The sequence below is a fragment of the Phoxinus phoxinus genome (assembly GCF_949152265.1).
Source record: "Phoxinus phoxinus genome assembly, chromosome: 10".
NCBI classification, from domain to species: domain Eukaryota; kingdom Metazoa; phylum Chordata; class Actinopteri; order Cypriniformes; family Leuciscidae; genus Phoxinus; species Phoxinus phoxinus.
The window spans coordinates 33,737,272-33,807,609 of NC_136885.1; the positions used below are offsets into that span (position 1 = coordinate 33,737,272).

The window sequence follows — 70,338 nt, forward strand, 5'->3', positions numbered from 1 at the left end:
TTAATTATGCATAATTTCTAATCAACTCAGATACAAAAAGTGTGAAATGATTACTTTTTTATGATAACTACACTCTAAAAATGCTGGGTTGTTTCAACCCAATTTTGGGTCAAATATGGACAAACCCAGCCATTGGGTTCAATTTTTACATTACATTTTAAACCCAACGTTTGGGTTTGTCCATATTTGACCCAAAATTGGGTTGAAACAACCCAGCATTTTTTAGACTGTATATGCAATGACAATTGAGCGGTCAGATAAAATGAACACAACCAATCTATACTTACTACTTTATGTTTTATGAACAGTACTAATGTTACAGCATTGGCTGTACCGGTGAGGATGTGCTATAGGCAATATTTTACAGACTGTATTGTACTGAAATGATAGCATGTCACTCAATTTGTCAGTGTAGGCTATATAAATGACAGAAACTGTTTCAGTCGTACAGAAGGGTTGGATTTGGATTAAAGCCTGGGCGTTTTAGGGTGAGGCATCATTTATTATAACGACACCCATAACCACAGATTCATTCTCCTCAGACACGCTGGGAAACTTCATTTCTGCTGACTACTCTAGGTAATGCTTTCAGTGGTGCTTTTATGTGTGCAATTTACCCGCATAGTAATTCTAAACATTTCATTGGTTAAAACAGATCTAATAGAAGTCGTTTGTGTGCCATGATGAAGAAGACATGTCCATCTTTACATCTGCTGTTATTCAAACTAATATTTCTTGCTCAGCTTGTGAAAATGGAGCATTTGTCTGCTGCAAACACACAGTTCTCCCTCAACCTGTTCAAGAAGATCAGCGGAGGAAACGCATCCGGAAATGTGTTCTACTCTCCTGTCAGCATCTCCTCGGCTCTGGCCATGGTGTCGCTCGGTGCAAGAGGAAACACAGCGGCTCAGATGATTAAGGTGATCTCACACTCATGTTGTATGTTTTCTGGTCAGTTGTTTTACCTTTAAACAAAAGGACAGATTTTTATACATGGAATGTATCAAACACTGATTATTAATATTTGTTGTGCTGAAATTCTGCATTCATTCGAATGGAATTCAAGCCAGGATTCTCGATTCCATTTAGAATGTTGCCACAATCCTGAACTGATGTGTGACTTTTCCTGTGATGATGAGACTTGTGCATGTAGAGACAAGACTAACATAATCTAATGTGGCAGTTTCACTTAAAGGCCAGAACACTGAAAAATAATGTCATTATGGGTTGGGCTGTTAGGGTTGTTACAGTTTCAGATGTGAATTAACAACGAAGTAATTAACAAATAATGTCTGTGTCATTTGAATTGAATAAAGATACCACCGTGTATGGAGTAAATCGAGGCTTGGATGTGTTTGATGCATCATGTTCAGTGTTTTAAACTATCTGAGCAGAGCATTCACAATAGATGTTGAAGTTATCAGAATAGTGAGGTTATCTTTGTTAATTCTACCCACAATAATGCTGTGCAGGTCTTGGGCTATAACAATCCTCCCAAACCCGACGGCGCGACTCCAGCACCTCATCAACCAACCCAAAAGCCCCAGATAAGATGTGGCACCAAGGGTCAACATGAACCCCCAATGACGCAACAAACCCAGAAGTTTGAGATACCTGCCGAACTCAAGGTTCAGAATGAGTATTTACATGAAACACTAATCTCATGACTTTATGTTTGTAATAACAGCTGTATTTGCTGTAGTGGTTTTTCGTCTGATCTTGCTATTTTTAATGCAGCTGATTGATATTGTTGATGCAAACAGAAATGTCCAACTCCGCCGGGACCTGGACAAAAAACTGAGGACCAAATTCATTCCAGCTTCAACAAGTTTATGAAAGAGCTGAACAAACCAGGAGTCCCGTATGCGTTGAGTCTTGCCAACCGCCTCTACGGAGAGCAATCCTACCAGTTTGTTGAGGTAAGACTCGGATCAAATAATCCTAGGTTTGCTCATGTTATTTAAGGACAATGTTCTGGAAATGTTCTCAGTTCTAATATCTTTTAAACCTCAATCGGTGTGTTATGTAACAGAAATTCCTCAATGACGCAAAAAGCTACTATGAAGCCGGACTGGAGAAGGTGGACTTCATAAACAAATCAGAGGCGGCTCGTGTCAACATCAACAAATGGGTGGAGACAAAAACACAAGGTGAAATCATGCATAAACTTATTCTCAATTTTAAACTTACTCTACACTCTTACAAATAAAAGTTATTTCATGTTTTTTACAGCACTTAAGGTTCAGCCAAAATGTCTTTTCAAGGGCCATGTTTGGCTTCATGGGTTCTTGAGTTGAGCTATATAGTTAAACTATCAAACCAACCAGTTGAAATCACTGCTCAAAGTGAACAATTTCCATTTGTATTTTAGAGAAGATCAAGGACTTGATGCCACAGGGAGCCATCGATGGGATGACAAAACTGGTTTTGGTGAACGCCATCTACTTCAAGGGAAACTGGGAGAAGAAATTCCCAAAGGAAGCCACCAGAGATGGGCAGTTTAAACTGAACAAGGTGGGATTTTTTGCTCTTGTTTTCTCTGCCGTATTTTAAATTGTTTGTGCACAACAGTCAGGAAATATGAGAGGATATAATGTGTTTCCATTGATAATTGGCAGAATCGAACAAAGCCAGTGAAGATGATGCATCAAAAGGCGCAGTTTCCTCTGGCCATCATCCCAGAGATCAACAGTCAGGTTCTGGAGCTGCCGTATGTCGGGAAGAATCTCAGTATGTTGATCATCCTTCCTAACGAGATGGAAGACGACACCACTGGCCTTCAGAAGGTGAGACAGCACAGATTCTGCTTGTAAACACTCTTAAAAATGGGCTCCTAGAGGGATGATTTTGCAGCGATGCAATGGAACAGCCATTTTGGGTTCTTTCAAGAACTATTTTTTTTTTCTCAGTGTGAATAATATTCTGTGAATATTAACCGTTTCCACTATAAATAACCTTTTGTGCAATGGAAAGGTTCCATGAATGCTTAAGGTTCTTCATGGTACCATCAGTGCAAATAATTAACTTATATTTTTAAGAATGTAGAGAAAACATTTTGGTTCCCCAAATAACCTTTCTGTGATCAGTTCTTAAAATAACATGTTTCTTCTTAGTGTGAAGTTAAAAATCTAAAGGACATTTTTTCCACAATAAAGAACCTTTCATGTTGAATGAAAAGGTGGATGTTAAAGGAACCATTGCTGCCAATAAAGAACATTTATTTTTAAGCATGTTTATGGAGTGTTGTTTCATTACTGGTTAATGGCAAATACATAAGTACTTTGTTTTCATGTTAGGTTCATATGGTTTTAAGAAACATTTATAATTTTTTTATGTAAAACATACATTAACATGACTGTCTTATCCAGATTGAAAAGGCACTGACCAACGAGAAGTTCATGCAGTGGACCAAACCCAGCAACATGCGTCAACAAGAGGTTGATGTATCTCTGCCCAGATTCAAGATGGAGGAAACCTACGACATGAAGAGTCTTCTGATCAGCATGGGCATGCAGGATGTTTTTGACGGGAGTAAGGTGAATCTTTCCGGCATGTCCTCCAACAAGGACCTGGTGGTGACGAAGGTGATCCATAAAGCCTTTGTTGAAGTCAACGAGGAAGGAACCGAAGCGGCTGCAGCCACCGGTGTCGTCATCGGAATACGTTCCTTTCCACAGATGTTTAACGCAGACCACCCGTTCCTTTTCTTCATCCGGCACAATCCCTCCAATGCCGTTCTGTTCTATGGACGCTTCTGTTCTCCTTGAAGATAGTGATGATTACATGATAATTGTAGATGACTGTTTTCCTATTATAAATAAAGTCAATAGAAAATAATTGAGTGAAATTGTCTATATGCATTTACTATATATATATATATAATCATGTAAGCTAAGTGTTTACACATTTACTTATTTACTTGCCATTTTAAAAATGGAAGTTATTGACACATAGACTTCAATAATTGTATAGACTTCGTTGCATATAGTGTTAAATGTCACGTGCATGCTCACAATTATATTTAATAAGAAAGTATATCATTCAATATTGATATAGCAACAATAATTATATGGAAGGAAGTGATAAAAGTTTATTTTGAAAAAAAAAAATTCAAAGCAGCTAAAGCCTTCCTTTACCCTCCATTTATATAATATATCAATAGTGATATCAAATTTGTCAATGTATGCAAATACTTTTTATAGTGGCAAAAGTATTGTGGAAGTTACTGATGCTAGCTGTCTGACACATTCTAACAAACATAAATGTGGAACACAATGAGAAAAAGTCTATGTTGCATGGAAAAGACTGTGTGCACCTACAGCGCCCTCTTGTGGCGCTAACAAATAAGTCATATTTGCTTTCTTTACCTGTAGAGGGAGTTCAAACCCAAACATAAATAGGTCCTACACATTAAACAGAAACATTTTTGTCTTGTTGCAGCCTTATGCTAAAATATATTTTAATTTTTTTTAACTTAATTTCTTCACACCAATGTACACTCCATACTCCATATACTTATGCAATTTAATTATTTAGCTTTTTGCTTTTTAATAAATTAGCAAATTGCTTAGTCATTCTGGGGTGTCGATTGATGTAAAAAAAAAAAGGGGGTATGAATACTTTTGCAAGGCACTGCATAAGTGAACTGTATCAAAAATAAGACCCACTGGTGAATGAAATACAAAAATAACCACTTAAACCAGAGATTCTCTTTTTTTGTGTGTCTCTTACCATTGGAAAAAGGCCTCAGCCTATCATATAATGGCATTGACGTCAGTTTTATGATAGTCAGTTATAGTTTACGTTACACAAAGTGTATTGTAGATTAGCACATTGGTCTTGTGAATAAATGTTCTATATTGGGTTTTATATCACTAGTAAACGTACAGTAGGTCTGCAGTGTTTGGATCATTATTAGGCATACACAGCAGTCATAAATCATAACAATTCAACTCTAATTAATTTGTTGAAACCTGTAAGCCATAGAGATAACACATCATTATTTTAATTATTTTTTCATTAAACAACAATATAATACAATATTTATAATTAAATGATTAACTTTCTCTTTATTCATTATATGCATTATATCAGCATCATAGTGCATGGCAGTCATAGTCATTCAAGTCTTATTATAATTGGTCAAACCTGATATCCAAAGAAAAAAATTTGACAATATACACAATATCACTCAATATTACTCAATTCCTATTATTAAATAGTACACAGTTGCTGGTGGTGGTAATGCCGTAAATGAGCCCTACCTGTCGCGACATTCCCAACTTTTTATCGAGGTAAAACCTACATATCCCAACGAAAGTATTGTTTAGTGTAAAACATGTTGAAGATTAGTGAATAGGCTGTTGATTCATTAAATGATAAGGTATTTCCTCACAAAAACTGTTTATTCAGCGTAGTGTAGCCTCTCCTCCATTGATATCCATTAAAAATATGGCTTCTTGTTTCCTTCTCTGCGTACCAACAAAGCCGGAGCGTTAGCTTTATCAGTTACGCTTTTATGGCTAAAGGTTTCAGGCTTGCCTTCCAGTGGCTTTACTTAAACCTTCTTCTTCCTTTACCAGCTTCTCTCCTGTTATGATGCAGTGGTCTTCACTCCCTGAATAGCTTGTTTGTGCAGTTCTGCCCATTACAAGAGAAACATGTCTTTCCATTGGTGTCGATAGACGGATCTACAGCAGTGAAGCAAGTTTTCATTATTTTATTTTATTTTCTGTACAAATACAAAATAAGCCTCCTGATTCTGCGTCGGCCAACAGAAACCTAGAAACGCCCCTGCAACTGCATATACAATATTTGTAACTTAAAAAAGTAATAATCAAATAAAGAGAGTTATAACAATATGTTAAGGAGTAGTACAATTTTACACAAAATCATTTCCTGACTCCTCAGCTTCCGGGGATGTCCCCACCAATCTGAAAATCAAACATACGCCTATGTGTGGAGGTGAGATTCGTCAGCGGCAGGGCGACCTGACCAAAACTCTGAATGAATCGCCTGTAAAAATTGACGAACACCAGACATTTCTGGACTGCCTTACGACTATCTGGGGTGGGCCAATCAAACTGCGTTTACCTTGGCAGGAGCCATTCAGATGCCTTTGGGCGATAGGAACGAAACCCAAGAAAGGAACCGACCGTGGGTGAAACTCTGACTTTTCCACCTCAGCAAACAGACAATTCTCTCACCTGACTTGCTGGACATGGTCGTGCGCGGTGTTAAAACACCCACAACCCCCACGGGTGCGACGCCCCTTGAAGTAAACAAATTAGGGATGGGACCGATACCAGCGTAATTCACGTATCGGATTTTGTGTGTGTGTGTGTAAGATGTTTACACTTGCACTTTTCTTATATTTCAAGACTCAAGTATTTGACATTTTGGGAATATAATAATAAATATTGACATGACAATCAACTTGAAACCCTTACAGGTGTATATTTGTTTTCAGAATGGGATTTTCCCTGTTAGCAGGATTTCCTGTTTTTCTGACTCCCTTTTCCTGACCTTATACTTACCTTAAGTTGCCTTTTGGGACATGCATGCATACATACGTACGTACGTACATATCATGCTTGCCTGTTGAGAGGAGTTTATTTCAGCATCATATAAAATAATGATAATGATAATAATAATATTAAAGCAAACACAGCTCTGGTATCGGAATAGTATCCGTATCGGCCAATATCCAAATTCAGGTATCGGGATCGGAAGTGAAAAAATGCGGATCAGTGCATCCCTAAAACAAATACAAACTGGTCAACCATGTCTCCGAGCACGTCGTTGACAAGTGCCTGGAAGACCGCCGGGGAGTTTGAGAGTCTGAAGGGCATAACCAAATATTCGAAGTGACCTATGGGGCATTAAAGGTGGTCTTCCATTCATCCCCCTCCCTAATCCGAACCAGGTGATAAGCATTGTATAATATTCGTAAATAATATGTATATGTAAAATAATATTTGCAACTTCGTAAAGAGCATCACTCCCTGCTAGAGTTCAAAAGCTGAAGACATCCACGGCAAAGGGTGGATATTCTTTACCGTGATATCATTCAGCCCCCGATAATCTATATAGGGACCCATCTTTCTTCCCCACAAAGAAGAACAGCGCCCCAGCCGGAGAGGAAGAAGGACATATTATGCCAGCAACAGAGAATCACTGAGGTATCTCTCCATGGCCTCCCTCTCAGGACCGGAGAGTGATTCAAGACACCCTTTAGGTGGAGAAGCAATAAATCTATCGCACAATCGTATACAGGCGGTGTGGAGGGAAAGATGAAGCTCGGGACTTAATGAAAATCGTTCTCAAGTCATGGCAAGCCTCCGGTACATCCGCCAAGTTCACCAGTTAAACCAGTTTGAAAGGTGAGCGCTGACCACTTCTTAAAGTTCCACTTGGTAAATCCCCGGTTCCACTTGACCAGGTGTCGAGGTGTCCATGAGCAAGACACCTAACCCCAGCTGCTCCCGACGAGCTGGATGGCGCCTTGCATGGCTGACACCGCCGTCGGTGTATGAATGGGTGAATGTGAGGCAAAATGTAAAGCGCTTTGGTGGCCATTGGGTCTGTGAAAGCGCTATATAAATGCAGTCCATTTACCATTTACCATTTAAAGGGACAAGCAGCAGACATGTGTCCTGCCTCCTTCTTCTGTGAGAGATCTGCAGCAATCATGCTCATTGTCCCACATGGCCGTTCCCCACTCTCTCAAGGTGGATGATGACGAAAGCCACCCTGGACTTCTCCGTGAAAAAGCAGGAAGGTTGTAGTGATAAAGTCAATGAGCACAGCGACAGAAATAAGTGACATGAATTTGGCTCACCGGAGTAAAGAGCAGGTGAATTAAGGCAAGGTCTGGAACGGCAGGGAATGGCCGCCTCTGTGTCAAGTAGAAGTGATGCATTGGGGGCCACGGGAGGGTTGTTCTGAAGCTGTTCGAGCTGCTAAGTAATCCCGGCTAGCTGACGTGACATCTCCGAGTCGGCCTGATGAGAAGCCGTAAGTTCTTCCTGCTGCTGTCCTAAAAGAATGCCCAGTTGAGCAATGGCTCGATGCAATTTGAGTTCATCCGCTGAGTCCATCTTGGTCAGTTGATTCTGCCAGGCCTTATATAAATGGAGGACTCAATTGCAGTGAGCAAACGTGATAAAGTTTATTACAAAACTTAAGAAACAAACGAGTTTCTTAAGAGTATGTAGAGTATGGTAACTCCCGTGTTCTCCGCACACACATCAGTGGACACAGATTGAGGAGACCACGAGAGGAAACCAAAGCAAGACAACCAACTGATGACGAGCCTGAGTCCAGCAAGTGATATCGCCTTGCTACAAACTCCTCTTCTTTAGGTCCTGAGCACAATTGTAACAAGCAGATAAGACACATAAATGAGAGCACAGACATGAAACATCCACGCGACACAGACTGTGATAAACTGACAACAAAGGGTAGACACAGCTGGGAATATATAGGATAAAGGGAACGAGCGACAGGTGTGGGAGATCTGCTTGTGATTGTGCGCACATTGCTCAAATCACGGGCTGCAGAAAATGACAGGACTATCAAAAACAAAAGAGAAGAACCGGTGACACCCTGACCCATGACAATGGCATCACCATCAATTTATTATAACACTAAATTTCAAGGTAACACTTTATTTTGATGGTCCCATTTGAACATTCTGTTGACTATAAGTAACTTTGCAACTACGTCAACTAACTCTCATTAGAGTATTAGTAGACTGTCTGTTTAATATCTGCTAACAGTTTATTGTGAAAATCCTCCAACACACATTCTACTGACTATAAGTCACTTTGTAACTACATGTCAACTTATTCTAATCCTAACCCTACCAGTCCACCAATACTCTACAATGAGAGTTAGTAGACATGTACACAACGTTAGTCAACAGAATGTGATAAAGGGACTATCAACATAAAATGAAATCGATTTCAATACTGGACTAACCAGTTTGTGTTACCACTGTTGAACTCATGCACTTGACATCTCTAATGGCTTTGAGAGATACTGAGAGAGCATTCAGTGCTTGAAGTGGGCTGCATTACAGGCACTTCTATACATTAACCTTCAGTGTACCGTCACGGATGTCATTTCTAACAAGAAATTACTATTGCAGTAATTAAACATTTGCTTAGTTATCACCAAAGCTCACTCTATTTTGCTGTAGATAATTAAACCATTACCCTGCCTCAGAAGTCTGTCCAAAATTAGTTTAGTGACGAACCTCTGTGCTCAAAAGCTGCCTGCAAAGTCATTTCCTATTAAGCAGCGAAGGCAAGCAGTCGGCTGCCTAAGTTTTCGGACAGAGCTTTTGTAGTTCTTTTGGTTTCCCTATCATTATTCCCTGATTGTTTGCACCTGTGTCTTGTTCATCTGGTTTTCTATGTGTATATAAGCCACACTGTTTGCTGTGTTAGTTTGTTCATGTTCTTGTCGCTTGGTTTCTGTTTGTCTTAAATATCCTTCACTTAGTTTCTTGTCCCTGCCTGCCTGCCTTTCTTGCTTCTGCGTGTTACAGAAACTTTTATACGGGAACTAAACTAAGATTTGCAGATCCATCTTTAATCAAGAGGTGAATGAAATGACGTGCCTGTTTCAGTGCTCATTTTATAGTGTGATAGTGCAACTTCCAAGATGAAATAGAGAGAGATTTTTGGATCAATTACCCTTTTAAAAACAAACAAACAAACAGTTTATTAGTTTATGTTTTAGATTAAGATCATTACTTGAACACATTAGCTTTAAACTGGTGAATAGCATGGCTTTACTGATCCACCAGCTAGACCAGCATCAAACCAGTACCACCACCAAAACCCACATGCCCACGTTCGCACATGCGCACTCTTCAAAAACGGTGCTTTAAATCTCTTGACAAACTAAAAGACGTAAATTACATTTGTATGTATTCTAAATAAAAGACATGAGTTGTCCTGAATGTCAGCTTGCTTATTTTGCTCAAGATATGGATGTATTAAGGCTATGTTTACACGGAAACGATCTGAAGAGTCAAGTGTGGGCCGGATCTGGGTTGTTTAAACAGGATGTTTAATGTGTTTAGGTGTAGGTCATACCTAAATATTTTAGGTAGTTGCAACAATAGGCCTTATTCGCAAACACCGGAAGTAGCTAACCGCGGCCATATTGTTGACATGACATCTGTCCTGCCCGTAGCCGCACGCAGATTTTAGTTGAGGGGAGCCGTAGCCTAATGGCTTCATCTCGTCGGTATCAAGAGAAGATGAGCTTGATTGGCGTGGACCCATATCAAATAGACCCAATAGCCTTAAGTAAAGATTGCCAGCCGTAACTTATCCGGATATTTATTCAGAGCTGCCAACTCTCACGCATTCACCGTGAAGCACACTTTTCACACGCTATCTACTTTTTTGTTCTACAGAAGAAAGAAAGTTAGGCTATGCAGATTTTGTATAACATGAGGGTGAATAAAAGATTAATTTTTGGGTAAACTGTCACTTTAAGAAGGTTGGAAATGTATAATTTTCTTATTCAACCTTCATTTATCATTAACTGGCAAGTCAATAATGTAAGCTGATATTTCTGTTTCAAGAAATGTCTGACTTTCATTTTCTCATTAAGACCCTCCCCTTCTGATAAGCTATAAAAGGAGCACTGAAACAGAAACGTTATTTCATTCATCTCCTGAGCAAAGATGGATCTGCAAATCTCCGTTTTTCTGCTGTTCATTATTTTCACTGCAGGTACAAAGAGAAATCGTGTTTGTAATGTTTTTAAGTGCAAATGCAGATCATTTGTGTCTTTCACTTTCTCTCTGTTTTATTACTAAAGGACACTCTCTCAGCTGTTACAGTACTTGTGCAAATCAAACGGTAGAAACATGCACCATTGCAACTTATCAGTGTTCGAGTACATACGTGTCAAAAAAGGGTAAGTCCAGTTTGATGGATTCAAATGTATAAATTACTGGTATTCACTGGTGAAACAGTGGAAATTTAACTTGTCACATGTATCTGGTGGCATAATTTAAAAAAAACATCTATTTGAATATGCTATACTGTTTTTAAATTGCTTTGGTATCAGATGCAGTATTTATGTATGTTTAAATTAGAAAAAATCTAAATTTATAATATATTTATATAATATATTTACAATACTTTAAAAAATATTGTAATTTTATCTGTAAGAGTCTGTAAAATGCTACAGATTTTTTTAAAAATTTGTTTTACAGTAAGTTCCCTTTACTGTTCATTTATAGCTCTCATACTGTAATCTTTACTGTAATATACTGCAATAATCCCAGTTAACTAATTTAATTTGGGGAAACTAATTGCTCTAAATCATTAAGTTTTAAAACTAATATGTATACGGTGTTAGTACTGAATAAAAAATAATGTCTTGCTGTATATATTTATAAATATACACAAATAATAATTAAAATAAACACGTAATGTGTAATCTTGTGCAGTTCATCATAGCTAATTACAGCACACATGCATGTGTTAAACATCATTAGCAAATAAATGATCACTGCATCAACACAGTCACTGCCTTTAAATAAAGCAACATGCAGCAAAGCTTCAGTGTTTCTCGGCTCATACCCAACCTAACCACAGGCTCTACTTTTCAGCACAGAGGTGAACCACAGAACTCAGACAACTGAAACCCTTTAAATCCCAACAGAGCATTAAACACTAGATCTACACATTTAGACAGGGATTTGCGGAGAGTTCCTCAGGGGCAGGGGCTCAAATTTAAAAGAGGTGCATATATATATACATTATATTATATAGAGTATTATAAGTATAAGCATATAAGTATAATAAGTAGCCTACCGGCCAAAGGTTCGGTCACTACTATTTTTCAAGGCTGCATTTATTGTGAAATATTATTACAATTTGAAATAATTGTTTTCTATTATAATATACTTATAACCTTTGATACTTTTTTTCAGGATTCTTAGTTAAAAAAAAGAACAGCATCTTAAAATAGAAATATTTTTTTACCAATATACACTACCGTTCAAATATATATATTTTTTTTAAAGAAATTAATACTTTTATTCATGTGTTAAATTGATTTTACAATTTACAATAAAGACTTAAAATTATTTATATTTTAATTTAATGTTGTTCTATTTAACTTTTTACAAAATTTTATGTTTCCAACATTGATAATTAATTAGCATATTAGAATGATTTCTGAAGAATCATGTGACACTAAAGACTGGAGTTATGGCTGTTGAAAATCCAGCTTTGCATCACAAAAATAAATTATATATTTTTATATGAATTCAAATATATTATTTAGCCTATATTATCCCTGTAAAAGTATATTTAAATAGAAAACTATTCTTTTAAATTGTAATAATGTTTTCTGTATTTTTGATCAAATAAATGCAGGCTTGTTGCGCATAAGAGACTTAAAAAAATAAAATAAAAAGTAGTGTCCAAATTTTTGACCAGTAGTGCTCTATATTTACTTTTATACTATTGCTGCATAATTATCTATGCTAGCATAATTATGTTTACTGCGTAGTAAATGGTGTATCAATATAGACAAAATACAAGTGACTTGTATTTACCTACTTACCATTAATGCTACGTTTGGTTTGGTACTGGTTTTGTGCAGTGCTTTGTATTCAATTAACATCCTTTGTTTCAACGACGCAGATTCAGATCGCTTCATAAATTCGTCTGTCTGTCCATGTAACTTTCAAACGATTTATGAATGACCAGAAAATTACCGCTCCACTTCACATTGTCCAATGAAATTTGAACTTGTTGTGGCAGATGACGATTGTTCGGTTGTTATGATGTTGTTTCATCTTTACCACCAGTTATTATGGTAGATGTGAGTTTATGACAATAGTACAAAATATATATTAGTAGCAACATGGCCTTGCTAGTTCAGCAGAAAATGGTTGTTGTTTTTTACAGTGTATATATAAATAAATTTTCCAGCAAAATAATGTGCAGTTATTATAATATTATAATAATGTGTCTTTCCTGTATTATTCATGTTTTTAGGTATTTCTTTACCGGTGATTACGAAAGGTTGTGATCTTACCTGTCAGAATCTGTCCATTAACTTCGGCATCGAAAAAGTGACTACTTACTGCTGTAACACAGACCGGTGTAATGCCCAAGATGTTCCAGGTTTGTGCTTTCCTACGCAAATTACTTGTTTAAATGATCTTCTTTAAAGTCAACACTAAAGTTCTTCCAAACGGCATTCAATCAGGGAATAAAATGCGTGTCTTGTTTGCCTTGTATTGATTGAATGGAGCAGGCAGCTAATGGGTGCTGTTTCTACAGATATATGTTGTATTTTGTATACAATAAAAGAATCTTCCCCCCCCCCCCCACCCCCTGTTTTCTGTAGATGCCTTTAACATCACCAATGGAAAGCAATGTTTCTCTTGTGATGGGCAGAACTGCACAAACATAATAAACTGTACAGGGAGTGAAGATCGCTGTATAGATAGAGGTGAGAATCTGGAAAAGGATGAACATTGGAAGAATAAAGAAGACCAGTAAAGCTAAAAGACTAACCTTTGTTTCTTTCTTTTCATCAGGAACTGTTGGAAACGGGTCAGTTGTTGTAAAAGGCTGTGCCTCTAAATCTTATTGTGATTCCATAGCATTGGTTAGTAATGTTACAGTCATCAGATGTTGTGAGGGGAACCTGTGTAATGGTAATTACAGTGTCACTAACTCCACGTATAGCGATGCTAACAGTGTCACCCTGAGCTTCCTGTTCTTCTGCTGTTCTCTGCTCTCCTACTTCCTGCTGCACTGAATCCAGCAACTCTTCAGATTATACAATGCAAATTTTCTCTTAACTAGATTTGGTGTTCTGATGTTACATTTTTATTACATTGAAATAAAAAATTAGTTGGACAAAATAATATAGACACCCATTATCATAGGGGTTGATATCTTTTGTGTAGGCTACAGTTAAAAAACAACAAAAACATGGAATTATCTTTTTTTGTTTTTTTTTGTTTAAATTCTCTAGTTTGTATATCAGTGTAGTATAAGTGGGTTTCGGCAGTGTTTAGTACAAGCCCAAAAAAGGGCAAATCATCAAAGAGCATCTGTAACCTTAACCGCCCAATTGTGTGTTTTAAAAACAGTCTTTATGATTATGGTGACACAAGTGTTCACAGTTATTGTGTGTTTTTAATGAGAATAAATAGTTTTTAAAGGGAAATTTCACCCCAAAATTAAAATTCTGTCATAATTTACTCACCGTCATGTTGTTTCAAACCTGTACGAGTTTCTTTCTTCTGTTGAACAGAAAAGAAGATATTTTATAGAATATAGGTAACCAGACAGTTGACGATAGCATTGACTTCCATAGTATTGTTTTTCTACTACGGAAGTCAATTATTTTTGTAAGCCCGACTCAATCGACCCAATGGAGGCATTCGATCAGCGGGGGAAGGTCTCTGCGCGTTACTGTCTTTCCTCGTGGCAAAGTAATTTAATTAAATGAAAAAAAAAATATTTCGTATTACCTCGTTATTTCATCTGACTCCATAAATGAAAAGGTTTTAATGTGCATCATTAAATGTGAGCGAATGTTTGACTATTCTTTTTAACTCTTTACTGAAAATGAATACAGAATCACGCCCTGAACCCCTAAATACTCAGACCAAGGCAGAAACCTCTTTTCAAATGTAAACATGTTAACAATGGGAATTTGCATTCACAGTTTGCACCTTTTGTGAGCAGAATGCCATTTGCCTGGAAGACACACCCTCCTGTGTGCAAGATATTACTAAACTCTTAAGAACTTTATTACCTTTTAGTTTACTTCTTTGGGAATGAGATATCTGTACCAGTCGCACTGAGACATTTCAAATGATACCAAACATGTATAATACTATATGATAATTATTTACATTTAAACCAGGAGGGAAGAGGGAAAGAGATGTATTCTGAGGTGAGGCTTTCGTCTCAAATGGTGATGCCACTGGTAGAGAGTAATACTGGAATTAGTGAGCTAAAGTCAGTCACACCACCTTTACTTTCTTCCAAATAGCACACATTGCATTCATAATATTATAAATACAGGCTTATAGTTCCTGCACATTTTTGTTTTTCTTTTGTGAAATTATGTGAAATGGCTAATAAATAAAAATAGATAATACAAAATGATTATGTGGTCACCAAGGTGAATTGGTTTAGTCTTGACTTCTGGTCGTGACTCGTGAGTGACAGTGTTGGGGGGATGGGAAATCTGTTGATTGTGAAGAATTTGTAAAATTCAGAAATATAAGTTTCTCTTTCACTTATGTTGTTATAAGAAAATATAACTGTTCGTGCAGAATTTTGTGATTTTTTTTTTGGTGGAGCGCTCGAAGGGGTTCTCGCCCAGGGTGTAATTCAATGTAGAACCACTGATGCTAACTTTACAACAAAGAGTTCAAATGTTAATTTCCAGAAAGGTTCTTTGTCTTCTCAGGGAGTGGTCATTTCTCACTGCCCGACATTTTCAAATTTTTCAAGTCTTACACTACCATTAACTGTTTGATTACCAACATTCTTTAACATGCTGAATGGATCTGTATATCTGTGCTGGAAGGTTAGACTAAGCTGGTTTAGTGTTCTGTTGGCATCTCCATGAGGTCCTGTTTGGTATTACAGCTTGACTTGTAGTTACACACACACACATATATATATATTACTTGTAACATTTAGTTTTTCCTTTTTGCTGTTGCACTGAATACATAAATTGTCTATCTATCTATCTTATCTATCTATCTATCTATCTATCTATCTATCTATCTATCTATCTATCTATCTATCTATCTATCTATCTATCTATCTATCTATCTATCTATCTATCATACATATATTACCTAGCCTAATAAATAAATAAATACATAATCACATAAATTATTCAACGCATTCTCAGTTCTAGGGCGTCATATACTGACAGTTTTGACATTTCGTCTACATCCAACGCACATGGCACCCTATAGCGTCAATTTGACATGCACAGAGCTTTGTTCGGTTATGGTTGGGTTTAGGTCTGGGGTAGGGTTAGGGTTAGACCGCTAGGAGGCGCCTTCTGGCCCATATCTATCTGCGTCTCATATTGATGCTAAAGGGTGCCATGTGCGTTGGATGTAGACGATATGTCAAAAGCGTCAGTATATGACGCCTTGGGATGAGATTGGGCTGATTACACTTGGGTTATATTTATATTATATAATTATATCACATATGAAGGTATTTCATGATACAGATATGCACAAAACATGACCTGGTTCTCTTACGAGAGTACTCTCGTACTGCGTAATTTATTCCGCTAGGGGGAAAACTCTTTTCCACAAGTAATTGAAGCCAAAAATTATCCTTAATTTTGAAATAATGCAAAACGCGCTGCGGCAGCATGCTGACATTGGCAAGACAGCTCGCGCGCCTATTGGCTGTCCTGCGGCAACTGCAGCAGCCTATCGAGAGAGGCCTCTCGTGACATGAGATCCAATGGGGGCGCTTCGTGCCCACTACGTCATGTCCCGCCGAAACAGGCGTGGCCTAGGCCTATAAATATAGCTCGACAGGCTGATATACTCTGATTTTCATCTCTTCAAGCGAAGCTCTCGCATCGCTGGATCCTGAGAGGAAGAAGCCGCGCCGTCTGAAAAAGCCTTCTGCGGGACGAGCCTTTGCATCTGAAGCCACTGGTTGACAACTCGCCACCTTCAGTCGCCGTTCCTGCTACGCTAACCGGCGTATTATATCCTTTTTCTCTACTAGAGTGTGTGCTTGCCGCTGCGACTCACACTCTCATCCTAAAAGAGCCAAGCATCTTTTTCAAGATGCCTCGTACCTTCTGTGGCTTGTGTCGAACCCCACTCAGCGACGGGGACCGCCATGTCATCTGCGTTTCCTGCCTGGGTGAGGATCACGCAGCTCTCGCGCTCACTGACGGCGGATGCCCTCACTGTGAGTAGATGCCCATGGTCTCAGGTATTAGAGCGAATCAGGGAGGACAAATGCTCAGTGCTCCTTGTGGCTCTGTTCTGGAGAAACCAGGCCTGGTTCCCAGTTCTGATGCAGCTGACAAGCACTGCCCCATGGCTAATACCAGTGAGGAGGGACCTCCTCTCTCAGGCAAAGGGCTCGATCTGGCATCCTCACCCAGAGCTTTGGGCCCTACATGTGTGGGCCATCAACGGGTACCCGCTAACCTCCCGGTGGGAGTGTTAAACACGATCACGCAGGCTAGGGCCCCGTCTACTAGACGGCTCTATTCCTCGAAATGGTCTGTGTTTTCTAGCTGGTGCACAGCTCGTGGCACATCACCCCCAGACTGTGGGGTGACGGAGGTTCTCTCCTTCCTACAAGAGCTACTGGATAAAGGCAGAACCCTATCCACGCTCAAGGTTTATGTGGCAGCCATAGCAGCGTTTACTAAATCGACGCCTGGCCAGTCACTTGGAAGGAATGATCTGGTCATCTGCTTCCTCAGAGGAGCTAAGAGGCTGAATCCTCCCAGACCTCCCTCAGTCCCCATGTGGGACCTTTCTACGGTTTTGGAAGCCATGAAAGGTGCCCTGTTCGAGCCAATCCAATAAATAGATATCAGACACCTGTCTTTCAAGACAGTGTTTCTTCTGGCTCTCGCTTCGGTAAAGCGTATAGGGGACTTGCAAGCGCTCTCAGTAAGCGCGACGTGTATGGAATTTAGGCCAAATGACTCGAAAGTCATACTCAAACCAAGGCACGGGTACGTTCCTAAATCCCTCAACACACCGTTTAGGGCACAGGTGATTTCCCTGTCTGCCCTGCCGGCGCAAGCTTCCTTTGCCCGGTCACGGCATTAAGAGCTTAATGTGTCTCGCTCGACTGTCTTCAGACAGACGGAGCAGCTCTTTGTTTCGTTCGGCGGGAGTACTAAGGGACTAGCTGCGTCGAAACAGAGTCTATCCAGATGGATAGTTGATGCTATTGTGCTATCTTACGCCTCTAAGGGCCTGCAGTGCCCGTTAGGTGTCAGAGCGCACTCCACAAGAGGCATGGCCTCGTCGTGGGCTTGGTCCAGTGGGATTGCCTTGCAAGATATCTGTATAGCGGCAGGCTGGGCCTCCCCGTCTACATTTATAAGGTTTTATAACCTAGAGGTTCCCGCCTTGCAGGCTGAGCTGCTTTCGGTCAAATAAATCAGTACTGTCTGCCTCGATGCTATCGGCTCAGAATACTGAAACTGATTGAGCGCCGCTTCCCGGACTCTCTGCGAGTCCCTGGTGATCATGCACTATATGAGTCCCGGCAGCTGCCCTTGGGACTTTGGTGTTGGATCTCAGCACGCACGTTTTTTTTTCACTGTGTTCCCTTAGCGTAAGATATTACGCAGTGCGAGAGTACTCTCGTAAGATAACGTACTCAGTTACTGACGTAACCTCGGTTCTCTCTAGAGAGGGAACGAGTACTGCATATGGCTCTGGTTGGCTTCGGCGATGAAAATTAGAGTATATCAACCTGTCGAGCTATATTTATAGGCCTAGGCCACGCCTGTTTCAGCGGGACGTGACGTAGTGGGCGCGAAGCGCCCCCATTGGATCTGACGTCACGAGAGGCCTCTCTCGATAGGCTGCTGCAGTTGCCGCAGGACAGCCAATAGGCGCGCGAGCCGTCTTGCCGCAACACGTTTTGCATTATTTCAAAATTAAGGATAATTTTTGGCTTTAATATCTTGTGGAAAAGAGTTTTTCCCCTAGCGTAAGATATTACGCAGTACTCGTTCCCTCTCTAGAGAGAAGTTAGTAAGTAACCGAGTACGTTTTACATAACCAACTGAAACGAACCCCTAAGTAAAATCACAGATCATGATCACTAAATTAAGTGCTAATAATTGTAACTCAAACGTTGTTTAGACAAGCATTTGTACTTTGGGTGTGTGGTGACTGGTGATGAGGATCATTATTTTTATTATGTTTTTATTGTTTTGTAATAAAAAAAAGTCTCACAGTGACACCTACTTCCAACTGTCATCAGTTAATCCATTATTAAGTTGTAAATACATTATGATTAATACAATTAGAATTTATCTTTCTTGTGTTCAGGTTACTTTCTTCAGCAACACACAGTTTTATTTTTTTTATTTTTTTACTTATGATAAACAATTCAGAATGAATCACTCAGTTTAAGTCTGTTGAGTTATTACATGGAATGTTACAAGCTGATGTCCTGATTGGCTTAAAACCAGGGCGTTTTAGGGTGTGGCATTAGAAGAACACCCATAACTTTCAATTCATTCACCTCAGACACGCTGGGAAACTTCATCATTCCTGCAGACTACTAGGTAATTACTTTTAGAGATACTTTTATGTATGCAATTTAAATGGTAACCAACACAGTAATAACATTTGATTAAAACAGATTGTGTGTCGTGATGAAGAAGACCTTCAGAATCTGCTGTTGATAAAACTACTGCTATTTCTTGCTCAGCTTGTGAAAATGGAGCATTTGTCTGCTGCAAACACACAGTTCTCCCTCGACCTGTTCAAGAAGATCAGCGGAGGAAACGCATCAGGAAATGTGTTCTACTCTCCTGTCAGCATCTCCTCGGCTCTGGCCATGGTGTCGCTCGGTGCAAGAGGAAACACATCGGCTCAGATGACTAAGGTGATCTCACACTTCTGTAGTTTGTTTTATGACCAGTTGTTCAGAATTCAAAATGTATATTTAGGCTATATGTGTGTGTGTTTGATGCATCATCATGTTCAGTATTTTAAACTATTATATGCTGTATTTTACTATATGCTGAATTTAACAGAATAGTGGGGTTATCTTTATTAATTCTACCCACAATAATGCTGTGCAGGTCTTGGGCTTTAAAACCCCTCTAAAACCCGCTGCCGCGACTCCAGGACATCATGATTCAGTGGACCAAATACATTCCAGCTTTAACAAGTTCATGAGTGAGCTGAACAAACCAGGAGTCCCGTATGTGTTGAGTCTTGCCAACCGCCTCTACGGAGAGCAATCCTACCAGTTTGTCGAGGTAAGACTCAAACCAAATAATAAGTTTGCTTTTGTTATTAAAGGACAAGTTTCTGGAAATGTTCTCAACTCTAATATCACTTCCACCTCAATCGGTTTGCTTTATTACAGAAATTCCTCAATGATGCAAAAAGCTACTATGAAGCCGGACTGGAGAAGGTGGACTTCAAGAACAAATCAGAGGCGGCTCGTGTCAACATCAACAAATGGGTGGAGACAAAAACACAAGGTGAAATCATGCATAAACGTATTCTACAAATAATTCTCAAGTTCAGCAAAATGTTTTTTTAAGGACCACGTTCAGCTTTATGAGATATTGAGTTATTGAGCTATTTCGTTTTTTTGGAGGTTAAAGTTTGAACTTCAATACACTTTTTATTTGGCCGTAAAGTTTACATTTCCATAAGAACTTTGAGACAAACAATTTAATCGTTTTTTGTCTTGTTTTATACTTAGTCAACAAGACAGTGTTCACAAGTTTACAATTACATATAATAAGATATAGTATAAACATGCGTATTTGGCGTGCTGTCGGGACAAGGCTCCGAGCTCGTTAATTTGCCCAAACCCAGAGCACTCGCACCCATCTCTGGCTGGGATGGGAATAATCAAGAGTGAGGAGTTGTGGTGGAGGAGGGACGCTGGAGAAACTGAGTCTGTCGTGGAACAGAGGTAAGCCGGCTCTATATATAAAGCCTCCTCTTGCGCTTCGTGCTTCTCCCGAACTTTGTTAATAAAACATAATTTAGAGATTCAATCAACTAATTTAGGCCAAAGAGAATCGATTCAAATCCCTGCTCAAAGTGGACAATGTCCATTTCTGTCATGACAACTCTCGGAGTGATTAGCATGGTAATGGGTATGACAATGTTTTATGTTTGGTCTTGGTGGAATAGATCTGCTACGCTTTTGCTTTTATTGCTGCGGCAGAGCAAGTACGGGACTTGCTACTGCCATACACACCCAACACGCTGCTGTGAGCAAGTAAGACATGCTACTGCTGTAAAATATAGTGAATTACCCGTAGCAGATCAATACAGGTGGAGCTGGGGAAGGTGGAGGGTTTCTGAAAGCGCACTGCACTGCTAAGGCAAATGTTACCCAAGGATTTGATGGTTGAGCAGAGAGCTCATTGGCTACTGATACGGCAGGAACCAATCAGCTGCGCCCTATAGATAGCGATGTGATTATGATCAGGTGAGTTAAAGGACCTATTAGACTGCACCATGTAGAGTTTCATGCTAGAACTTTGTATTTGTATTTTAGAGAAGATCAAGGACTTGGTGCCAAAGGGAGTCGTCGATGAGATGACGAGACTAGTCTTGGTGAACGCCATCTACTTCAAAGGAGACTGGGAGGAGAAATTCAAAAAAGAAGCCACCAGAGATGGGCAGTTTAAACTGAACAAGGTGGGATTTCATGCTTCTTTTTAATATATATATATGTAAGGGTTAATGCCCGACGAGGTGTCCATTGTCAGGTTTTAATGGACGACAGCGAGGTGTGAACCGGGCGACGCGCAGCGGAGGACGGTTGCCTCCGCCGAAGTCCATTAAAACCTGACAATGGACACCTCGAAGGGCATTAACCCGCTTATACCATGGTCACTTGCCAAATAACACATTTTTAAAACATTAGTTTATATTTTAATTAGTTTTAAAATCGAAATCTAAAGTTACAAGTTACAAACAATAACTTGGTTTCCTTGGTTACGCCTGACAGTTTATTTAGGTGTCCTCTATCACTTTTTAACGGACACCCTGCAGCCAATCAGAATCGAGTATTCACCCAGACCATGGTATAAATATATATATATATATATATATATAATATATATATATATATATATATATATTTTTTTTTTTTTTTTTTTTTTTTTTTTGACAGTCACAAAAAGAGCAGTTATAAAGTGTCTCCATTGATGTTTGGCAGATTAAAACTAAACCAGTGAAGATGATGCATCAAAAGGAGAAGTTTCCTCTGGCCTTCATCCCTGAGATCAACAGTCAGGTTCTGGAGCTGCCGTATGATGGCAAGAATCTCAGTATGTTGATCATCCTTCCTAACGAGATGGAAGACGACACCACTGGCCTTCAGAAGGTGAGACAGCACAGATTGATCGGGTTTTTTTGTTTTTGCAGGTAAAAGGTCCTTTTGTAAAGATGTCCACCTTCACTCGTGCTTCACTTGTTTTTACTGTGAAATCGTTTCTGATATTTATAAAGTACACATAAGAATAACTTTAAAATTATTTTGATGAAGACTTACTCGACTGAAGCAACTTAGGTTTAATATATATTTTTGGAAAAATCATATTTTAGTATAAAATATGATCTATCAGGCTTTTGATGAGTGTTTATTTGTTCATCTCAATCCTCATTGTATTGCATTGCATTATATGTTTTAAAACTACAGAGCTTTGATCATAAAACTAAGCACTTAAGTATCATCTTACTAAGACATATTATTGGCAGATATAGAGGGACTACTGATATTATATGTATTTTATGTCGTCTGCTATACTGTTATAAAGATTTCATTGATTTACAGTACAAGCTATCAGAATTAAATTTTGTCTTTTGGCCATATAAATTGCTAGCCTGGTTCTAGACTCGCATACATTTCATCTGTACAGAGATTCTGGCCTCTCTCCATTGACAAGCGTTAACTTCCTTGAAGGCGGGTCCTCTGTTGAAGTTTAAAACTATTGGATCTGCCCAGAGCCGCTCAGGATATGCCATAACCAATCGCTAACGTTTGGTCGTGACGAAACTTCAACACAAACTAGCGCACGACCTCAGCGTCATCGTTCTCAGACACTCCCTCTGTTCGCTGATTGGACTGGTAAAAAATTGACCGGAGAAAACCAAAGAATACACCGCAAACCCAGACGTAGTACTGAAGGAAAAATGAAAATTGAGCGGATGTACATAGGAGGGCGGAGCCAGGCTAATAAATTGCAGCATCTGCACCAAATTACATATTTTTGCTTAGCCTGTCAATAAATTCGTATATAATCAAGTTACTGTCTACATGACATGCATTTTGTTTGAATGAAATGGCCGATCCAAACACAAAGAAAAAATCATCACATCATTGATGCTGTACAAACAGACTCCAGTTTATACAAATAGACACACATTAACAATATCTTACTTTATTATGCAGCTTGAAAAGGCACTGACCTACGAGAAGCTCATGGAGTGGACCAAACCCAGCAAGATGATCCTACAGGAGGTTCAAGTGTCTCTGCCCAAATTTAAGATGGAGGAAACTTATGACATGAAGAGTCTTCTGATCAGCATGGGAATGGAGGATGTTTTTGACAGGAAGAAGGTGAACCTTTCGGGCATGTCCTCCAACAACGACCTGGTGGTGTCGAAGGTGATCCACAAAGCCTTTGTTGAAGTCAACGAGAAAGGAACCGAAGCGGCGGCAGCCACCGCCGTCATCATGTCTTTGGGATGCGCAATGCGATCCTCTCCCCCAAAAACCTTTATTGCAGACCACCCGTTCCTTTTCTTCATCCGACATAATTCCTCCAATGTCATTCTGTTTTATGGACGCCTCTGTTCTCCTTGAACACTGTAAAAAAAATTGCTGCGATTATTAATCATAACTTAAAATCCAACATTGTGTTCATGCTTGACTTAAAATATTACGTTTAGTTTAGTTCAGTTTAGTTTAGTTGGATATTTAAGTTATCTCAACAAATTTTAAGTTGTTATAACTAATCGCAGCCACATTTTTAACAGTGAAGATAGTGATGATGAAGTGATAATTCTAGATGACTGTGTTTCTCTGAATAAAATCATTAGCAAATACAGTAATTGAGTGAAATTGTCTGTATGCATTTACTTTCACAGAGTCATTTAATAATCTTGATACAGTTCTGTACAAGATACAAAGAACGTAATAAAAATTATTTTGGATTAATCTGTTCAAAATTTAGTTTTTTTGTATGCTACTTATATATAGTTCTGTCCTCCATAATTTTTTTGACATTGAGTGTACAAGTTCACAACAAATTTTCACATCTATTCTGTTTACCTTTTGGATGATGACCTTGTCTCTACAAAATCCCCCACAGGTGCTCAAAAGTTTTGAGGTCGGGTGAAATATTTGTCGACTGAAGAATTTTAACCATGAGAGTGTTATTATCATGTTGAAAAAAGATTTTGTATTAGCCTACATAAATTCAATGGTGTTTGAATTCATGACATATTTATTAAGAAAAACTCTCCCACTACTTCAGCACTTATTCATGCCTTTATAAGAAATGTACTATTACTGAAAAATAACCATATATCTCCGAATAGATGAGAGTACCGGGAGTTTATGCAAGCTGCCGTACACTAGAATTAATCGCTGTGTGATCAGCAAAACAGAACATGCACACAACTATTAGATTTTAAACTGTTATAGTCAGGTTAACAACACGTAGCACTGATAGCGTTACGTCAACGTTCGTTGGTCAAGTCTGTGGAAACACGCGACAGGCCTGAGAACAGGCTCTGGCTCCAGAACGCCAATCATTCTGGTGGAAAAGAAGTAAGCGGAGACCAGACACTTCTCACTGTTCTCCTCCCCCTTGCAATTTTATATATTTTAGATGATCAATGCATTTCACTTCTGCACGTTGCATCTTGCAGTGTGAGATGAAAACTTAAAGTCGGCATGAAACGGAAGTTGCGATTATCCTTTTTTTCCCTGTTGTGACGTAAATCTGAGTGAAACGGCTTCTGAAATGAGAAAAAAAAAGGGCGGGGCTTCATTTCGGCCATCGGGTATAGATTGGATCGTTGGAAGTTGGGTGTTGCTAACTATATGGAGGCAGATCTGAATGTCAGTTTGAACTCAGTTGTGGAGGATTACTCTCCACCGGACTCACCGCCAGCACCCTCCCATGTATGATTTTTTTATTGAGGAGCCCGACAACAACGACGAGAACGTGGACGATCAACTGCAGCTAAATTTTACGGACAGAATCAACCCATATTTATTCGAACAACTGCTTCCCGTGAACAGAGAGAGGGACCAAGACGAGGCAGCTAATGGTCAAGTTCACCCTCGAGAGCATCTCGTCGTGTCCGAATGGTAAAAATGTATTTCTAAATGTAGTTATTGACCTGCCATAACAACTGTCATAACAATGAGGGGCATTCATCGACATACAAAAAGCAGCATTTCGGAACATCCATCTAAAAAAGTTACACGATTCTCTCTAGTTAGCAAGTTAATTAGTTTTACTAACCTTCACATTCGTTGATGCCCAACTGTGTACATAGATAGGACAACTGTGTCTGTCAAATGTAGAACTTGGACTAAACTCATTTTACACCCTCTCAAATTCTTTAAACATTCTTCAACAAAATGCCGTGCACACAGACGCGAATTCGACGGTATTCCTCCTTCTTCAAAGTGTAGGAATTCAAGCCACCGAGCACGCAGACCGGGTTTTTTGTGAATAGGGCAGATACCTTGCACAAGGAGTAGCGCAACCAAAAAGTCACCTAACCACCATGTTGCCGATTGCTAATTGCTGCGATCTTTTCACTGACATGTTTCTGGAGAGGAGGGGTGGAAAAGATACTGTAGCCTCGCCCTCGTGCCATAGCACATGACAGGAAGACAAGAGAAGTCGTTTCAAGGGGAGAGGGAAGGTTGATGTTTTTGATTAAAGTTTATAAGGGCACATTAATTTTTTTTTAAATAATGCACAGATAAATCATTTATAATAAACACTACAACATTACATAAAAAATTTAACTTTTCAATTTTGATTTCATGGCGACTTTAGAGTGAAGGCCTGATTGTTTCAGGGACTTTGTCATAAGTCCATTCTTTTTGAGTTTCTGGGTTACTTTTGCTATATTTTCAGACTTGAAACATTGCTTTGGTCATTATCTTGGACCATTGTCTTCTTCTGTGCAGCTATTCCTCTTTAGTTCCCTCATTTACTCTGACTGCATCCGAAAACATAGGAGGCTGACTTGTTGCCTTGCTTCCCTATCAGGCAATTACTTTGCAGGCAGCGTTTGCTCACGAAGTTACCTCACGAAACTGATTACAAACTGATTTCCTGGTTGGCTTAAAGCCATGACGATTTAGGGTGAGGCAATATTAGAAGGACACCCATAACTGTCGATTCATTCACCTCAGACACGCTGGGAAACTTCATCATTTCTACCGACTACTCCAGGTAATGCTTTTAGAGATACTTTTATGTATGCAATTTAAATGGTAGCCGACACAGTAACATTTGATTAAAACAGATTGTGTGTCATGATAAAGAAGATTCAAATCTGCTGTTGATAAAACTACTGCTATTTCTTGCTCAGCTTGTGAAAATGGAGCATTTGTCTGCTGCAAACACACAGTTCTCCCTCGACCTGTTCAAGAAGATCAGCGAAGGAAACGCATCAGGAAATGTGTTCTACTCTCCTGTCAGCATCTCCTCGGCTCTGGCCATGGTGTCGCTCGGTGCAAGAGGAAACACATCGGCTCAGATGATTAAGGTGATCTCACACTTCTGTAGTATGTTTTATGACCAGTAGTTCAGAATTCAAAATTCTGTATTTTTAGGCTATATGTGTGTGTTTGATGCATCATCATGTTCAGTATTTTAAACTATTATATGCTGTATTTTACTATATGCAGAATTTAACAGAATAGTGAGGTTATCTTTATTAATTCTACCCACAATAATGCTGTGCAGGTCTTGGGCTTTAAAAACCCTCTCAAACCTGATGCTGCGACTCCAGGACATCATGATTCAATGGACAAAATTCATTCCAGCTTCAACAAGTTAATGAGTAAGCTGAACAAACCAGGAGTCCCATATATGTTGAGTCTTGCCAACCGCCTCTACGGAGAGCAATCCTACCAGTTTGTCAAGGTAAGACTCGAACCAAATAATCCTAAGTTTGGTTTTGTTATTAAAGAACAAGTTTCTGGAAATGTTTTCAACTTTAATATCATTTCCACCTCAATCGGTTTGCTCTGTTACAGAAATTCCTCAAGGACACAAAAAGATACTATGAAGCCGGACTGGAGAAGGTGGACTTCAAGAACAAATCAGAGGCTGCTCGTGTCGACATCAACAAATGGGTGGAGGAAAAAACACAAGGTGAAATCCAGCATAAACTTATTCTACAAATAATTCTCTGTGTTTTTGCTGCTTTTTAAGTTCCGCAAAATGTTTTTTTAAGGACGATGTTCAGCTTTATGAGATATTGAGTTGAGCTATTTAGTTCTTTGGAGGTTAAAGTTTTGACTTTGATGCACTTTTTTATGTGGCCGTTAAGTTTGCCGTTTGCCGTTAACTTTGAGACTTTTGATTTATACTTAGTTAACAATATAGTCTTCATAAGTTCACCCTTACATATAATCAGATATAGTATAGTATATAAATATGCGTATTTGGCATGCTTTCTAAGGACAGGGCTGTCAGCTCATTAATTTGCCCAAACCCAGAGCACTCGCACCCATCTCTGGCTGGGATGGGAATAATCAAGAGTGAGGAGTTGTGGTGGAGGAGGGGCGCTGGAGAAACTGAGTCTGTCGTGGAACAGAGGTAAGCCGGCTCTATATATAAAGCCTCCTCTCGCGCTTCGTGCTTCTCCCAAACTTTGTTAATAAAACATAATTTAGAGATTCAATCAACTAATTTAGACCTATGAGAATCAATTCAAATCCCTGCTCAAAGTGGACAATGTCCATTTCTGTCATGACAACTCTCTGAGCGATTGGCATGGTAATGGATGTGACAATGTGGTATTTTTGGTCTTGGTGGAATAGATCTGCTAAGCTGTTGCTGCTGTTGCTTTTATTGCTGCTGCAGAGTAAGCGGCACTTGCTACTGCCATACACACACAACACGCTGCTGTGAGCAAGTAAGACACAAAGTTGAGCAAAAAGCTCATTGGCTACTTATACGGCAGAAACCAATCAGCTGCGCCCTATAGATAGCGATGTGATTATGAACAGGTGAGTAGAAGAATTAGCCTGCGCCATCTAGAGTTTAATGCCAGAACTTTGTATTTGTATTTTAGAGAAGATCAAGGACTTGGTGCCACAAGGAGTCGTCGATGAGATGACGAGACTAGTCTTGGTGAACGCCATCTACTTCAAAGGAGACTGGGAGAAGAAATTTACAAAGGAAGACACCAGAGATGGGCAGTTTAAACTGAACAAGGTGAGATTTCATGCTTTTTAAAAAAAAATTCGACAGTCACGAAAAGAGCAGTTATAAAGTGTTTCCATTGATGTTTGGCAGATTCAAAATAAGCCTGTGAAGATGATGCATCAAACAACACAGTTTCCTCTGGCCTTCATCCCAGAGATCAACAGTCAGGTTCTGGAGCTGCCGTATGTCGGGAAGAATCTCAGTATGTTGATCATCCTTCCTAATAAGATGGAAGACGACACCACCGGCCTTCAGAAGGTGAGACAGCACAGATCGCTTTTATTTATTTTTAGCAAGTAAGGCTTTTTGTAAAGATGCCTACCTTTGTTTGTGCTTCACATGTGTTTTTACTGTGAATCTTTACTAATATTTATATATAACTTTTAAATAATTTTGATGAACACTTACTGGACTGAAGCAATTTAGCTTTACTGGTTTATCAAGCTTTTGATGAGCATTTATTTGTCCATCTCAATCATCATTGTATTGCGTTGCACTATATGTATTTACTAAGTAAATCTTACTAAGACATATTGTTAGCAGATATAGAGTGACAATCGATATTATATGTATGTTATGTCCTCTGCTATACTGTTATAAAGATCTCAATGATTTAGATTAAAAAATATCAGAGTTTGATCTTGCCTTTTGGCCATTTAAATTTCAGCATCTGCACCAAATTACATATTTTTGCTCAGTTTGGGCCTGTGAATAAATAAAGTTACTGTCTCCATTGGCCGATCCAAAAACAAAAAATAAATAAATGTCACATCATTGATGCTGTACAAACAGACCCAAGTTTATGCAAATAGACACACATTAACATGCCTCACTTTATTATCCAGCTTGAAAAGGCACTTACCTACGAGAAGCTCATGGAGTGGACCAAACCCAGCAAGATGATCCTACAGGAAGTTCAAGTCTCTCTGCCCAAATTTAAGATGGAGGAAACTTATGACATGAAGAGTCTTCTGATCAGCATGGGAATGGAGGATGTGTTTGACGAGAAGAATGCAAACCTGTCAGGCATGTCCTCCAACAACGACCTGGTGGTGTCGAAGGTGATCCACAAAGCCTTTGTTGAAGTAAATGAGAAAGGAACCGAAGCGGCTGCAGCCACTTTTTTCGTCGTTATTGGTTGCGCAAGCCGATCCTCTCTCCCAAAAACCTTTATTGCAGACCACCCGTTCCTTTTCTTCATCCGACATAATCCCTCCAATGTCATTCTGTTTTATGGACGCCTCTGTTCTCCTTGAAGATAGTGATGATGACATGATAATTCTAGATGACTGTTCCTCTGATAAATAAAAATCATTAGAAAATAATTGAGTGAACTTGTCTGTATGCATTTACTTTAACGGAGTCTTGATACAGTTCTGTACAAGATACAAAGAATGTAAAAAACTGTATCTTGGATTAATCTGTTCAACATTTAAAAAAAAATTTTTGCATTCTACTTATATATAGTTATATATATAGTCCTCCATAACTGTACGTATAGGCTATGACCGTTCTTGGCATTAAGTGTACAAGTTTTCAAATATTTTCTGTTTACCTCTTGGATGATGACCTTGTCTCTACAAAATCCCCCACAGGCTCTCAAAAGTGTTAAGTTCGGGTAAAATACTTGTCGATTTAAGGATTTTGACCATGGGAGTGGGAGAATATATAGAGTTATAGTCATGTTGAAATGGATTTTGTATTAGCCTATCACAATATGGTGTGTGAATTCATGACATATCTTGGACCCAGTGGCGGGCCGTGCATTTCACACCTAGGCCTTCAGTGATGTCCAACCTGAATTAATAACTTTTAATAGTGTAGCAGCGCACGCACATACTCTCTATGTGAAATTCCTGTTTTTATTTTGCACCGGCAGTTATAGGGTTAATGCGGTGAGTTCGGGAAAGGCCGGGTAGAGAAACGAGCGAGTGAATTCGGCTTAGTGTTCAGTGGTTCTTGCGTTCCGATTATAAGATCCTCCCTTGTCTTATCCTTCAATGGTTACAATAGTAGGCCTAATAATGTTTGAAAAAAAGAAGGTGTTTCGATCATAAATTTACAAGAAAAAATAGGAAGAAAATCTTATTCAGCACGGACAAAAACAGGGGCATAATCCATCCTAATTTCTTTCCTCAAAAATACTTAAATTACTTGGTTGTACAGGTTGTCTGTGCTTTTCAGTCCCAACAACCTTTTCTATCGCCATCGAGGCTAATGTGCTGAAAGTCCAGTCTGTCCCGTCGTATTTCTGGCATAAGTTTTAATTAGCTTTAACGCTGAGAGTGTCTGCTCGACAGAAGCAGTGGACACACAGCACACAGGGACAGTCACCGCTAAACATGACGATATGTACAGCTGACGCAAGCTCTCACACAGATTTTTGAACGATATCAATGAGATCAGCGCGACTTTTGCCTTCAAAAGCCGCCCTGCTACATTGCAGTCAGTTCTGTTTTTAACTTAACGTTACCCGGGACAGATCGATAGAGTTCCGTGACTCTGCGTAAGCTGAATAAGGGATTTTTTCCGGTAGGTTTGAACCTGCTGGTGGTCGAGGAAGGAAAGAAACATTAATTTGTGGGTTGAAAAACTATTAAATCTACAGGTAACGTTATATATTTTAGTTTACACAGTTCACTACTAGATACGGTCAGCTAGCTCTGACTACCAGTAATAATACGCGCTCTGACCATCCAGAGGCCATTCTGAAGGCCTTGAGGCAGATATATATGACCCTGGCAACACTTGATGACTGAAATATGATTGGATAAAAGCGCTAAAATAAATATACACCACTGGAAGCAGCGCAACCAAGAGAAAAGCTATGAAATTAAGATAACGGACTATTGGGAATAATTTAATACTCATTCATAAAAAAATTATATTAAAGTGCAAGTCAGTGATTCTGATAGTGTTTAGGCCAGCAGAGAAGGCCTTGCTGGCCCTGACGGCCCACCACTGCTTGGACCATTGTCTTCTTTTGTGCAAAGAAATGAGAACAATTCTCTCCTATGCGGTTCAATTATTGTCAGCATTTAGTCTGAGTAGATGGAATGGGCTACATAACACTTTATATATATTTTTTAATTATTTAATTATTATTAATCATAACTTAAAATCCAACATTGTTTTAACTTTAAAAAGTATGTGTTCATGCTTGACTTAAAATATTAAGTTTAGTTTAGTTTAGTTGGATATTTAAGTTATCTCAACAAATTTTAAGTTGTTATAACTAATCGCAGCCACATTTTTTACAGTGAAGATAGTGATGATGAAGTGATAATTCTAGATGACTGTGTTTCTCTGAATAAAATCATTAGCAAATACAGTAATTGAGTGAAATTGTCTGTATGCATTTACTTTCACTGAGTCATTTAATAATCTTGATACAGTTCTGTACAAGATTCAAAGAACGTAAAAAAAAATATTTTGGATTAATCTGTTCAACATTTAGTTTTTTTTGTATGCTACTTATATATTAGTTCTGTCCTCCATAATTTTCTTGACATTGAGTGTACAAGTTCACAACAAATTTTCACATCTATTCTGTTTACCTTTTGGATGATGACCTTGTCTCTACAAAATCCCCCACAGGTGCTCAAAAGTTTTGAGGTCGGGTGACATACTTGTCGACTGAAGCATTTTAACCATGAGAGAATGTATAGTGTTATTATCATGTTGAAAAAAGATTTGGTATTAGCCTACATAAATTCAATGGTGTGTGAATTCATGACATATTTATTAAGAAAAACTCTCCCACTACTTCAGCACTTATTCACGAAATATAAGAAATGTACTATTACTGAAAAATAACCATATATCTCCGAATAGATGAGAGTACCGGGAGTTTATGCAAGCTGCCGTACACTAGAATTAATCGCTGTGTGAACAGCAAAACAGAACATGCACACAACTATTAGATTTTAAACTGTTATAGTCAGGTTAACAACACGTAGCACTGATAGCGTTACGTCAACGTTCGTTGGTCAAGTCTGTGGAAACACGCGACAGGCCTGAGAACAGGCTCTGGCTCCAGAACGCCAATCATTCTGGTGGAAAAGAAGTAAGCGGAGACCAGACACTTCTCACTGTTCTCCTCCCCCTTGCAATTTTATACATTTTAGATACTGTTAGATCAATGCATTCAACTTCTGCACATTGCGTCTTGCAGTGTGAGATGAAAACTTAAAGTCGGCATGAAATGGAAGTTGCGATTATCCTTTTTTCCCCTGTTGTGACGTAAATCTGAGTGAAACGGCTTCTGAAATAAGCGGGGCTTCATTTCGGCCATCGGGTATAGATTGGATCGTTGGAAGTTGGGTGTTGCTAACAATATGGAGGCAGATCTGAATGTCAGTTTGAACTCAGTTGTGGAGGATTACTCTCCACCGGACTCACCGCCAGCACCCTCCCATGTATGATTTTTTTATTGAGGAGCCCGACAACAACGACGAGAACGAGGACGATCAACTGCAGCTAAATTTTACGGACAGAATCAACCCATATTTATTCGAACAACTGCTTCCCGTGAACAGAGAGTGGGACCAAGACGAGGCAGCTAATGGTCAAGTTCACCCTCGAGAGCATCTCGTCGTGTCCGAATGGTAAAAATATATTTCTAAATGTAGTTATTGACCTGCCATAACAACTGTCATAACAATGAGGGGCATTCATCGACATACAAAAAGCAGCATTTCGGAACATCCATCTAAAAAAGTTACACGATTCTCTCTAGTTAGCAAGTTAATTAGTTTTACTAACCTTCACATTCGTTGATGCCCCAACTGTGTACATAGATAGGACAACTGTGTCTGTCAAATGTAGAACTTGGACTAAACTCATTTCACACCCTCTCAAATTCTTTAAACATTCTTCAACAAAATGCCTTGCACACAGACGCGAATTCGACGGTATTCCTCCTTCTTCAAAGTGTAGGAATTCAAGCCACCGAGCACAAAGACCGGGTTTTTTGTGGATAGGGCAGATACCTTGAGGAGTAGCACAACCAAAAGGTCACCTAACCACCATGTTGCCGATTGCTAATTGCTGCGATCTTTTCACTGAGAGGTTTCTGGAGAGGAGGGGTGGAAAAGATACTGTAGCCTCGCCCTCGTGCCATAGCACATGACAGGAAGACAAGAGAAGTCGTTGCAAGGGGAGAGGTAAGGTTAATTTTTTTGATTAAAGTTTATAAGGGCACATACATTTTTTTTTAAATAATGCACAGATAAATCATTTATAATAAACACTACAATATGACATAAGTGAGTGAAGTCTTACATTTTTATTATTACATAATTAGAGTGAAGGCCTGATTGTTTCAGGGACTTTGTCACAAGTCCATTCTTTTGGAGTTTCTGGGTAACTTTTGCTATATTTTCAGATTTGAAACTTTGCTTTGGTCATTATCTTGGACCATTGTGTTCTGGGGGACTAAACAGCGATCATTTGCACCTCTGTTTAGTTGTTCCTGTCGTATGTAGTCTGTATGAGTTCTCGTTAGTTTCTATGGTTAATGATTAGTTAATTTTTGTCCAGCTATTCCTCTTTAGTTCCCTAATTTACCTTGACTGCATCCGAAAACATAGGAAGCTGACTTGTTGCCTCTCTTCCCTATCAGGCAATGACTTTGCAGGCAGCGTTTGCTTACGAAGGTACCTCACGAAACTGATTTCGGATAGACTTCTGAGTTGGTGTTACGATTTAATGATCTACATCAAAATAGAGCGAGCTTTGGTGAAAACGAATATTTAATGACTACAATAGTCATTTCTCACTAGAAATGACATCATAAGTGGAAAACATTGATACAAAATTTACATTTACACACAAACTGACGACCAGCCGCAACTTTCCGACGCCATCTTTATTATTCTAGCTCAACTGTCACAGACTGGAAAGCATGGGATTCTGGGATATCAAAAGTGATGAACGATACATCTATGCTGCCTTCAAAAATCGATCAGATGAAGGGATCTCAGGAGACAGGAAGTGAAACTAACCGGCTAAAAGGCCTTCCGACCTTGGGATGTGTCCTCCGAAGGCAGCATTTATCAGTTTTCGGGACACAACCCACATGTACATTTACTCCCTGATTGTTTCAGTCTTTTGTCGGTTATTGTTCCGTCCATGTGTGTTTCTACTTCTGTTTCTAGTCAAGTCTATTTTGAAATGTTATCTTTATCATATATATTACACATATTACCAAGCCTAAATAAATACAAAATCACATTAATTATTAAACCTGGGTAATATTTATATCACATATGAAAAGGTATTTCATGATACACAACACATGACCTTGTTTTACATAACCAACTGACACGAACACCTTAGTAAAGACTACAGGTGATGATCACTAAATGAAGTGCTAATAATTGTAACTCAAACGTTGTTTAGACAAGCATTTGTACTTTGGGTGTGTGGTGAAAAGGATCATTATTGTTTTGTAAAAGTATCACAGTGACACCTACTTCCAACTGATAAACATCCACAAACATCAGTTGAGTAATTACAGGGAATGTTACAAGCTGATTTCCTGATTGGCTAAAAACAAGGGAGTTTTAGGGTGTGGCAATATTAGAAGGACATCCGTAACTGTCGATTAATTCTCCTCAGACACGCTGGGAAACTTCATCATTTCTGCAGACTACTCTAGGTAATACTTTTAGAGATACTTTTATGTATGCAATTTAAATGGTAACCAACACAGTAATAACATTTGATTAAAACAGATTGTGTGTCATGATGAAGAAGACATTCAAATCTGCTGTTGATAAAAATACTGCTATTTCTTGCTCAGCTTGTGAAAATGGAGCATTTGTCTGCTGCAAACACACAGTTCTCCCTCGACCTGTTCAAGAAGATCAGCGGAGGAAACGCATCAGGAAATGTGTTCTACTCTCCTGTCAGCATCTCCTCGGCTCTGGCCATGGTGTCGCTCGGTGCAAGAGGAAACACCGCAGCTCAGATGACTAAGGTGATCTCACACTCATGTAGTTTGTTTTATGACCAGTAGTTCAGAATTCAAAATGTGTATTTAGGGTGTGTGTTTGATGCATCATCATGTTCAGTATTTTAAACTATTATATGCTGTATTTTACTATATCCTGAATTCATCAGAATAGTGAGGTTATCTTTATTCATTCTACCCACAATAATGCTGTGCAGGTCTTGGGCTTTAAAAACCCTCTCAAACCCGATGCCGCGACTCCAGGACATCATGACTCAGTGGATCAAATACATTCCAGCTTCAACAAGTTCATGAGTGAGCTGAACAAGCCAGGAGTCCCGTATGCGTTGAGTCTTGCCAACCGCCTCTACGGAGAGCAATCCTACCAGTTTGTTGAGGTAAGACTTGAACCAAATAATCCTAAATTTGGTTTTGTTATTAAAGGACAATGTTCTGGAAATGTTCTCAGCTCTAATAGCGTTTGCTCCTCAATCGGTTTGCTATGTAACAGAAATTCCTCAAGGACGCAAAAAGCTACTATGAAGCCGGACTGGAGAAGGTGGACTTCATGAACAAATCAGAGATTGCTCGCGTCAACATCAACAAATGGGTGGAGAAAAAAACACAAGGTGAAATCCAGCATAAACTTATTCTACAAATAATTCTCTGTGTTTTTTGCTGCTTTTTAAGTTGCTGCTTGTTAACCATGTTCAGCTTTATGAGATATTGAGTTGAGCTATTTAGTTCTTTGGGGGTTAAAGTTTTGACTTTAATGCACTTTTTTTTATGTGGCTGTTAAGTTTAAATTTCCATAAGAACTTCGAGACTTTTGATTTATACTTAGTTAACAATATAGTCTTCATAAGTTTGTACCCTTACATATAATCAGATATAGTATAGTATATAAATATGCGTATTTGGCATGCTGTCTAAGGACAGGGCTGTCAGCTCATTCATTTGCCCAAACCCAGAGCACTCGCACCCATCTCTGGCTGGGATGGGAATAATCAAGAGTGAGGAGTTGTGGTGGAGGAGGGACGCTGGAGAAACTGAGTCTGTCGTGGAATAGAGGTAATATATAAGCTATATAAGTCGGCTCTATATATAAGCCTCCTCTCACGCTGATTGAGTAGATTATCTGAACATGCTTCTCCCGAACTTTGTTAAAACATAATTTAGAGATTCGATCAATTAATTTAGACCTATGAGAATCAATTCAAATCCCAGCTCAAAGTGGACAATGTCCATTTCTGTCATGACAACTCTCGGAGTGATTAGCATGGTAATGGATATGACAACGTGGTATTTTTGGTCTTGGTGGAATAGATCTGCTACGCTGTTGCTTTTATTGCTGCGGCAGAGCAAGTACGAGACTAGCTACTGTCATACACACACAACACGCTGCTGTGAGCAAGTAAGACACAAAGGTTGAGCAAAAAGCTCATTGGCTACTGATACGGCAGGAACCAATCAGCTGCGCCCTATAGATAGCGATGTGATTATGAACAGGTGAGTTAAAGGACCTATTAGCCTGCGCCATCTAGAGTTTCATGCCAGAACTTTGTATTTGTATTTTAGAGAAGATCAAGGACTTGGTGCCACAGGGAGTTGTCAATGAGAGGACGAATCTAGTCTTGGTGAACGCCATCTACTTCAAAGGAGACTGGGAGAAGAAATTCACAAAGGAAGCCACCAGAGATGGGCAGTTTAAACTGAACAAGGTGAGATTTCATGCTTTTAAAAAATATTTTCGACAGTCACGAAAAGAGCAGTTATAAAGTGTTTCCATTGATGTTTGGCAGATTCAAACTAAACCAGTGAAGATGATGCATCAAACAACACAGTTTCCTCTGGCCTTCATCCCTGAGATGAACAGTCTGGTTCTGGAGCTGCCGTATGTCGGGAAGAATCTCAGTATGTTGATCATCCTTCCAAACGAGATGGAAGACGACACCACCGGCCTTCAGAAGGTGAGACAGCAAAGATCATTTTTATTTATTTTTAGCAAGTCTTTTTGTAAAGACGTCTACCTTCGCTCGTGCTTCACGTGTGTTTTTACTGTGAATCTTTACTAATATTTAGATATAACTTTTAAATAATTTGGATGAACACTTACTGGACTGAAGCAATTTAGCTTTACTGGTTTATCAAGCTTTTGATGAGCATTTATTTGTCCATCTCAATCATCATTGTGTCGCGTTGCACTATATGTTACTTACTAAGTAAATCTTACTAAGACATGTTGTTAGCAGATATAGAGTGACAATCGATATTATATGTATGTTATGTCTTCTGCTATACTGTTATAAAGATCTCAATGATTTAGATTACAAAATACTGTATCAGAGTTTGATCTTGCCTTTTGGCCATTTAAATTTTAGCATCTGCACCAAATTACATATTTTTGCTCAGTTTGGGCCTGTGAATAAATAAAGTTACTGTCTCCATGACTCCATTGGACGATCCAAACACAAAAAAATTATCGTCACATCATTGATGCTGTACAAACAGACTTCACTTTATGCAAATAGACACACATTAACAATATCTCACTTTATTATCCAGCTTGAAAAGGCACTTACCTACGAGAAGCTCATGGAGTGGACCAAACCCAGCAAGATGATCCTACGGGAAGTTCAAGTGTCTCTGCCCAAATTTAAGATGGAGGAAACTTATGACATGAAGAGTCTTCTGATCAGCATGGGAATGGAGGATCTTTTTGACGAGGAGAAGGTGAACCTTTCAGGCATGTCCTCCAACAACGACCTGGTGGTGTCGGAGGTGATCCACAAAGCCTTTGTTGAAGTAAATGAGAAAGGAACCGAAGCGGCTGCAGCCACTGTTGTCATCGCTGTTTTTGGATGCGCAGGACGATCCTCTCCCCCAAAAACCTTTATTGCAGACCACCCGTTCCTTTTCTTCATCCGACATAATCCCTCCAATGTCATTCTGTTTTATGGACGCCTCTGTTCCCCTTGAAGATAGTGATGATGACATGATAATTCTAGATGACTGTGTTCCTCTGATAAATAAAATCATTAGAAAATAATTGAGTGAACTTGTCTGTATGCATTTAATTTAACGGAGTGATACATTTCTGTACAAGATACAAAGAATGTAAAAAACAGTATCTTGGATTAATCTGTTCAACATTTAGTTTTTAGTTTTTTGTATTCTACTTATATATAGTTCTGTCCTCCATAACTTTACGTATATTTTTTTATATATATATTTTTTATTATTTTTTATTATGGTATTACGTTCATTTGTATTATATTGTGTATGCTGTGTGTCAAACAAGAGCAGTACTGTGGAAAAGAATTTCCCCATGGGGGACAATAAAGTTAAAGTTAGGCTATGACCGTTCTTGGCATTGAGTGTACAAGTTAACAACAAGTTTTCTGTTTACCTCTTGGAGGATGACCTTGTCTCTACAAAATCCCCCACAGGTGCTCAAAAGTGTTAAGTTCGGGTGAAATACTTGTCGACTGAGCATTTTGACCATGGGAGTGGGACATGGGAGTGTCATGAGTGTGATTTCATGACATATTTATTAAGAAATTTCTTACACTACTTTAGCACTTATTCATCCCTATATAAGAAATTTACTACCACCGATAACAATATACCTCCAAAAAAAGGCAAGATGAGAGTACAGGGAGTTTATGCGAGCTGCCGTACACTAGAATCACTCCCGGCACTGTGTGAACAGCAAAACAGAACATGCATGCAACCTGATTGATTTTAAACTGCTTATAGTCAAGTTAACTACACGTAGTACTGGCAGCGTTGATCAAGTCTGTGATATAAAAAACACGCGACAGGCTTGTGACTGGCCGAGAACAGGCTCTGGCTCCAGGACATGAACCATTCTGGTGGAAAAGGGGTAAGACCAGACACTTCTCACTATACTCCTTCCCCTTGCAATGCCATACATTTTAGATGCTGTTAGATCAATGCATTTCACTTCTGCACGTTGTGTCTTGCTGTGAGATGAAACAGTCACTCTTCAAAAATTACTCGTCACAAAACAAAAGCTTAAAGTGAAGGCCCGATTATCTCAAGTCCATTCTTTTTGAGTTACTGTGTTACTTTTGTTATATTTTCACACTTAATAATAATTCGTTACATTTATATCGCGCTTTTCTGGGTACTCAAAGTGCTTTTGACAGGGGGAATCTCCTCAACTACCACCAATGTGCAGCATCACCTGGATGATGCGACGGCAGCCATATTGCACCAGAACACCCACCACATACCAGCTTACTGGTGGAGAGGGGACAATGTTTTAAGTTTTAAAACTTAAAACATTGCTTTGGTAATTATCTTGGACCATTGTCTTCTTTTGTGCAAAGATATGTGTCTTCTGACAATTCTCTCCTATGCGGTTTAATTATTATCAGCATTTAGTCTGAGAATGATTCAATGGGCTACATAACACTTTGTATATATTTCTATTTATTTATAATAATTCAGCGATGCCTATATGGCCACGTTGAACATGGCAATATGGATGAGTGAGTCATGATAATTTACACTGATGGCGTAGATGGCGATCGGTTATGTGTGTGTGTTGCTATACTTGTGATGGTCAAATATAATGACAACCGACTAGTGAGGACATTTTACTGGTCATACATTTAAAAAGGCTTATAAATCGGTCAAAACATGTTTATCGACTGTGCTTCTGCACTGGAGGATGGAGTGGATTTGGGAAATCTAAGGAACAACGGTACTATACGGTTATCCGGACCATACGTGTGTCTTTTAGTCCCGTATAGTCCGTATAGTCATCCCTGATTGGTCTTAACCCCAGTGACGGGTAGGTTTAGGGGCGGGGTTAGGGGTAGGCCATCGTATGATTGGTCTTAACCCCAGTGATGGGTAGGTTTAGGGGCGGGGTTAGGGGTAGGCCATCGTGTGGTCCGCATAACCGTATCGGAACAACGGACTAATGAGGGTGATGTTTTACAGCAGCGAAGATCTGCTGAGATTCTGATACAATATTAAATCAGAATCAGTTCAAATCTAGATTAAAAACACATCTCTTCAGCCTAGCATACACATAACACATTATAGACTTATATAATTAGGCTGCATAGTTTAGAACAGCCGGGACCGGGAACACTTCCCGTAACCCTGATGTACTTGGTACATCATAAGAAGGACGGCGTCTACGCTAATATTAGTCTCTCTGTCTATCCCGAGGTTTACTGCTGTCCACCGGAACCAGGCCGTATCCAGAACAGATCTGATGAAGGACCAGCGCCAGGACACGACGACGACGCCGCTGACCTGAAGTGTCAACCAGTCTCTCCTCCTCTCCACTCCGACTTCAACCAACCGGAACTGGACAAATACTCTGATTCATTCTGAACTTCATAAACTGTTCACTCATTGGCCAGAGGAGAACTGGCCCCCGACTGAGCCTGGGTTCTCCCAAGGTTTTTTTCTCCCCTCTGTCACCTGATGGAGTTTTGGTTCCTTGCCGCTGTTGCCTTGCCTTCTGGCTTGCTTAGTTGGGGACATTTAATATTCAACAATATTATAGATCTGCCTTAAATGTGGATGATGATGAAATTATTTTTTGTATTATTTTCATGTTATCACTGTGAAGCTGCTTTGATACAATCTGTATTGTAAAAAGCGCTATATAAATAAAGATGACTTGACTTGACTTAAAACCCCACCAAAGTTCCTTCATGAACCTTCTGAAATAATATGTCCTACCCATACAACTAATGGAAAGAAGAAAGTGAAACAGAGGGGCTCTAGAGGCCGAATCTGAAACAGACTTAAACATCGCGGCAGTCGGTTTCCTCTTCATTCGCTCCAAAATAAAATGCTCGAACTCACAGCATTGGTGAAATATAACAGAGACTTCAATAGAGCTACCCTGATCTGCATTATGGAGACATGGCTGACGGACGCGATTGACAACATAAAATTGATAACATTAATCCATCTGGACCGTGACAGTACCAAGTCAACCAAAACCATTGGAGGAGGACTGTGTATGTTCGTTATTAGCAGGTGGGCGAAGAATATTACGGTACGTGAAACACATTGTTCAGCTCACTATGAACTAGGGCTGTAGTCAAAACCACCTTTGTCGAGTCCAAGACAAGTCCAAGACCAGGACTAGTCGAGTCCAAGTCAAGACCAAGTCCAAAGAGGTTCAAGTCCAAGACCAGGACTAGTCGAGTCCAAGTCAAGACCAAGTCCAAAGAGGTTCAAGTCCAAGACCAGGACTAGTCGAGTCCAAGTCAAGACCAAGTCCAAAGAGGTTCGAGTCCAAGACAAGACCGAGTCCAAAAAGGTTTGAGTCCGAGTCAAGACCGAGTCCAGGACAGGAAAAAAAAGTATTATGCATGACATTATCAAGACAATCATTTTGAGTTATTATTTGTTGATCTAAAAGCAAAAACAGTGTCACAACACCCAGGATTTTTAAGTATAGACATTCCCCTTGATACCATATAATCTTCTAATCTAAAGAAAACAGAATGATGACATATAGTGATATACCTCATAATAGCAGTGTTAGAACTGATATACAAACACCAACCCACTACTATTACCACTGCTATGTACTAGTACTGAGCATTTGAGTAACTAAATGACAATATAGCTTCACTCCAGTAAAATATATCTGTGATCCTTTCTTCACGTTAAACCAAACTTTTATTTTGATGGGTTTCTGAGTGTATCTGACGATGAAATGCTGAAGATGAACGTGTACTTGAGTATTTGTAGTACATGAACCTGCGGCACTCATTTGCAGAGACTCGCTGAACAATCAGACTTTGATAGCAGTCTTTAATATTCACAGTCAAGTCCATATAGCAATTTGATATTATGATCGGCAATTAATTGACAGATCTATTATTTCAGCTATGCGCCGGTATTGCCGTATCAAATAGGCTAGTAGAAAATAAATTGCACACGCGCAGGTCGTACATGTCAATGATGGGGATCTGCGGAGGTTTCTGTGGAAGTATGCGGGTGCATACTACAATAATACTTTACTGGGAACATAATAAAGACACCTGTACTTGGTCGAGACCAAAAGCCATATTTGGCAAGACCACTGGCCGAGACCGAGACAAGTCCGAGTCCGAATACCAGCGAGTCCGAGACTCGAGTACTACCAGCCCTGCTATGAACTATTGACTGTCTCATTCAGGCCACATTATTTGCCTCGTGAATTTGGACAAATAACAATTATTTTAGTTTATGTGCCTGGACCAAACTTTGCACTTTGCTAGTTACAACAGAGCGCTGTGCAATTCTGCTGATGACCCAGTCTTTTTGCTTGGAGATGTATCTACGTTGTTGCCAAATCTTGAGCAATATGTAACCTGTCCGACAAGACTGGTTAAGACTCTGGATAAATGTTTTGGTAACATGGAAGGTGCATATGTGCCAAGGTTACATTCACCTCTGGGACGCTCAGATCAAAAATGTTATTCATCTGTTACCAAAATATAGGCAGCTATTAAAGAGTTAAATAAAAAGCCAAGGATTAAAAAAGATTTGAAACATTATTTAAATATGAAAAAAAATAGCTTTCTTGCAGAATGATCAGCAGAAAGTAAAATAATTAAATAAAGCTGTAAAACGTAAGGTAAAAGATGCACAGAATGATTATAAAGAGAATGTTGAAGAGAAATACAAAACAGGGAATGTAAGAGAAGCATGGAAGGGTTTGAATACAGTGATGGATAGACAAAAGAAAAGAGTTCAACAATATGATGATTGTCATTGTTTTAACCCATGAAGTCTATTTTGAAATGTTATGTGTTTCCATTCCGTACCATCTATCTATCTATCTATCTATCTATCTATCTATCTATCTATCTATCTATCTATCTATCTATCTATCTATCTATCTATCTATCTATCTATCTATCTATCTATCTATCTATCTATCTATCTATCTATGATCCCCATGGTAGTGCCATACATGACTTTGTTTTACATAACCAACTGACAAACACCTAAAAGCTACAGATCACAAGCACTAAATGAAGTGCTAATAATTGTAACTTAAACGTTGTTTAGACAAGCATTTGCACTTTGGGTGTGTGGTGATGAGGATAATTTTTTTAATTATGTTTTAATTTTTTTGTAAAAGTATCTCAGTGACACCTACTTCCAACCGTCATCAGCTAATCCATTATTGGGTTGTACACATTATGATTAAGAATGACTAATACAATTATCATTTATATTTCTTGAGTTCAGGTTAATTTCTTAAGCTATTTTAATTGTGTAGCCTACTTATGATAAACGAATGAAGAATGAATCACGCAATTTAAGTCTTATGTTTATCCACCTGGTCAGTATAAGTTTTATAATTACAGGGCATGTTACAAACTGATTGGGCTTAAAGGCTGACCGCTTTAGGGTGAGGCATCATTTATTAGAACGAAACCCACAACCAGAGATTCATTCTCCTCGGACACGCTGGGAATCTTCATAATTTCTGCCGACTAGGTAATACTTTTAGAGATACTTTTATATGCAATTTAAATGGTAACCAACACAGTAATAACATTTGATTAAAACAGATTGTGTGTCGTGATAAAGAAGATTCAAATCTGCTGTTGATAAAACTACTGCTATTTCTTGCTCAGCTTGTGAAAATGGAGCATTTGTCTGCTGCAAACACACAGTTCTCCCTCGACCTGTTCAAGAAGATCAGCGGAAAAAACGCACCAGGAAATGTGTTCTACTCTCCTGTCAGCATCTCCTCGGCTCTGGCCATGGTGTCGCTCGGTGCAAGAGGAAACACAGCGGCTCAGATGACTAAGGTGATCTCACACTTATGTAGTTTGTTTTCTGGCCAGTTGTTCAGAATTCAAAATGTATATTTAGGGTGTGTGTTTGATACATCATCATGTTCAGTATTTTAAACTATTATATCTTGTTTTTTAATACTAACTCTAAAAATTATGGGTTGTTTCAACCCATGTTTGTATCAAAAAAGGACAAACCTAACTGTTGGGTTAAAAACTGAATAAAAAAATGTGGGTTTGAATTTTTTATATATTTTTTTTACGGTTGGGTTTGTCCATTTTTGACCCAACCATTTTTTTTTTTTATATGTTAAACATATCAGAATAATGAGGTTATCTTTATTAATTCTACCCACAATAATGCTGTGCAGGTCTTGGGCTTTAAAAACCCTCTCAAACCCGACGCCGCGACTCCAGCACCTCATCCACCAACCCAAAAGCCCCAGATAAGATGTGGCACCAAGGGTCAACATGAACCCCCAATGACGCAACAAACCCAGAAGTTTGAGATACCTGCCGAACTCAAGGTTCAGAATGAGTATTTACATGAAACACTAATCTCATGACTTTATGTTTGTAATAACAGCTGTATTTGCTGTAGTGGTTTTTCGTTTGATCTTGCTATTTTTAATGCAGCTGATTGATATTGTTGATGCAAACAGAAATGTCCAACTCCGCTGGTACCTGGACAAAAAACTGAGGACCAAATTCATTCCAGCTTCAATAAGTTTATGAGAGAGCTGAACAAACCAGGAGTCCCGTATGCGTTGAGTCTTGCCAACCGCCTCTACGGAGAGCAAACCTACCAGTTTGTCGAGGTAAGACTCGGTTTATTCACTGGAGGTTCTGGAAATGTTCTCAACTCTAATATCACTTCCACCTCAATCGGTTTGCTATATTACAGAAATTCATCAATGATGCAAAAATATACTACGAATCCAGACTGGAGAAGGTGGACTTCAAGAACAAATCAGAGGCTGCTCGTGTCAACATCAACAAATGGGTGGAGGAAAAAACACAAGGTGAAATCCAGCATAAACTTATTCTACAAATAATTATTTGATGTATTTTTGCTGCTTTTTAAGTTCAGCAAAATTTTATTTTAAAGACCATGTTCAGCTTAACGGGTTCCTGAGTTATAAAGTTCTTTGGAGGTTGAAGTTTTGACTTTAATGCGGTTTTTATTAGGCCATTAAGTACATAAGAACTTTGAGACATGCTTTAATATTTTTTTATTTTATTTTTTTATTTAGACTTAAATAACAATAGAGATTCAGTCAATTTATTTAGGCCTATGAGAATCAATTAAATCACTGATAAAAGTGAACAATGTCCATTTGTATTTTAGAGAAGATCAAGGACTTGGTGCCAGTGGGAGCCATTACTGAGAAGACGAGACTGGTTTTGGTGAACGCCATCTACTTCAAGGGAGACTGGGAGAAGAAATTCACAAAGGAAGCCACCAGAGATGGGCAGTTTAAGCTGAACAAGGTGAGATTTCATGCTCTTTAAAAAAATTGTTTTTATATATATTATTATATAATATATATATATATATAATTATATATATAATAATTATAAATAACAGTCTTAAAAAGAGCAGTTATAAAGCGTTTACACTGATGCTTGGCAGATTCAAACTAAAGCAGTGAAAATGATGCATCAGAAGTCAGAGTTTTCTCTGGCCATCATCCCAGAGATCAACAGTCAGGTTCTGGAGCTTCCGTATGTCGGGAAGAATCTCAGTATGTTGATCATCCTTCCTAATAAGATGGAAGACGACACCACTGGCCTTCAGAAGGTGAGACAGCACAGATTCTGCTAGTATGGTGCTTTGTTTCATTATTTGGAATTGTTGTTTAACCCTATAAAGTGTGCTGTTGTCACAAACTGCTCAGAGACACACAGGTTGAGGATCCAAATGTAGCTGTGTATTAGGGCAATCCAGAATACTAATCTAAAAGACAGGCAAAAGATCAAAACCACAAAGCAAACAATCCAGATAGAAAACAAGGAAGAAAACACAGCCAAACAGAAAAACCCAGAAAAGCAGGCAGAAGATCAAAAACTATTAAACAGAAAAGCGCTCAGCAATGCAGTGTGAAACAAACAAGACTTCACAAAGTAAGAATGAATACACAGGGCTTAAATAGGCAAGAGTAAATTAGATAATAACACACAGGTGGAAGTAATCAGAACACGATTAGTCCAGGCAAGGGGTTATGGGAAATATATTTCATGATGTGATCAAGGATACAGTAAGAGTGCCCTCTTATGGATATCATCGGCACTTCAGCTGACAGGTGTGACATGAGTTCATGAGCGGACACCGTCACCTCAGAAGGAGTAGATGAAGTGTGGACTGCCCACACACACAAGATGGTGGTTGCCTTCACTGGAAGCACAGCCGACAGTGGAAGGACTTCTCAGATCCCCAGACTTGGGACCAGTGGAATTGAATGGTGCGGGACCACCGAACTAGAAAGTGCTGAGACGACCGGGCTGGGGACCACTAAACTTGGGTGCACTGGGTTTGAGGACGATGTTGGGACCACTGAGATGCCAGCCAATCGCACAACATCAGCAGTGAGTCTACCAAACTGGAAGCCAGCCTCAAATACCTAGGGACCGCTTTAGTAGCTTCAGGAGCAGTGGCCATGATGGCTGGAGACGGCCATGACGTGAAGAGGCTCTGGACTTGGGACCACCGGACTGGGAAGCACTGAGAGCACTTGACTAACGATCACCAGACTTGGAAGTGCTGGAATCCCCAATGAGCCAAGCTCTGTGGCCATCAGAGCTTTAGGGACAATGTAGTTCATGATATGATCAAGGAGACAGGAGAAGTGCCCTCTGGTGGCTATCATCGGCACTCCAGCTGACAGGCGTGACAGCTGTATCATATTTGCTATGAAAATTTGTGATCAACAAAATGATCAACTTGTTGCACACAATCTTCTACATGCCTTCTGTATTCTTATTAATTGATCTTATTGATTGCCATTTTGTAAAAACGTCCACCTTCAGCTCATGGTTCACATGTTTTTAAACAATGAAATCTTTACTGATTTATATAAAGTAAGTGTAAGAATATTTTTTATATTATTTTGATGAACACTTACTGGGGTTTAGTTGATTATCCAAAAAGAATTTTTGCAAGTATAAAATATGATCCATCTGGCTTTTGGTGAGCATTTATTTGTTCATCTCAATCGTCATTGTATTGCATTGCATTACATGTTTTAAAAGAGCTTTGATCATAAAACTAAGCATTAAAATATCACCTTAATAATACATTATAGAGTGACGACTGATATTTATATGCACTTGATGTCAGTAGTCTGCTATACTGTGAGAAAGATCTCATAAAGATATCTCATTTATTTACATTACAAGCAATCAGAATTTTATCTTACTTTTTGGCCATATAAATATCAGCATCTGCACCAAATTGCATATTTTTGCTCAGTTTCAGCCTGTGAATATATTTGAGCTGTTTTTTTCCCCTCTATATTCTCACTATATCATACTATATAGCCATAAAAGCATGGTGTATCAAATATGATACTCAACACATGCACTTTTGTTTTGTAGATGCACATTTTTTACACGTTTTGTACAAATGTTCCATTTGCTAAATATATTACTGATACATTATTTCATATAGTTTTTCATATCAGTTTTTCCAGGGTTAATACTGCATATATCTAAGCCATTGAAGAGGTGTATTCAAGTTACGGTCTCCATGACTTATGACAAATAATCATCACATCATTGATGCTGTACAAACAGACCCCAGTTTATGCAAATAGACACACATTAACATGCCTCACTTTATTATCCAGCTTGAAAAGGCACTGACCTACGAGAAGCTCATGGAGTGGACCAAACCCAGCAAGATGATCCTACAGGAGGTTCAAGTGTCTCTGCCTAAATTTAAGATGGAGGAAAAATACGACATGAAGAAGACTCTGATCAGCATGGGAATGGAGGATGTTTTTGACCCGCTGAAGGTGAACCTTTCGGGCATGTCCTTCGACAACGACCTGGTGGTGTCGGAGGTGATCCATAAAGCCTTTGTTGAAGTCAACGAGAAAGGAACCGAAGCGGCTGCAGCCACTGCCGTCATCATCAATGTGACAACCGCAATTAACCCATCCTCTCCCCCGAAAACCTTTATTGCAGACCACCCGTTCCTTTTCTTCATCCGACATAATCCCTCCAATGTCATTCTGTTTTATGGATGCCTCTGTTCTCCTTGAAGATAGTGATGATGAAGTGATAATTCTAGATGACTGTCCCTCTGATCAATAAAATCATTAGTAAATAATTGAGTGAAATTGTCTGTATGCGTTTACTTACAGAGTCATTTAAGAATCTTGATACAGTTGTAAGCCGCGCTATATTGGTCCAATGAGGGTTTCCAATAACACGGGAAGGTTTCTTGCGCGTTCCGTCTTTCCAGCATCTCAAAGTAATTTGGGTTAATGCAATATATATTTCTCATATGTATTTACTCGTTATTTCATCTGACTCCATAAATGAAAGGTTTTGATAATATCTATGCATCACTAAAAGTGAGCGAATGTTTGATTATTACTTTTAGACTATTAAATGAACAAGGTCAAAATCAGTTTGAATAATCAAATATAACAATTTATTAAATCAGGTATCAGGTCAATTGTATAATCAATTCAAAGATAATCAATATAAAACATGAATAAAAAGAAGAGATGCGAACCCAACCTGATGCAAATACATGAGGCTGGAAGTCTCGGTCACTCCCAGCCATCACGGGCCAGTCTAGATACAGAAAGCGCACCGATTCCTCTGCCGCATTCCATTAAATAGCCAAAAACCCCTTTCACATGTTAACAATGGGAATTTACATTCAGAGTTGACACCTTTTGGGGGTAGGAGACCATTTGCCTAGAGACAACCTTCCTTTGTGTGCCAGTTTCTCTAAACTTCTCAAAACCTGATTCCTTTTTGTTTAACTTAGTTGAAAATGAGACATTTGTACCACTCACTCTGAGACATTTAAAATGATACTAAACATAATAATCATTCACATTATAAACCACATATATATTCTTGTGTGAGTCTTTAGGTGTGAGAGGGAGTGAGACTGTATGGGGGAGGTCAGATGTTAATTTCCAGCAAGGTCCTTTGTTTCGTAGACCAGTCTATCTCTCCAACCAGTTTCACCAGTCTTACACAGTTCTGCACAAAATACAAAGAATGTAAAAAAAATATATATATTTATAATAATAATAATAATAGTCCGTCATTAATAAGTAACTATGCAGGAATTAATGCAGGACTAATGAGTAGTACATCAACACTTCAGCTACTATTAACTAATATATAAACAAGCTTAAATAATCAGTAAGTAATATCAAATTTGAGATAGTTCCTTATTAGGTAATCAATAATTATTTAATGATATTAGCCTTAACTAACTGACAAATTATAAAGAACATTATTGTGTGTCTGAGACGTAATCAATCATAATTTTTACTCTGAATATAGTCATAAAATGCATCACTTATTACTCAAGTGTTACCAGGTCGGACCCCATGATCGGAGTAAAAAAAAGACAATCTTCAAGAACTACTAGTGATCTTGACCATTATTTTAAAGTGAAAAAGATGTTTTTCACTTTAAAATAATGGTCCAGATCACTAGTAGTTCCTACATAGTGACTAAGTAACACTTGAGTAATTAAAGATGCATTGTATGACCACGTTGAGCACGTCTCAGCAATGTTAATGTTGTGATTAGTAATTATTAATTAGTAATTCTTTATAATTTTCTTAGTTCTTAATGATGCCAATCTCATTAAGTAATTATTATTACCTAATAAGGAACTATCTTAGTCCTACATGTGAATAAGTGCCCACTTCACTACATTTCCAGCATAGATTTTTCCAGCTATCACCATCTTGTAAAGTCCAGGATACCCACATTAGATAGGATGTACAGCCAGTTATTATCATGAATATTAATCCCCAAATTCTTCTGCCGTATTGTTTTCAGGTTATTACAGGTATCTGCAGTTACACCAAGCATTGATTTGAAACACAGAAGCAGTTTGAGCTTCACGTGGCAACTGAAGATAGGCATAAACAGGGTTATCAGTTGCATTGAATTTGTTCTTGACACGGTGTCTAATCTGCAGATACTTCCAAAAATTGCCTTGGCCCCAAATATTATATATTTTTCACCAATTCAGGGTGTGACATAAAAATCCCATTCTCATACAGATCACCAATTACAGTCACCCCTGCTTTTTCACTTTTCAGGATTGTTCCACAATGATGCATATGACTGTCTATAGTGTGTGTATTGTCACTGGATTTGAGTCCCATTTAGCTTCACAGCATCGTGAAAGAAAGCTAATGGGATGAAATTGTGTTCTATCTTGATCTAGTCCAACTCAGAATCTGCCTCGTCCCAATGTTTAGCCAGTTTGGCCCATTTCAAAAGAAAGATTATACATCCTCACATTGGGTAATCCAAGGCCCCCCATGTCCATTGGGGAGGTCAACTTGCACATTTTAATCCTGGGTCATTTTCCTTCCCATAGAAAGCACTTGATCATTCCACCGGCCTCCAGCGCCTCTCTCAGACCGATTATCTTTATGTTGTTGCGACGGCTCCTGTCTTCTAAATCGATTACACATTATTTATGTGTCTTCGTAATTGTCTTCAACGAGCCCAAAAGGGCCCACGTCACTCCTCTGTTCATCTCTCTGCACTGGCTACCACTCGCTGCTCGCATCAAGTTCAAGGCATTGACGCTTGCTTACAAATCGACCACAGGCTCAGCTCCCTCCTACTTTCACTCGCTCCTACGAGTCTACATCCCTACCAGAAGCCTGCGATCGGTCAATGAGCGACGGCTCGTGGTACCATCACAGAGAGCCACAAAATCACTCTCCAGAACATTCTCGTTCACGGTTCCTTGCTGGTGGAATGATCTCCCTACCCTCGTCCGGAATGCAGAATCCCTGACCACATTCAAAAGACAACTGAAAACTCTTCTCTTCCGTGAGCACTTGACATAAAAAATAAAAAACCTCTCCTTTACCCTCCCTTGTTTTGGCTTATGCTACTCTGAGCAATGCCAGAACTTTGTATTTTGAGCACTTCTTGCGTTATTTTTGCCTCTTCACGATGACTCGCTTGCTGTAGTCCTCAGTTGTAAGTCGCTTTGGATAAAGGCGTCTGCTAAATGACTAAATGTAAATGTATTTCCTGGTGTTTATCATGCCGCGCCGACACAGACGAGCTTCGAGATGACGTCTTCCGTATTGGAGATGCGGATCTCCTCTTCGTCCATCCTTTCTGGGATTGCATTCACAGAGTTTTGTAAGGTCGGTAACAACCACTTTGATTGATGACACCCATCACTACCCCTTGTAAGGTATGTTAATTTGACTTATTTCGGAAAATAAGTTTCCATCTTTGAACCTTGGTCTGGGATGGGTTGATGGCGACTCGTGTGCCGGCGAAGTCTGTCTGGTTGTCATGCGGCCCGTCATTTCCCCTTAAAATACTTAGATGTGGAGGTCGACATCTGTGATCTAAACCTCCTTTCTTGTTCCACGAGTATTTAATCTCACCAGGGACACTAGTTTTAATAAAAATGTGGAGTGAATATGCTCGAATAAATGTAAAATATTGCTGGGCTAACGGAGCTACACAAATACGCTGCCATCTTCCTCGGCAGACCCACGTGACTCCCAAGTCCATTCTTTTTGAAAAGTCCATTCATGTTAAAACACACTTTCATCACTAGATGGCGTGAGAGATTTTTGTTATTGTCTGTTCATGCAGCACTGTGTGTGTGTGTGTGTGTGTTCACCTCTGCAACTGCTCCTTTCATATACTTCACACTGAACTCAAGGACTCAACTAGCAGCTGTCTTACTGTCTTAACATAATATAACTTATTAGTAATTATAATACGGTTAGTTCTGTCAGGACCACTATCATCAAATACGATTGACAATTAGCATATAGTTTGGATTGGCGGTAGGGCTGCACGATATTGGAAAAAAATTAAATTGTTTTTTTTTTACCCCAACGATATATATTGCGATATTGAGAGCCATAACTCCAGGCTAAAGTCAATAATTACCATTCCATGATATTAATAATTTCACTTAATAAGCAAGCTTCATTACAAGTGACAAAAAGGTCACTTAATATTTTATTCCAAAATTAGAACATTTCTGTAAACAGAAAAGCAGAACACATTTAAACAGCAGCTTTACACCATACCGCCTGTCTGCGCCGTCGCTCCCACCACGTGCATCACGCGCTGTGCGTAGGGCACCAAGAGCTGAGGGGGCACCAAAATATGAAAAATCAATAATTATAATGCCGATATACGTGCAACACAGACACGCTGCGTAAAAACACTACGTAAACCAACTCGAGGCCCAAAGAGAAGGAAATGAATAGTGGAATAAAGTCGTTATTTTTGTTGTTTTTCCGCACATAAAGTATTGTCGTCGCATGATAAACTTAATGCAGAGCCACTGTAGTCACTTGGTCTATTGTAACAATGTTTTAATAACTATTCTGGGCCGGCGAGTTTGGGTCCCTCAGAAAGCCTATGGAGGAGTGAGACTGCCTTCAGATTTCATCAAAAATATCTTAATTTGTGATCCGAAGACGAACGAAAGACTTACATGGTTGGAACAACATGAGGGTGAGTAATTACTGACAGAATTTTCATTTTTGGGTGAACTAACCCTTTAATGTGTCAAATGTGTTGGGAAGCTTTAAAAGCCAAAAAAAAGAAATATTTTATCTTGGTTTCAATTTAAAACACTATATTTGGCACAAACCCAACATCAGATCACATCAGGCATACTGTACGATGGTGATCGCATGCGTTCACACTTAAGCCCAAACCTCAACAGCCTATAGGGACGCAGTCAGGTGGTTTTTAGAAGTCTGGTTTGGACGTGTACTTCTGCCTTGAATAAAATGAACTAAATTAACAAAAAATTAACAAAAAATTTAAATTGTCCTTACCTTCGGGATAAAGTCGGATATGCCAATCCATTTTTTGTCCGATTGGTATTGCAAGCAACAAAACAAAAGCTAAATAAATATTCCAAACTTAACTTCGACTTTCTGCTAACAAACTAAATATTTGATTCAAATCAAACTGTTGGGTACGAGCACAGACTTGCACAATATGCTGCTCGACATGGTCAAAACCTTTGTTTGACCTTCCATTGCGCCACCTGGAACTAATCAATCATAACCTTACTTAAATATTCTCAAAATACCCATAGCCCTCTGGTCGCGGAAACAAAAATGACAACTCAGTATATCGCTCAAACACAGTTGCTCCCAGGTTACTCACAGAGTTCTGACTTAGTTTACCGGTGTTTGAAATCCAGTAAGTCACTTCACAACAATTCATAGTAGCTAGTTACAACATCAGCATGATGATAACATTAACAATTATGAACATTGCCACATTTTATGACACAATCTCACAGGTAAATATGCATAATGAATAAATGTTCATGCATGCCACAGTACAAAAAAGGAATATAGTCTATAGATAGTTATCATTTAATATAATTTAGTTTTTCCTGTGCATTTTCTAACATTACAGAAGTGCCTCAATTAATGTTGATCACATGGACTAATTATAGACATTTATTTATTTATTAAAAGGATGTTATTACTCCTAGTTTACAAATTTGGGTATATTTATGTTAGATCAATAGAACTGCATTTAGTCGATGTTAAATATAATGTGAATGCACAAAGTTGTATTTAGTGAGAAAGTAAAAAGCAAGCTTTCACTTGTCAGATGCTACTATCCAAAGTGGTTTACAATATTTCAGTGACAATGTAACTGGAACAACCTGATATTAAACAAACACATACGCATGCGCGCACAGAACCAAAGACACACAGATTACACCAGCTCTACTGTATGACGGTGAAAGCATGTTTTCCCACTTACATTCCCAAACCTCATACAACCACACCCAAGATGACTCAGTTCAGACATACCTTTATTTTAACCAGTAACTTTCACAACTGTTCTAATGAACAACGTTGGCCTGACTGACAGATATATGCCTGTAGGATATATGAATAACAACATATATGACCATTGCCACATTTTATGTCTCAATGTAATGGGAAAATATTTCATAGAAAACATGTCACTAAGGCTCGTATGAAAATGACATCATTCGCAGAAATGATCACAGCAAGGTATTTTTAAATAATAAACAACACTATCATACAACAATTTTAGGAACAATAATAATCAGATTCAAAGGTTGCATGCTGGTTAAAAATGCAGTCCAACTTGCTCTCCCCCAAGTATTTAAATGTTGTTAAAAAAGTTTTTTTTTCCTTTCTTGGTCATGCAAACGATCTATTTTGCAAAAATTACCGGAGCGTTACTTTGTAATGTTCGCTGAACTTTCTGAAACGCGTTGTAACATTTGTAAAAAACAAATGTCCAACTAAACCGTTTCAGAAAAAAACGTTCTATGAAAGATGTTTATGTAATGTTTTTTTGTGGAACTTTTTGAGAAAATTATTTAAGACCATATAACTTTGAACAATTCTAGTAACCTTACTTAAAGAATGTTTTTGTTTATAACTTTGAGAGAAACCTGGTCAAAGAACATTCACTGTTAGCCTACACTCTGACAGCTTGATATCTGTATAAAATATGAGGAATTAAAGGAAATTACAGATGTTGCATCCAAGTTATTGGCAACAATTAAGGAGTGCCAATGTTTGCTTTTATTTCTTCAGATGAAACATCTGTCCTGACAGCAGTTTCCACTCCTAACCTTGACAACAGACGCCTACATTCCTTTCGACATTCAAAGCGACGAGTTTCACCTTTCAAACAAGCCTTTAGTGTTACAGAAGGGCTGGATTAGTTTAGAGGATGGGCTCTTCAGGGCGAGGCAACATTTATAAGAATGACACTCAGCAGATCATGATTCACCTCCGACACACGGGGAAACTTCATCAATCCTGCTGAATACTCTAGGTAGTGCTTTTTATTTAACTTCTCTGTTTGTTAGAAGACTGATGCAAACTGTTAAACTACTATTCTGATTTTAAGAAAACTGATGTCATATGAGATAAAGCATTGATTGACTGTTTCTTACTTTGCATAGGACATGACAACTGAACTGAGCAATGCTGTGTTTGGGATTTAATTGTTTTCACATTGTTATGCTGATCATATCTCTCTCTCCTGCTTTCTAGCTTGTGAACATGGAGCATTTGTCTGCTGCAAACACACAGTTCTCCCTTGACCTGTTCAAGAAGATCAGCGGAGGAAACGCATCAGGAAATGTGTTCTACTCTCCTGTCAGCATCTCCTCGGCTCTGGCCATGGTGTCGCTCGGTGCAAGAGGAAACACAGCGGCTCAGATGACTAAGGTGATCTCACACAATATACTTTTAAAAGAGGGTGAAGGGAAAGTAAAAGTAGACTGAGACAGAGGGACCAGGAAGTGACACAACAAGCGCAAGCTTTCTAACCGATTCCAACTCTATTTTAAAGCAACAGGACACTCAAAAATGAACATCTTTAAAATATTTACTCGTCCTCAACGCGCTGGGGAAAGAATCCCATACAGTGTTCTTCACTCTTATAAAAAATGGTTTGGTGGGGTTCAGCATCTAGAATAAAATGTTTGCAAGCTGTTTAATTCATAGATTGTAATCACACACACAAAAAAAAACTAAATCCATAAAATGATCCCATGATGGGCAGGTTCTATATATGAAGAACATATATATATATGTTCTATATTCTATAAACCTTTTCTTCTAAGAGTGATTATATTCCAAGTTGCTATATTTCCAAGAACTTAACATTCAGCGAAATGCAACATTAAACTGTAAGCAACAATACATGTAAAAGTTCACTCACAAATGGGAAATTGTGTTTCCAGAATGAGACCCAATCTGTGTAATTTGAGTTCTAACATTGTATAAACAGGTGCCAGTTATTAATCACACTGTCCACTCTTTTCTAGTGCATTTTTTTTATTCTAATGGGTATTTTAGTAGTGATTTCACAATATTGAAGTTATCAAAATTGAGTGAGGTTATCTTTATTAATTCTACCATAATACTGCTGTGTAGGTCCTGGGCTTCAACAATCCTCCACCAGCACAAGCAATGATGCAACAAGCTCAGAAGCCCCAGATTACATGTGGCGTCAAGGTTCAGCATGGACCATCAATGATGCAGCAAACCCAGAAACCTCAGTTACCTGTTGAAGTTTTGGTATGGACATTTACATCAAACACTAAACTCATGGCTTTATGATTATTCAAAAAGATGTTTTTTTCTGAAGTGATGCTTTGGGTTCGTCTGATTCATCGGATTAAATCTGATATTGTTGATGCAAATAGAAATGTCCTGCTCAGCTGGTACCCGGACAAAAACCTGATGACCAAATTCATTCCAGCTTCAACAAGTTCATGAGTGAGCTGAACAAACCAGGAGTCCCGTATGCGCTGAGTCTTGCCAACCGCCTCTACGGAGAGAAATCCTACCAGTTTGTTGAGGTAAGACTCGGTTTATTTACTGGAGGTTCTGGAAATGTTCTCAACTCTAATATCACTTCCACCTCAATCGGTTTGCTATATTACAGAAATTCCTCAATGATGCAAAAATATACTACGAAGCCGGACTGGAGAAGGTGGACTTCAAGAACAAATCAGAGGCGGCTCGTGCCAACATCAACAAATGGGTGGAGAAAAAAACACAAGGTGAAAACCAGCATAAACTTATTCTCAATTTTAAGCTACTCTTCACTCTTGCAAATCAAAGTTATTTCATGTTTTTTTGCAGCACTTTAGATTCAGCAAAATTGTATTTTCAAGGGCCATGTGTGATAGGACCAAGCTATAGTAAAAACATCAAACCAGTCAGTTCAAATCACCGCTAAAAGTGAACAATGTCCATTTGTATTTTAGAGAAGATCAAGGACTTGGTGCCAAAGGGAGCCATCGATGGGATGACGAGACTGGTTTTGGTGAACGCCATCTACTTCAAGGGAAACTGGGAGAAGAAATTCCCAAAGGAAGCCACCAGAGATGGGCAGTTTAAGCTGAACAAGGTGAGATTTCAAGCTCTTTTAAAAAAATATTTTTAACAGTCATGATGAAATTTGAGGGGTTATAATGTGTTTCCATTTACGTTTGGCAGAATCAAACTAAACCAGTAAAGATGATGTGTCAAAAGACGAAGTTTCCTCTGGTCTTCATCCCAGAGATCAACAGTCAGGTTCTGGAGCTGCCGTATGTCGGGAAGAATCTCAGTATGTTGATCATCCTTCCTAACGAGATGGAAGACGACACCACTGGCCTTCAGAAGGTGATTTGAATGCCTAATTAGAAAGCCGTGACCAGTCAGATGTTTACTTGTGGAGCAGTTTTCATTTTGACTATTTTAACTATTCATCTGACATGTCTCTCTCATTATCCAGCTTGAAAAGGCACTGACCTACGAGAAGCTCATGGAGTGGACCAATCCAGAAGTCATGCATCAACAAGAGGTTCAAGTATCTCTGCCCAGATTCAAGATGGAGGAAAAATACGACATGAAGAGTCTTCTGATCAGCATGGGAATGGAGGATGTTTTTGACGAGAGGAAGGTGAATCTTTCGGGCATGTCCTCCAACAACGACCTGGTGGTGTCGAAGGTGATCCATAAAGCCTTTGTTGAAGTCAACGAGGAAGGAACCGAAGCGGCTGCAGCCACCGGTGTCGTCATGATGACCCGGTGTTTGATCATCCCGCAGGTCTTCAATGCAGACCATCCTTTTCTTTTCTTCATCCGACACAATGCAACCAAGAGCATTTTGTTTAACGGACGCTTCTGCTCTCCATGAGTGAGTCCTGGTGCATGAGACGCGTCCAGCTAGTTTAGGTGATGATCTGGTTAAAATGACTAGGAGAGACTCACGACAACTTGAAAAAAAAAATAGGTTTAAGTTGAAGTACTCAAATAATTATGCTGACAGCAATCATGGATGATGAGTCCAGGAGAGTGCGGGAAAACTATTGCAATTTACAGGAGAAAGTATTGGACGGGTGTTTTCATGCTACTGTATATGCAATCAAATTTATTAGTTTATATAAACCTTTGTGTTGTTTCTGAAAAGGTTTTGAGCGGGAAAACACAGAAAGTATCATTTTAATTTGTAAGAGTTATTTTTTATGAATGTCACATCAGGGTGTATATGTTGTTTATATATTATATATATATATATATATATATATATATATAATCATTCAATTAAATCTTTTATTGGCTAAAATGTTGTCTTTAATATTTTTACCATTTGAGAATTCTGTTTCATAATATTACTGTATAAAAGTTGCTAAAAAACCTACCATAGGACACTCCGGGTATATCGAGCAGCGTGCAAACTCACACATTAAGCTTTCACTTTGGAGCCGAGGGGACGCGTTTCACTCAGCTACAATCATTCGTTCGAGTATCCTCGAAACAAGAGGGAAGCTGTTTCAGTGTTGGATTGACGGCGTGTTCCAGTGGAGTTCACATATGAAAGAATATTCCTTTGCACAGATAAGTGCAGTGACTGTCCCCCTAAATGCTTCGACAGTGACAGTGCACTTTTCCCTAAAAGAGCAAGCGGATGGCGAGGGTCTTTTTAAAGACGCCTCTCTGTCTGTGCATTTCTGGATGCGGTCGCTTCTCAGGGACACCCACGTCCAGACCTCTGGAACCTCCACGTGTGTTCTCTGGATGGGACGTGGAGAACTTATGTGGCCTACCTCCAGTGGTAGTTGACACTATCACTGATCTACAGCCCCCTCTATGAAGCACGCTTACGCTTTGATGTGGCACCTCTTCGTTGATTGGTTTTCTTACGGGGCTTTCACACTGGTAGTTTAGTTGGGAACGGGGCACAGTTCGCATGAAAAATCGCTAATGTGAACGCTGTCATGCGGAGCCGGGTGCGCACTGGGGTACCGAACCCGAGACTACCTGGAGGAGATGGTCTGAATTCGGTTGCTCCCGAACCGTGCCGCGATTCGCATGAATGTGATAGCAACACGGACTCGGGTGCGCGCTTGTTCAGGAAGCAAAGTGACCTGCGCATGCGTTTTAGCTGATTATTATGTATTTAGTTAAATAAAACGCATGTAAGGGATGATCGTGTTGATGATTTACCTGGATAAGACGAGCGAGAGTGAGCCTGCAGTGTATTCGCGCATAGCGCGTGGAATCAAGGAAACAAATTTGGAAATCCAGTCTCCTCAAAAGAGTGTGTTTGCAAGCAGCAGAAGACCACCTTATGCGACACACACACACACACACACACACAGTAAACCTGAGTTGTTCACTCAACTGCGCATAATAGCACCGAATTAATAAAAAAACACAATATATTGACCCGCGTTCTGTTTTTTATCATGCGCCGTGCATGTTTGCGATGACGTAAGATGCACGCAAACGCACCAGGGTTCGATAGTATCATGTTGAGTGTGAAACCAGACCAACGCTGCGGGGGGCGCCGGGAACAATCACGCTCGGGCTCGGACCGCAGCAAACGAGCCCAGTGTAAAAGCCCCCTATCAATGTCATGCTTTCTTTCTTGCAAAGCAGGTTGCCGTACACATTCAATCTATGGGGAAACATGACTTGATTATCAGGTTCCTGAGAAGTGCCAAGAGATTGAATCCTCCTCAGCCACGCCTCATCCCCTCTTAGGGCCTCTCTCTGGTCTTAATGGCCCTACAGAGAGCACACTTTGAGCCCTTGCCATCAGTAGAGATTAAGATCGTGTCTCTTAAGACAGTGCAACTGATTGCGTACCCTTCGGCATACCCTGGGGTGCACCTCTCCAAAAATTGAACAACGCATCAATTCTACGCAGACCGCAAGCGTTGTGATTGGTCTGCTAGAACCCCTCCCTCGGGGTTCACATGCTCCCTCTGCAATTGCACATCAACGCAGACAACGATGCAGAAGTATAAATGAAAACCAACGCGTAGAGGCTCCGGAGGCTCCCTCGTAGATCCGACGCAGAAGTATAAATCAGGCCTAAGCTGGAGAGTGATTACAAATTAGTTGAGCCAGAATATTCAACAATAATAAAAAAACAAACAATTAAGTCTAAACTGTAGGGGTGGAAAGAGTACTAAAAAAAAACATACTCAAGTAAAAATACCATTACATTCCAAAAATTGTAGTGTTCAGTAAGTAGAGTAAAAAGTACAAAAAACGATTTGAGTAAGATTAAAAAAGTAGCTTATTTAAACGTACTCTTTTTTTTAAAGTAAAAATGAGTAGTGAGTACTGAGCTGTGCATTCTACCCCCTTATAATAAACACTGTGCACTACAATTAATAAATTAAAAAACATTGCACAAACTGTAATTCACATTATCTTTTGTTCTTTGTCAGAAAGATTGAAGAATATTTATCATCCATCTTTTTAAAATGCATCAAGACAGTACACTCATCACAATTTAAATCATATTGTTTGGAAAAAAAATACATTTAAAATTAGGTGTAAGGCCACACATGATATTTTTGCACATACAATATCAATGTTCATAACTGTGCAAAGAATTCAAAAACTTGTAGAAACTCACACGATAGCTCAGCATCTCACATGAGATGGGTTAAATAGAGAGATTAAAAAATACCCAATTTCTCTCCAAAACGGTAACAATTTGTGTGGTTTGATAAAGAAATAAGAATCAATAATATTATCAGTTTTCCTCACCTAATAAATTGAAAAAGGCTAAGACAGTGAGCTAACACTAATTACTCTGTAGTTCCATGCCATTAAATATGTTACAATTTAAACGTAAATGCACATTGTTCTAGAAGGGTGGAATCATCTCTTACATTTTACACAGCTACATTTACTCAAATTGTAATGCTGATAATATAATTTGTAAGGAAAATTGTGCATTAAATAGGGAAGTATATCCGGGGAAACTCTTACAAAAGAAAACGCACGCACGCACACACGCACACACACACACACACACACACACACACACAAACTGTCTTATCAGCACCATCCACAACAACAACACAAATGTTGAACTTGAAAAATGTTTTTGCGCAAGTGCACTTGTTAGCCTAAATGAAGGGGGTTGTATGAAATGGATCAATAAAAAAAACGTTGTTTATTAACGAGCTGTAGTCACGCACTGACAGAAACGCAGTTCAAGTTAACCCCATGAGTCATAAGGTGCACTGCATACTGAATCTGGTCCTCCAATTTCAGTACAGAAGGTGTTTTTCCACAGTTTTAGAGTGTGCTCATACTAACCTCCTCAAGACTCAACGAGCTGACTTCTCCAAGTGATGCTGCATGACGAGCGCGAGGGAGAGTCTCTCTCTAAATGAAGTGGGAGCGGGAATTCACCGCATTTACGCGCATATTATGAACGTAGCATTTTAGGGAGTTTACACTACGCAATAGCCCCAACCTCACACCAAATGTTACGCCCTGTAGATCGGCCTATATAAAGATCATTAAGTAAGCAGATGTGAAATGTTCCTTAATCTCGATTGAATTGATGCTTGAAGAATGCACTTCCACAGCACAGCAGCCACGAGCAACCATAGGCTACCGGTTAAAGCTTTCTATGCAGAATTTGATTTGACGACAGTCACGAGACCGATTGCTCGATCCAATCAAGTTGATGGATAAAAATAACATTTTAAAACAAGGGAGTAATGACCACAAACGGAAGGAAAACAGCGGAGTAAGAGTACCGATATATCACTTAAAATGTAGGCTACTCAAGTAAAAGTAAAATTACACAAATAATAATAATAATAATAATCTAGCTACTTAATTACAGTAGGCTAGGCCTAATTACCTAACATGAGTAGGCTATTTGTATTTTGTTACTTCACACCCCTGGAAATTAGTTTTTGATTATGTCTACATGTATCCAAATCCAATAACTAATAAATGTAATAAATTAGTTCTCGGCAACAAGGCTTTTCTTTTTTGTATATCCTATGTATTACATTTGATTTTATCTTTCTTTCAACCAGAAAGCACAAAATCTGCATAGTTTTAAATCACACATAATGAATTAAAGGGTTAGTTCACCTAAAAATTAAAATAATTTCATTAATTGCTCACCCTCATGTTGTTCCAAACCTGTATGACTTTCATTCATCTTCAGAACACATTAAGTGTTTCATTTTTTTATGAAATCGGAGAGCTTGAGTTGCCATGGTGGCACGGGAGGGATGAGATCGCTCGTGGAAGGCTGGATGAGCGGTTTCTTTCTGGCCATAACCCACCAGCTCCAGTGAGCTTTCCATTCCTTCCCGATCTGCATTTTGTAATCGAAAAGGCATGGAAGAACCCATACTCTTCCCACATTCATCGATATCTGCATGCCATTGCAAATATTGACACTGAAAGGAAAGCTCCGGCCCTGCTAAGACGTCTAAGACTACATCATGACTATATGGCAGGGCATATGCAGCAGAAGGTAAGGAAGGGGCTGCACTGCATACAATGGCAGTGCTCTAGGCATACCAAGTCGATCTAGTGAGACACTTGGACCAGGGTCAGGGACTCTACTCAAAAAAATTAATGAGGAAGGTTTGCACTTTACATAATATATTTACTTATAATAATTGTGTTTATAACACAAACCATTTATGTTAAGTAAAAAAATCTCACATCCAGAGGGTGGCAGTATAGTGCGACGCCAACTGCCATTTTGCCCTAACTTAATTTGATTGTGTTCAATCTGCTTCAATATATGTAAAATTTAAGTTGACTTAATCCGTTTGTGTTGGATTACATGAATGATTTGTGTTGCATTAACTGAAACTGGGCGGTGCTTCTTAGTTCCCAGCATACTTTGCATATGGTTGAATTAAGAGAGAATAAATGTTAAAATTAAGTGTTATTTTATGTGTTTTTTTCTGAGAAAATGAGAAAAGGGGAAGACTTGTGTGTAATTGTGTTTAATGTTCGATTACATTGGAATTATTAGAACCATTTAAATGACAGTGGGTTACCAGAAGAGTGGATAATTTTGTTTGGCTGTGGACTGATTCAATAACTTTCAACTGCTTTGGTTGAAGGAGCATGTAAATCTTTACATTTAAGATGCTAATATGTGCTATTGCTAACAAATATAGTCTATCAATTGAATTATATGTCACTAAAATAAATGAAATATTAATGGATGAATAAATGTAAAAAAAATACCTGAATCATGTCAGGAAGCCTTTAAAAATTCACTTTGAGACTACTTAAATTGGGCCGCTTAAAATGACTTAATTCGATGATGTTGAAGTTACATGATTAAATTATGATTGTTTAACGTAACCCAGTTATGTGGAACCTGTTGACATAAAAAAGTTAATTAAAGCCAACATATAATTTTTTTGTGACGCGGTCACAGAGTTGCGCTGCACCACAGACCTAGCTCTCCGCCGGGCAACCAATCAGACCGCCACCGCAGGCGGGAGATCGATGACGGTTATGGTGGCCACGAAGAGACATCTGTGGGTGAACTTGGTGAGCATCAGGGGAAAAAGAGAAGGCCTTTCTTCTCGATGCTCTAGTTTCGCCCTTTGAGTTGTTTGGCACATCCGTGGTTCAGAGAGGCAAAAGGCGCGCTCGGCTGCTTTTCGGCTCTTATATGCCACGCCGGTCCAAGTCTGCAACCTTGAGGACCGAAGACGGGGCCAGAGGGACATCATTGCAGCTTGTGTGCCTCCTCCGTCTAGGAGCAGGTCACAGAGACCTCAGGGAAGTAATCCAGTTCAGACGCGACCAGCATCCTGGAACCAGCAGAGGCAAATAACATCGCATTGCATCCTTCCCCTTTTGAGGGTTTTTACAACTACCCTCTTCCTCCTTCCCCCTCCTTAAACAACATCAGGCCCTAGAAAAGTAATGATAATGATAAAGACTGATAATGAAAATTAAATATCTGAAAGTCCGGCTCTGACTTTTAGTTGACCTCTGTTTCCTCTAGCCCCTATATTCTTGTGAAGCTGTTACAGGGACTCTGTTGCTACTTTGTCCTATGATATAGCATGTCTAGCCTAGCGATAGCTGGAGATGTGGGCTTTTCTGATTCAAGCCCCTCTGCTAGATTAAAGGAGAACTCCGGCGCAAAATTAACCTTTGGTCTAATTACACATTGTTACCTAGTCAACCGTTATCTAAGATGTGTTTTCATGATTATCGAATGTAAATAGTTTTATCTCTAAAAACAGTTTAACCTATAACGCTAGTATATAGGGCATTGAGTAATGACAAATAAAAATCTTTTTTAAACAATCGATCTATGAACGCCGATCCAAGTGCGCTGGACCATATGAGATTCTACACAGTTCAGCGCACTTGGATCGGCGTTCGTAGATCGACTGATAGAGACTGTTTTTCAAAGATGGCTTCTGCCTGTATACGCGAAGTTGACTGTATGTATAAAATATCTTCTTATTAAACTGTCTGGACACTGTCAAAGTTCTCAATGCTTCGGTTTGCATGTAGGGACCCTCATTATGCTACCGTGTTAGTGTGGGGCTATTTTGAGCCTTGTTAGTGGTATTAACAAGCGATTTTTATTAGTCATTACTCAATGCCCTATATACTAGCGTTATACTAGCATTATAAGTTAAACTGTTTTTAGAGATAAAACTATTTACATTCGATAATCATGAAAACAAATCTCAGATAACAGTTGACTAACAATGTGTAATTAGACCAAAGGTTCATTTTGCGCCGGAGTTCTCCTTTAAGGCAGGAATGAGTTCCTCTTGGCTTCCTCTCACTGCAAGAGTCATTCTGTTGAAGCCTATACCGTGCTTCGTGTGGTAGAAGGTCGTTGGCCCATCAGCCTCCTCAGACCTACACTCAGAGCTGAGCTGTTGAACATGTTGAATCGGCCCAAAAAATGATGGCGTCGACTAGAGCCAGCGGTGCAGGACACATCGGGAAAACTACGTCGGCCAACGCTCAAAAACGGCCCAACGGCCGATCGCCGGCTTGGTGTGTCCTGGGCTTTAGAGTAATTTATGAGCAATTTATGTCATGTATTTATTATTTCTTAATTGGCTTCTAATTGTTTACTTGTGTAAATTACATGATACATTTTTGCCTGACAAATAAAATGTTGTATTTGATTTAGTCTGGACTCTCCTGAAATCATTATGACCAGATTATGAGGAGGCTGGTGCTACCGCAGTGTCCAGGATAACTAAAGGTCTGCAGCATGATATCAGAAATTAGCATTGACACTAATGAAAATGTAATTATTGATATAAAAAATTAACATTGTTACTAGTTGCAATTGAATTCTTGATATCAAAAATAAAGGTTTTTATAGTAAGAAATGTATTTCTGATATGTGAAATTGGAATTTCAACTAGTAAGAAATCAATTCTTGATATCAACAATTGATTTTGAATGGCAGCCTATGGTGACATTTCACTAGTGAAAATACAATTACAGATATCAAGAATTATAGTTTTTACTAGTTGAAATTCAATTGTTGATATCAAAAATTAGCATTTTAACTAGTGAAAATGTAATTGTGGATATCAAGAATTAGCATTGTTAGTGGAAATGTAATTTCTTATATCAAAAATTGCCATTGTTACTAGTAGAAATCTAATTCCTGATATCAATAACTATAATTTTAACTAGTGAAAATTGAATTGTTGATATCAAGAATTAATATCCTGGAAATTAAGTTAAACCGGCTGACATTGACCTTTGCCCATCAGTGGGCTACTGCAGTCACTCCGGCCGACAGTGACGTCACACACACATATCCTCTCATTCCCTCCTCTCAGGGTTGAGTAACCCGAGATGTTTCACAATAGGGCTGGATTTGTTTTAGAGGATGGGCTGTGTAGGGCGGGACAACGTCTATAAGAATGACACTTAGTGACTCCGCAGATCATTCGTTCACCTCCGACAGAAGAGGAAACTTCATCGTTCCTGCTGAATACTGAATAGTGCTTTAATAGAACAGATTTGTACATTACAGTTCTGTATGTGTAATGATGAAAATGATGCAAAAACTAATGTTCTAATTTTAACAATTTTAACTGCTGTGAGAGAAAAAGCATGGATTTACTGTTTCTTAGACAAGCATGTGATGTTGTTTACATAGGAGATAACAACTGAACTGAGCAATGCTGTGTTTGGGATTTAATTTTTTTCACATTGTTATCCTGATCATATATCTCTCTCCTACTTTCTAGCTTGTGAAAATGGAGCATTTGTCTGCTGCAAACACACAGTTCTCCCTCGACCTGTTCAAGAAGATCAGCGGAGGAAACGCATCAGGAAATGTGTTCTACTCTCCTGTCAGCATCTCCTCGGCTCTGGCCATGGTGTCGCTCGGTGCAAGAGGAAACACAGCGGCTCAGATGACTAAGGTGATCTCACACAATATACTTTTAAAAAAGGGTGACGGGAAAGTAGACGGAGAGAGAGAGGGACCAGGAAGTGATGCAAGCCTTTGCACAACGAGTGCATGCATTCCAGATTCCAGTACAAACTGAAAAAAATGTATGAACTTCCTCCTGGTTTACCGGTTCTACAGCATATGGAAACTATCTGACTAAACCTGTCAGGTTTCAGATGACCGCTTATTACTGGAGAAATTAAGAGCAGAGTACACATTAATTACTCCATAATAAATAAATAAAAAGTATTTCTTTAAACCAGTGCTGCTCAAATTGTCTACATTACTGGGGACAGACACAGGCCTATAGTAATCACTGGCCTAAACAATTTGTCCTAAAGACTGAATATTAATGTGTGTGCCATCAGCACTAGCAACATGTGGCAACATCCCTTAAACAACACTGAGAAACAAAATTGTAGGGAAAAATCCTTAGCTCTTCCAAAATCGTAGCCCCTGCGAATCGCTTCAAAGTGTGGTTGATTATGACTTAATTTTTCTAACTTTAGTTTTAGTTAGTGTGTAATGTTGCTGTGAACATAAACAACATCTGCAAAGTTACAACGCTCAAAGTTCAAAGCAAAGTGAGATATTTACTTTTATAGAAATTCATGTTGGACAGACATTTGAATTGCATTTTGTGTCTGTTAAAAGGCACAAAAACACTATTTATGAATATGTCCCCATAACTGCCGTTTTAGCGGAGTGGGAGCTCTGGGCATTAGCGGTAGCAGCTCTGTGTTGCAAGCACCAATCCGGTTCGTTTTTTTTTTTCTATAGACAGTACTCACAAAGGTATAACGATCAAGATTAACTTAAAAATTGCCCGGAGTTCTCCTTTAAGCAAAGTAAAGAAGTATCTACTTTGTTACTTTCCATCTCTGTATATTGCATTTACATTTTACTGTATAGGCCTATATGTAAAACTGCTTTCACTAACAGGAAATTATTTCCTGAATGAGATCTAATCTGTAGCTGCGTCCGAAATCGCACACTGTCTGAGTATGTATACATTTGAATTTGAATTTGAATTTACTTTGCGGGCATTAAAGTGTGTTATATGAAGTATGAATGTAATCCGGACGTACTACATCCAGCAATACATCAGTTGCATTGCTACACTGCCATTCATAAATCCTCCCCTGTGGCCTCATGGGATAGTAAAGTGTCCATCGAATGCACACTGCAGAATCTCACCGGAAGTAGTAGATCATCTGGGGACTTTTCGCATACTGTGTTTCAAATACTGTGCATACTACACTTTTGGCGTAGGGAAGTATTCGATTTCGGACGCACCGCATGTAATTTGAGTTCCAGGCATAAACAGTAAAGTGCCAGCAATTAATCTCTCTTTCCACTCATTTAATTATCAAAGTCCTGAGGGCCAAAATCAACAAAGAATGTGTCTGACATCATCAGTTCTTCATTCTCTTTTCTAGTACATTTTAAACTATTCTGATGAGCATTTGAGTTGTGCATTCACAATATGTTGAAGTTATCTTTATTAATTCTGCCATAACAATGCTGTGTAGGTCCTGGGCTTTAACAATGAACCACCAATGATGCAGCAAACCCAGAAACCTCAGACACCTGCTGAACTCAAGGTTTCGTATGAATATTTACATCAAACACTAACCCAGTTAACAGGGAACGTTCTCAGGACTTTAGCTAACATTCTGTCAAGGTTCTGTTGCATGAACAGCTATATTTACTGTAGAGACGCATGTATCCTTTGGGTTCGTCTGATTCAACTGATTAAATCTGATATTGTTGATGCACACAGAAATCTCCAGAGGAAACAACTGAGGACCAAATTCATTCCAGCTTCAACAAGTTCATGAGTGAGCTGAACAAGCCAGGAGTCCCGTATGTGTTGAGTCTTGCCAACCGCCTCTACGGAGAGCAATCCTACCAGTTTGTTGAGGTAAGACTCGGTTTATTCACTGGAGGTTCTGGAAATGTTCTCAACTCTAATATCACTTCCACCTCAATCGGTTTGCTATATTACAGAAATTCCTCAATGATGCAAAAATATACTATGAAGCCGGACTGGAGAAGGTGGACTTCAAGAACAAATCAGAGGCTGCTCGTGTCAACATCAACAAATGGGTGGAGACAAAAACACAAGGTGAAATCCAGCATAAACTTATTCTCAATTTGAAACTTAATCTACACTCTTACAAAAGTTTTTCATGATTTTTACAGCACTTTAGATTCAGCAAAATTGTCTTTTCATGGGCCATGTTTGACTTAATTGGTTCTTGAGTTGAGCTAAAATCACTTCTCAAAGTGAACAATGTTCCTTTGTATTTTAGAGAAGATCAAGGACTTGGTGCCACAGGGAGCCATCGATGCGATGACAAAACTGGTTTTGGTGAACGCCATCTACTTCAAGGGAAACTGGGAGAAGAAATTCCCAAAGGAAGCCACCAGAGATGTGCAGTTTAAGCTGAACAAGGTGGGATTTCATGCTCTTTTTAAAAATAATTTTAGCAGTCATGATGAATTCTGAGGGGTTATAACTTATAATGTGTTTCCATTTATGTTTTCCAGAATCAAACTAAGCCTGTGAAGATGATGTATCAAAAGGCAAAGTTTCCTCTTGTCTTCATCCCAGAGATCAACAGTCAGGTTCTGGAGCTGCCGTATGTCGGGAAGAATCTCAGTATGTTGATCATCCTTCCTAAAGAGATGGAAGACGACACCACTGGCCTTCAGAAGGTGATTTGAATGCTTAATTAGCCAGCCGTGACCAGTCAGTTTACTTGTGGAACAGTTTTCATTTTGACAATTTTTAACTATTCATATATATATATAAGTTTATTGAATAGGATAAACCCCTTGAGATGAACCATCTCGTTTTCGAGGGGGTCCTAATTTACAATACAATACAAAACAAGGAACAAATCAAAACACATTACAATAAAATAATAAAACAAACAATACCACATTCAGCACAGTACAACAACAAACTTAACAAAAAAAAAAGTATTTAAGTAAATACAACCCCTTAATAGCCACACATAGGCTAAGAACAAATACAAAAGCATATATATATATATATATATATATATATATATATATATATATATATATATATATATATATATATATATATATATATATATACACATACATATAGTAACCTGTAAATTATATGCAGGTATATCAACATCTGAAACAAGAACAATTTAGATCAAAATAAGAAGACAATTTTTTTTTAAATATGTATAGTGATGTTAAAGATCTTATGTTTGAAGGTAAGTTATTCCAATCTGAAGGAGCCTTAAATATAAATGCTCTCTCTCCTAGTGCTTTATTTGACTATAGGAATGGAAAAATAAATATTGTGTAGAATGCCTAAGGTTATGAATTGAAGAATATGGCACTGGAAGCTATTTAAGATATTGAGGATAGCTAAAATTTATACATTTAAATATGAGCTGCAACCAATGTATGTGTCTTCTAATATTGAGTGAAGGCCATTTTTGTGATTTATACATTACACAGTGATGAGTATTATAGGAACAACCAAGAGAAAATCTACAGAGATTATTGTATGCTGTCTTTAGGGGTAGAAGGTTAGTTTTAGATGCATTTTAAAACACAACATCGGCATAATCAAAAAGTGGCAATATCAGTTGTGTGGCAAATTTTTTCCGGACACTATGTGTAAAATAGTTTTTGGATCTAAATAAAACACGGGTTGCGAAATTAATTTTGTGAAGAAGGTGGTCAATGTGAGGTTTGAATGTAATTTCAGAATCAAGCCATAAACCCAAATATTTAAATATGTCAACATCTTGCAAAAAAGTACCGTCATTGCACGTTATAATTAGATTATTAGATTTTGATTTAAGAGTTTGTCTTGTA

General features: G+C 38.8%; 7 protein-coding genes across 14 annotated transcripts in view; all 7 read left to right on the top strand.

Annotated features, from left to right (window-relative positions):
* The first annotated feature begins 461 nt into the window (after nt 1-461).
* On the top strand, nt 462-31,559 carry LOC307005314 (leukocyte elastase inhibitor-like). 4 transcript variants are annotated; one of them, XM_079625353.1, is made up of 8 exons: nt 462-579; nt 744-920; nt 1,473-1,628; nt 1,764-1,919; nt 2,033-2,150; nt 2,372-2,514; nt 2,619-2,786; nt 3,369-3,842. In XM_079625353.1, exons 2-8 carry the CDS (start codon nt 753-755, stop codon nt 3,765-3,767), a joined length of 1,308 nt encoding a protein of 435 aa, XP_079481479.1. In that variant the 5' UTR covers nt 462-579; nt 744-752; the 3' UTR covers nt 3,768-3,842. The 4 variants fall into 4 exon arrangements, with proteins under 4 accessions (XP_079481479.1, XP_079481482.1, XP_079481481.1 ...); XM_079625355.1 differs by lacking the exons at nt 462-579; nt 744-920; nt 1,473-1,628; ... (3 more) ...; nt 2,619-2,786; nt 3,369-3,842 and adding exons at nt 26,135-26,235; nt 26,375-26,551; nt 26,752-26,931; ... (3 more) ...; nt 29,067-29,482; nt 31,491-31,559; XM_079625356.1 differs by lacking the exons at nt 1,473-1,628; nt 1,764-1,919; nt 2,033-2,150; ... (1 more) ...; nt 2,619-2,786; nt 3,369-3,842 and adding exons at nt 26,752-26,931; nt 27,045-27,162; nt 28,088-28,230; nt 28,312-28,479; nt 29,067-29,649.
* Nucleotides 10,682-15,346, top strand: LOC307005783 (uncharacterized protein). Its single transcript, XM_079626237.1, has 5 exons — nt 10,682-10,754; nt 10,843-10,941; nt 13,041-13,169; nt 13,396-13,500; nt 13,589-15,346. The coding sequence occupies exons 1-5, from the start codon at nt 10,706-10,708 to the stop codon at nt 13,810-13,812; spliced, it is 606 nt and encodes a 201-aa protein (XP_079482363.1). The 5' UTR covers nt 10,682-10,705; the 3' UTR covers nt 13,813-15,346.
* LOC307005325 (leukocyte elastase inhibitor-like) lies at nt 19,258-23,980 on the top strand. 3 transcript variants are annotated; one of them, XM_079625369.1, is made up of 7 exons: nt 19,258-19,332; nt 19,479-19,655; nt 19,855-20,034; nt 20,145-20,262; nt 21,300-21,442; nt 21,966-22,133; nt 23,202-23,980. In XM_079625369.1, the coding sequence occupies exons 2-7, from the start codon at nt 19,488-19,490 to the stop codon at nt 23,613-23,615; spliced, it is 1,191 nt and encodes a 396-aa protein (XP_079481495.1). In that variant the 5' UTR covers nt 19,258-19,332; nt 19,479-19,487; the 3' UTR covers nt 23,616-23,980. The 3 variants fall into 3 exon arrangements, with proteins under 3 accessions (XP_079481495.1, XP_079481496.1, XP_079481497.1); XM_079625370.1 differs by having other exon boundaries at nt 19,284-19,332; nt 19,410-19,655; XM_079625371.1 differs by having other exon boundaries at nt 19,297-19,332; nt 19,518-19,655.
* A 2,531-nt stretch (nt 31,560-34,090) lies between the features above and the next one.
* LOC307005326 (leukocyte elastase inhibitor-like) lies at nt 34,091-38,535 on the top strand. 2 transcript variants are annotated; one of them, XM_079625372.1, is made up of 7 exons: nt 34,091-34,882; nt 35,027-35,203; nt 35,395-35,574; nt 35,688-35,805; nt 36,755-36,897; nt 36,979-37,146; nt 37,742-38,535. In XM_079625372.1, the coding sequence occupies exons 2-7, from the start codon at nt 35,036-35,038 to the stop codon at nt 38,153-38,155; spliced, it is 1,191 nt and encodes a 396-aa protein (XP_079481498.1). In that variant the 5' UTR covers nt 34,091-34,882; nt 35,027-35,035; the 3' UTR covers nt 38,156-38,535. The 2 variants fall into 2 exon arrangements, with proteins under 2 accessions (XP_079481498.1, XP_079481499.1); XM_079625373.1 differs by having other exon boundaries at nt 34,841-34,882; nt 35,066-35,203; nt 37,742-38,533.
* Nucleotides 38,536-43,819: 5,284 nt separating this feature from the next.
* Nucleotides 43,820-48,300, top strand: LOC307005317 (leukocyte elastase inhibitor-like). Of its 2 annotated transcripts, XM_079625361.1 has the most exons (7): nt 43,820-43,992; nt 44,349-44,504; nt 44,640-44,795; nt 44,882-44,999; nt 45,326-45,468; nt 45,611-45,778; nt 47,823-48,300. In XM_079625361.1, exons 1-7 carry the CDS (start codon nt 43,825-43,827, stop codon nt 48,237-48,239), a joined length of 1,326 nt encoding a protein of 441 aa, XP_079481487.1. In that variant the 5' UTR covers nt 43,820-43,824; the 3' UTR covers nt 48,240-48,300. The 2 variants fall into 2 exon arrangements, with proteins under 2 accessions (XP_079481487.1, XP_079481488.1); XM_079625362.1 differs by lacking the exon at nt 44,349-44,504.
* A 6,604-nt stretch (nt 48,301-54,904) lies between these two features.
* Nucleotides 54,905-58,312, top strand: LOC307005315 (leukocyte elastase inhibitor-like). The gene is made up of 8 exons (XM_079625357.1): nt 54,905-55,035; nt 55,257-55,433; nt 56,145-56,288; nt 56,417-56,572; nt 56,659-56,776; nt 56,984-57,126; nt 57,216-57,383; nt 57,496-58,312. The coding sequence occupies exons 2-8, from the start codon at nt 55,266-55,268 to the stop codon at nt 57,898-57,900; spliced, it is 1,302 nt and encodes a 433-aa protein (XP_079481483.1). The 5' UTR covers nt 54,905-55,035; nt 55,257-55,265; the 3' UTR covers nt 57,901-58,312.
* Nucleotides 58,313-65,950: 7,638 nt separating this feature from the next.
* The window catches only part of LOC307005319 (leukocyte elastase inhibitor-like), a 6,122-nt gene continuing 1,734 nt past the window's right edge, over nt 65,951-70,338 (top strand). Inside the window, exons 1-7 of the mRNA XM_079625363.1 lie at nt 65,951-66,046; nt 66,260-66,436; nt 67,998-68,069; nt 68,249-68,389; nt 68,476-68,593; nt 68,781-68,923; nt 69,019-69,186. Of these exons, the coding sequence (XP_079481489.1) occupies nt 66,269-66,436; nt 67,998-68,069; nt 68,249-68,389; nt 68,476-68,593; nt 68,781-68,923; nt 69,019-69,186 (810 nt within the window). The 5' untranslated portion in view covers nt 65,951-66,046; nt 66,260-66,268. The remainder of the gene's footprint in view (nt 66,047-66,259; nt 66,437-67,997; nt 68,070-68,248; nt 68,390-68,475; nt 68,594-68,780; nt 68,924-69,018; nt 69,187-70,338) is intronic.

Coding starts and splice junctions, on each gene's coding strand:
- LOC307005326 (XM_079625372.1), top strand. CDS start 35,036: ATGGAGCATTTGTCTGCTGCAAACACACAGTTCTCCCTCGACCTGTTC. Junction 35,806..36,754: donor GGTGGAGAAAAAAACACAAG/GTGAAATCCAGC, acceptor TTTGTATTTTAG/AGAAGATCAAGGACTTGGTG. Junction 37,147..37,741: donor ACACCACCGGCCTTCAGAAG/GTGAGACAGCAA, acceptor TTTATTATCCAG/CTTGAAAAGGCACTTACCTA.
- LOC307005783 (XM_079626237.1), top strand. CDS start 10,706: ATGGATCTGCAAATCTCCGTTTTTCTGCTGTTCATTATTTTCACTGCA. Junction 13,170..13,395: donor TAATGCCCAAGATGTTCCAG/GTTTGTGCTTTC, acceptor TGTTTTCTGTAG/ATGCCTTTAACATCACCAAT. Junction 13,501..13,588: donor AGATCGCTGTATAGATAGAG/GTGAGAATCTGG, acceptor TCTTTTCATCAG/GAACTGTTGGAAACGGGTCA.
- LOC307005325 (XM_079625369.1), top strand. CDS start 19,488: ATGGAGCATTTGTCTGCTGCAAACACACAGTTCTCCCTCGACCTGTTC. Junction 20,035..20,144: donor AATCCTACCAGTTTGTCGAG/GTAAGACTCAAA, acceptor GCTTTATTACAG/AAATTCCTCAATGATGCAAA. Junction 21,443..21,965: donor GGCAGTTTAAACTGAACAAG/GTGGGATTTCAT, acceptor GATGTTTGGCAG/ATTAAAACTAAACCAGTGAA.
- LOC307005314 (XM_079625353.1), top strand. CDS start 753: ATGGAGCATTTGTCTGCTGCAAACACACAGTTCTCCCTCAACCTGTTC. Junction 2,151..2,371: donor GGTGGAGACAAAAACACAAG/GTGAAATCATGC, acceptor TTTGTATTTTAG/AGAAGATCAAGGACTTGATG. Junction 2,787..3,368: donor ACACCACTGGCCTTCAGAAG/GTGAGACAGCAC, acceptor TGTCTTATCCAG/ATTGAAAAGGCACTGACCAA.
- LOC307005317 (XM_079625361.1), top strand. CDS start 43,825: ATGGAGCATTTGTCTGCTGCAAACACACAGTTCTCCCTCGACCTGTTC. Junction 44,505..44,639: donor AGATACCTGCCGAACTCAAG/GTTCAGAATGAG, acceptor TGATGCAAACAG/AAATGTCCAACTCCGCTGGT. Junction 45,469..45,610: donor GGCAGTTTAAGCTGAACAAG/GTGAGATTTCAT, acceptor GATGCTTGGCAG/ATTCAAACTAAAGCAGTGAA.
- LOC307005315 (XM_079625357.1), top strand. CDS start 55,266: ATGGAGCATTTGTCTGCTGCAAACACACAGTTCTCCCTTGACCTGTTC. Junction 55,434..56,144: donor CAGCGGCTCAGATGACTAAG/GTGATCTCACAC, acceptor ACTGCTGTGTAG/GTCCTGGGCTTCAACAATCC. Junction 57,127..57,215: donor GGCAGTTTAAGCTGAACAAG/GTGAGATTTCAA, acceptor TACGTTTGGCAG/AATCAAACTAAACCAGTAAA.